This window comes from Quercus suber, unplaced genomic scaffold, assembly GCF_002906115.3.
Source record: "Quercus suber isolate HL8 unplaced genomic scaffold, Cork oak 2.0 scaffold_390, whole genome shotgun sequence".
Lineage (NCBI taxonomy): Eukaryota > Viridiplantae > Streptophyta > Magnoliopsida > Fagales > Fagaceae > Quercus > Quercus suber.
This window is the reverse complement of record NW_027069842.1, coordinates 515,987-587,247: the sequence shown is the minus strand read 5'-3', so window position 1 is coordinate 587,247 and position 71,261 is coordinate 515,987. Positions and strand designations below refer to the sequence as shown.

Genomic DNA, 71,261 nt, shown 5'->3' with positions numbered 1-71,261 from the left:
AGAGTCCTCATCACTAAATTATATTGATGTTACGGTCAATAAAAATTTCGGGAAAGCTTAGAGGTTCACTGGTTTCTATGGTGAGCCTGAAACACATAAAAGACATGAATCATGGGATCTTCTTCATCATTTACACAGTCAAAACTCCTTACCCTAGCTTTGCGCTAGAGATTTTAATGAGATTACCAAGTAATCTGAGAAGTTAGGAGGAAGATTAAGACCACACAACTAAATGCAGATATTTAGAGAAGTTTTAGACGAATGTGAATTTATGGATTTGGGGTTCAAAGGCTTCCCTTACACTTGGAGTAAACATTATCGTATTGGGGTGTCAATTTGGGAAAGATTGGACATAGCAGTTGCTTCACATGAGTGATTTATAGAATTTCTAAGTACTCGAGTGCATCATATTGACACCATGACCTCTGATCATAAACTATTATGGGTTGATTTATTAGACTTGGAATTTTAGCAAAAGAAAAAATTGTTTAGGTTTGAAGAAATGTGGCTAGCTAATAAAGGCTGTGGTGACATAGTTGAAAGGGTATGGCAAGCCAGCTATGATGGGGCTGAAAAAACAAAGGTGATTCGGAAATTGGAAAATTATGGAAAGGAATTGGCTAGATGGAGCAGGAATTGTTTTGGCAATATTCGAAGAAAGCTGGAGAAAAAAAGAAAAGAACTAACACGGGTTGAGAGATTAGCTTTACAGGGAGGAGGTTCGTTTTGGGTTGTGCAATTGCAGAAGGAAATAAATTCGCTCATGGACAAAAAAGAGAGGATGTGGAGGCAAAGATCATGTACACTTTATATTAAAGATGGGAATCTAAATACTTGTTTTTTTCATTGCCGAGCCAATCAAAGAAAACAAAAAAACTACATTGTTGGAATCCGAAACCAGGTCAATGAATGGTGCACCTAGCAAGATTAGATTTCAGCAAGTTTTTTGGAGTATTATCAACAGTTATTTACTTCATCAAATCCAGAAGACTTGACACTAATTTAGATTTCATTCCTCATATTGTAACCAAAGACATGAATGATATTCTTATCAAGCATAGGAGGTTGAGGTCGCTTTGAAACAAATGGTGTTAGGACATATGTGTTTCACTTGTTAAGAACATATGTCATTCTTTTATGTAATTGGCTAATCTTTTGACAAAATGCACTTTACTTGTAATTGGATAGATCTAGGTGTTTTTAATACTTTAAGAAACAAGGTTTCAAGATCAAGTGTTAAAACCATTCAAGTCTGTCCAAGAAACAAGTTGAATAGTGCAATTCATTAAAGCTCGACAACTGCATCTATCAAGCTTAAGAAAGTTGTCTCAGCCCGTGTGCTCGATAGCTTCTATCTGTCGAGGTTTAAAAATTTCAAAATTTAAATATGATTTTCTTGAGATCCGTGAATGTGTCTTTGAGCCTTCTTTTCTCCTAACTTTAGACATATAAAATGATTATTTTAAGGGCCGTTAAAGAGTTCACAAGTTGCACAAGTGTTGAGCAAAATTTGTTCAAGCAAATTGTGACCGAAGACAGAGTTTTACCCTAGTTCATCATTCTTGTGAAGAAGTTATTGTGTTTGTACACTGTAAGGTTTTGTGACCAAGTATCTTCTTGATCTTCATCGTGGATGAATTGAAGAATTTTGCAGCCAACAATCTTCTCTAGTTGGTGATTGAAGTCGCATACTGGGATCCGCGCAATTGGTTAGTCATGTACTGGGAACCGTACATCAAAAGGAGAAATTGTCATTACAGAACAAGTCCAATTAGGTATTGGAGTAAGGGTTCAACTGTAAGTTGATATAAGGTACTGAGATTCCTTTACTTGTAACCATTTGTTGTGATAATAGTGAAATTTCGAGAGTGGTGACCTTAAAATCACCGGTGGAGTTTTTGTCATGTAAGTTTTCCCTATTCATAAAAAAATCACCGTGTCAATTTATTTTCCTCTGCATACTTTAGTTATTGGTGATTTGTTTGTGCTACTATGCGTTTGCATGTTAATTTGATTAATTAATAAACTTGGCTAATTAATCAATTAATTAATCACAAGGGGTCAATTTGTTTTTGGCCTATCAAGTGGTATCAGAGCAAGTACACTCTGATTAAGTTTAATCTTTGCTGTGTTGATCCATTGACCCCTGTTGTCATGACTGTAACCAGCTTGAGGAGATCCTTGTTTTCAAATACATCTTGTTTTTCTAATCTTTATTTGTTTGAATGTTTCAGAAAATACAAGTCTAAAAGTTATTTGAATTCTCTTATAATGACTATTGGAAAAGATCTCAATTTGACTAAGAAGAAACTAGACTGTCTCAGAATGAAAATGTGCAAAGGAGTTCATCTGAGAAGAATAAAAATTAAAGGCTTAGCTTGTAAAAGGCAGATGAGAGAAAGTATCGTTCCCACTGATCTGTCATCTAAGCACGAAGTGTATTTTATGATGAAGTCCGCATTTAAAGTTATGGATATATGTTTATGGTACCTTGACAGCGGTTGCTCAAGACACATGACTGGAGACCGATCTCTCTTCAGGGTTTTCAAGTTTAAGAAAGGTGGCAATGTCACTTTTGGTGATGGGAGCAAGTCATAGATTAAAGGAAAATGAATCATCTCTTTACTTGGACTGCCAGACATTGTAAATGTTCTTAATGTAAAAGGTCTAAGGGTGAATTTGTTGAGCATAAGTCATATATGTGATCAAGACTTCATGGTACTATTCTTAAAGAGAAAGTGTCTTATCATGGATGAGTCTAGAAAGAAACTCATAAGTGGTGTTCGCACTTTAGACAACTGTTATGGATTGGTTCTTGATATTGATATTATGTGCAATAGCATTTGTTTGCTAAATGAAGATCTATGGCATCAACGAATGGGACATGCTAGTTACAAACATCTTTCTATTGTATCTAAGCATGAATCAGTCTTATGGGTCCAACTAGAACCGAGTCTCTTAGTGGTAAGAGATACATTATGGTTGTGGTAGACGACTTCACTAGGTACAGTTGAGTCATTCTCCTACGATCCAAGTCTAATGCTCTTGAGCACATTGAAGCTTTGTGCACAAGATTGCGAAATGAAAAGAACCTGAAGATTGATCGAATTTGAAGTAACCATGGTAAAGCATTCGAGAACTCATATATGGAGTCCTTTTGCACAAGATCAGGTATATCTCAAGAATTCTCTGCTCCTATTACTTCTTAACAGAATGGTGTGGTAGAAAGAAAGAACAAGGTTATTCAGGAGATGGCCAGAGCCATGTTGCATAACAAAGATGTGGCTAGAAACTTGTAGGGAAAAGTCGTTAACATTGCATGTCATACAGTTTATAGGGTATACTTTAGACTCGGTACCAAAAAGACTCCTTATGAGTTATGGAAAGGAAGGAAGCTTAATGTGAAGTATTTCAAAATATTTGGAAGTACTTGTTTCATCCTCAAGGATAGAGAGAATGTGGGAAAGTTTGACTCTCGAAGCGATGAAGGTATATTTCTAGGTTACTCTTCCACAAGCAAGGATTATCGGGTATACAATAAAAGAACTATGAAGGTAATGGAGATAGTGAATGTTGTTATTGATGAGTCTTCAGATTACAGTTTTGAGAAAGGTATTGAGGAACTCCCCAAAGAAATTCTTCCTCCTAAGCCTAAGGAAGTTCAAGAAATTGTTGAACAAGAACCTACATCTCCAAGTAGTCTCAGTACTCCTAGTGTTGTGGAAGATTCTGCAGATATACCCACTTCACCAGATTCTGAATCTCATGAAGAGAAAGGACCTTCCTCCAAGATTAAATAAAATCATCCTCCAGAAGTTATTGTAGGAAACATGAATGAACTCACATTAAGGAAACATACAGTTGATAAATGTGTTGTTAACTTTGTGTCTTATTCTTATTATTTGTCACAGGTTAAACCCACAAAATTTGAGGAAACACTTCATGATGAAAGTTGGGTTGAAGCAATGCATGGTAAACTGTTTCAGTTTTAGACGAATGATGTCTGGCCGCTAGTACCTAGATCGAAGGGTGAGCACATCATCGGCACAAAGTGGATATTCTGCAATAAGACTGATGAAGAAGGCAATGTGATTCACAATAAGGCTCGACTTGTAGCTCAAGGATACTCACAAATGGAAGGAGTAGACTATGATAAAACATTTGCCCCCGTTGCCCGTATGGAGTCCATCAGAATTCTCCTTGCCCTAACATGTCACCTGAAGTTCAAACTTTATCAGATGGATGTAAAGACTGCTTTCTTGAATGGGCTACTTAAAGAAGATGTCTATGTGGCTCAACCAAAAGGATTCATTGATCCACACTTTTCGGATCATGTGTTGTATCTCAAGAAGGCATTTTATGGGTTAAAGTAAGCCCTTAGAGCTTGGTATGATAGACTCACACAATATTTGGTGTCACATGGGTTTACAAGAGGAAATGTTGATCAAACCCTCTTCATTAAAAGGGAAGATGGCAAGTTAATAGTTGCTCAAGTCTATGTTGATGATATCATCTTTGGATCGACTAAGGATGAACTTGCTCATGGCTTCTCAAAACTCATGCAAACTGAGTTCGAGATGAGCACAATTGGAGAGCTGACTCACTTCCTTGGATTGTAGATTCGTCAACAAGATTCAGGTATTTTCCTATCTCAATCTAAATATGCTAAGAATCTTGTGAAAAAGTTTGGTTTGGAATCTGCTAGTTCTGTTAGAACCCCCATGAGCCCAAATGTTAAACTAACTGTAGACTTGTTAGGCAAAAGTGTAGATTCATTTCTCTATAGAAGCATGATAGGTAGTCTTCTTTACCTTACTACTAGTAGACTTGACATTAGTTACAATATTGGTGTGTGTGCTAGATATTAGGCTAACCCCAACGAATCTCATATGACTGCTTTAAAAAGAATTATAAAGTATGTCAAAACCACTGCTGAGTTCGGTGTGTGGTACAGCAAAGACACAAATGATGTCTTAGCTGGGTATGCTGATGCTGATTGGGCTGGGAATGCTGATGATGGAAATGAAACATTGAGGGGTTGTTTTTATGTGGGTAATAATCTTGTCTCTTGGATGAGCAAAAAGTAGAACTCCATCTCTTTATCCACTGCAAAAGCTGAGTACATCGCTGTTGGTAGCTATTGCACCCAACTCCTATGGATGCAAAAACTCCTCCATGATTATGGTATTTGTCAAGAGCATCTCACCATCTATTGTGACAATACCAGTGCCATCAACATCTCTAAGAATCCGGCTCAACATTCTCGAACCAAACACATAGAGATTTGACATCACTTCATTAGAGAGCTTGTTGAAGATGGTATTCTCACTCTTGAGTTTATTCACACCGATGATCAGAAGGCTAACTTGTTCACTAAACCTCTTGACAGCAAACGTTTTGAATTCCTTCGTCCAAACATTGGTATTTTTTCCATAGATTGATCTCTTTTTCTCCTTTTTTTTTTCACATGCATTTGCATCTAGTTTTTATGCTTTGCTTTGTTTAAAATGTTTTTGTTTGTTTGTTTTTAGTTTTATTTATTTTGTTTTTGATATAAAAATAAATAAATAAAATTGAAAAATCAGAAAAATAAAAAACAGTGTGTTTTATGTGTACATTAGTACTTGTGTACCTTAGATGGCCATTGAAACAAAATTTTCTAAATTTTGTATCTTTTATAGCTTAGATGAGCATCTCTATGCACAACTAAGCAAGTGAGTTTTGTGGTTTTTGTTTGTGATGAGTAAGATTAAGTAATCTCTTATACTTAACACTCGTATCACTCTTTTTGACGGGAATGACTAGAAAATTCTAAGAGAAATGCATAAATAACCATCTCACCACTGTTGCCTGCCAATCATGAAATGACATTTGTATGCTTCGGCATAATAAAAGTGCAATGTCAATGACATTTGTATGCTTCGGCATAGCAAAATTGGAATGTCAAATATCATTAGGTATTTCTTTTCTCTCTCTTATATGCCCATGCATGATATGCTTATTAAAAAGAAAAATATGCAAAGAAAAATAAAAAGCAAAAAGATCAAAATGCTTTAAATATGATTGCAAGTGTGTATTCCAGGAGATGTGGGAGTTATAGGATATACCTTGAAGGTGATAGTCTCCATCAAACAGTTATGATTGTGTGTGAGTGAAAGTGATTTTCTCATATCTCAAATCGTCATAACTAGTTAACACTCATGCAATCTTGCGATGTTTTTCACACACAACACGCAATATTCTTTGCTACTCTTGATACATGTGCAGGTACAATGTGATTTGGCCATCACAAGATTTACATGTGTTAATGTATATGTTCACTAAACTGTCTTGACTTGTTTTTTAAATATAAAATTGGTTAGACTTGTTGTGTATGTGTGTGTGTGTGTGTTTTTGGGATCCATGTGCTTAAAATTATTGTTGAGAGATGATTTTGGGAGCTTAATATATTGATTGGATCATTGGTTGAGTTGCATGTTGGATTGCATTCATGCCTGTGTTTTTCTCTTTTCGAAAAACTGTTTTTAAAAGCTAGCTTGATAGCTTTTCGACACCTGGCTATCTGTCGAGCTTCTTAAGCTTTGTCTTATCGCATTCTTGACAGCTTCTCGACACCTAGCAAATCGATCGAGAAAGTTCCTGACCTCTCGATAGCTTCTTGACAGCTAAGTCGATCGATCAAGCTTTTATTCTTGTATCTGGTGGTTTGTTCCTCGACACATGCTCGACACCTGCATTTGTCGATGGCCTATATCTCGACACCTACCTTGACACATGGCTCGATACCTCTCGACGCCTGCATCTGTCGAGATTTACTGAGGTTCTATATGTAGGTTCTTCGCAATTCTCTTCTCATTTTTCTCAATCTCTCTCTTGATGGAAGTGTCTTTTCACCTCCCTACTCACACTCTCTCTCTCTCCAAACCTCATTCCCAAGTGATTCTCGAGCTTAATCAAGTTTTTCATCACTTGGTATGTCTCTAATCCCTCATTTTCATACATTTCATTCTTTAAAACCTAAGTTTTTGGGATTTTTACAAAATTTGGGGTTTTTCAAAATCAAAGAGGTTTTTATGAAATTTTTGGGACCAGTTTTGAAGATTTGATCCTAAAAACTTCATGCATTGCATTTCATGTGCATTATAACTATATTTTCATGCATTTAGTTGTGCGTTATACATGTTGAACAGTTTGTGTGCTGGTAGGATTGGATTGGGTTAAGCCCATTATGCAATTTGTTTTGCATGTCACACATTCATGCATTTCCCATGCATACATACTCTCTTTTCAATATACTTATTATATTTGAACTGTTTTGGAGCTTTTCTGATTGTCTTTCTCTTTCTCTCTCCCCCTCTTTTTTGTTTACGTTAGTCGTATCTATGGCACCTAAACGTAAGTCTGCTCTATCCCGGAACCCTCTTCGTTCCGAGGCATCCACTTCATCTGATCCTACTCCATCACATATTTGGTTTCGTGATGAGGATGCCCGAAAGGCCTTCTCAGAGAACTTTTCTCAATGAGACATTTATTCTGAACGCCAAGTCATTTTGGCGAACTTCACCGACACCGACCTTCCCAATGTCATTCACAATTGGGGATGAAAGTCACTGTGTGACGTCCTGGTCACCTGTCCTTCCATGCTTATATAGGAGTTTTACTCCAATATGCATGGAATTGATCGTTCAGTATCTCACTTCTTCACTTGCGTTCGAGGTACGCGCTTTCTTGTCACTCCGCAACTTGTTGTGGATGTGCTTTGGGTTTCTAGGGTAGAGTTTCTTGACTATCCTAGTTATGAGCGTCTGAGGACTATGTCTAAGGATGAGCTCATGTCTGCTTTCTGCGAGTGCCCTTTTGATTGGGGTGATCGTCAGTTTACACCATGTAAGCCCTTTGCTAAAGGTCCTAAATTCTTAAATATGGTGATGACTTTTGTTTTGCACCCACTCTCTCATTATAACTCCATCACAGAGTCTCGTGCTAGGTTTTTGTTATCCTTTCTTGAGCATTTTACTATAGACTTCCCTTCTCGTTTTATTCTTTCCATTATAGATGTTCATCAGAATTCGGCGTCCCGTGATAAGAGTATCTTTCCTTCCGCTATCATAAGGATTTTACACCATTTTTCTGTCCCTTTTCCGGTGTTTGACCATTTCACTCATATTTGTGCCATAAACGCCACTACCGTTAAACGTAGTGAGGCGTAGTTTAGGTCACGACAGTCAGATTCAGCAGCTCCTCTCTCCCGTTTGGCTCCATCTCATTCTGCTCCATCCACATCCGCTCCCTCCTCTTCTATGAGCGATGTGTCTTTTCGCGACATCATGGCACAGCTTCAGTGCAAGGATGCTCGCCTTAATACACTCTTTACTAAGTTGTATCAAGTGAACATTCGTGTTGGCCATATTGCATAGCAACAAGCGAACATGGGTGGCTTCGCTTCTGAGGCTTCTCCTCTACTTCATCCAGTGGCTTCTGATTCTGTGGTTAAGGATGATGATGATGATGGTGATGACAATGATGCTTTTGATGATGATGATGGAGATGCTAGCTCTATCGATGAAATGTCTACTTGACACTCTACCCTTTGTCACTCGTGACAAAAATGGGGAGTAGTTTTGGGTTATATGAGAGTAGTCATTCTTAGGAGGAGAGTTAGTATAAGACCATTTTGTTAAGGGGAGTGTTGATATGAGGGATGTAATGAGGATGTTATGTATCTTTTCTTTCTATTTTAGATACATTTATTCTTGTACATTGGGTCTTGTGACCATTTTTGACATACATTGTACTTATTCTCTTTATATGTTGATGTATGTTTCTTTCACCTGCCCTTACATATGTTGTTTCTTTTCTCTCTTTGTGCACATGCTTCTTATTACTTGTATGCAATCTATTATTTTTGCTTCACACAAAGATACCTTGATAAGTTTTGTTTAAAGTGTTTCAGAAATACAGGATGTTAAAGTCTACTTGCCATAAACTCTCTTCTTGTAAAGTTTTTCAAGAGTTTGTGTTAGGATAGATTTTATTGTATTTAACAAGTGAATATGAGTTGAGTGATTTATGACTTCTCTCATATGTTCATTTGTTTGTTGTGGTTTTGTCAGGGATTGCCAAATGGGGAGATTGTTAGGACATATGTGTTTTACTTGTTAAGAACATATGTCATTCTTTTATGTAATTGGTTAATCCTTTGACAAAACCACTTTACTTGTAATTGGCTGATCTAGATATTTTTAATACTTCAACAAATAAGATTTCAAGATCAAGTGTTAAATTTATTCAAGTCTGCCCAAGAAATAAGTTGAATAGTGCAAATTTATTAAATCTCGACAGCTGCATCTATCGAGTTTAAGAAAGCTGTCTTAACCTGTGTGCTCGACAACTACTCGACACCTGCTCAACAGCGTCTATTTGTCAAGGTTTAAGAATTTCAGAATTCTGATATGATTTTCTTGAGATTCGTGAATGTGTCTTTGGGCATTCTTTTCTTCTAACCCTAGAAATATAAAAAGATTATTTTAAGTGCCGTCAAAGAGTTCACAAGTTGCATAAGTGTTGAGCAAAGTTTGTTCAAGCAAATTGTGACTGGAGACAGAGTTTTGCCTTAGTTCATCATTCTTGAGAAGAAGTTGCTGTGTTCGTACACCGTAGGGTTTTGTGATCAAGCATCTTCTTGATCTTCATCATGGATGAACTGAAGAACTTTGCAGTCAACAACCTTCTCTAGTTGGTGATTGAAGTCGCGTACTGGGATCCTCACAATTAGTTAGACATGTACTAGGAGTCGTGCATCAAAAGGAGAAATTGTCATTACAGAACAAGTCCAATTGTTTATTGGGGTAAAGGTTCAACTATAGGTTGGTATAAGATACTAAGATTCTTTTATTTGTAACCGCTTGTTATGATAATAGTAGAATTTCAGGAGTGGTGACCTTAAATCACCCGATGGGATTTTTACCATGTAGGTTTTTCCTATTCGTAAACAAATCACCGTGTCAATTTATTTTCCTCTGCATACTTTAACTATTGGTGATTTGTTTGTGCCACCACGCGTTTGCATGTTAATTTTATTAATTAATAAACTTGGCTAATTAATCAATTAATTCATTATAATGGGTTAATTTGTTTTTGGCCTATCAAATGGCTCCATTCAAAGCTCTGGGACTGGACGAAATGCCTCCCTTATTTTATCATAATTTTTGGGACTTGGTAAAAGGTGATGTTATCAACACCATTTTTAATTTTTTGAATTCAGGTTTTTTGCCTAATCCATTAAATCATATATTCATTACCTTGATTCCAAAAACAAAAAATCCGGAGAAGGTTACTGAGTTTAGACCCATCAGCCTTTGCAATGTATTTTACAAATTTTTTTCAAAAGTATTAGCAAACAGATTGAAGAAAGTGTTACCCTATATCATTTCTAAACATCAAAATGCATTTTTGAAAGGTCGCTTGATCACTAATAATATCCTCGTGGCTTTTGAAACACTGCATTATATGAAAAATCATAACTTTGGGAGTTTGGGTTTTATTGCCCTTAAGTTATATATGAATAAATCCTATGATCAAGTTGAATGGTCTTTTTTGAAAGATATCACGTTGCAGATGGGGTTTAATGATCAGTGGGTGGCTCTAGTCATGGAATGCATCACTTCTATGACATATTCCATTTTGATTAATGGGGAACCCAATGGAAACATTAAACGAAGTAGAGGTATTCGCCAAGGAGATCCAGTTTCCGCATATCTTTTCTTGTTGTACTCGGAGGGCCTACATAGATTGATACAAAAAGCAAATTGTGTAATGGTGATATCAATGGTGTATCTATTTGTTGTAATGACCCAAAACTAACACTCTTGCTCTTTGCAGATGATAGTCTTTTGTTTTGTTGGGCTATCACCCATGACTATCAAAAGGTTGGAGATTCCTTCTTCCTATGAACGGGTCTCAGGGCAAAGACTGAATAGAGACAAGACAACTCTCTTTTTTAGTAAATCCACTCCTATTGATATGCAAAATTAGATTATGGGTGATCTTGGAGTTACTGAATTGAAGCAATATGAAGATTATTTGGGCTTGCTCCCCATGGTGTGGAGGAATAAAAGAGCAAGTTTTGATCAATTGAAACAACTAGTATAGAAGAAATAACAGGGATGGGAAGAAAACTTTTGTCTCAAGCAGGAAGAGAAGTTCTCATTAAATCAATGATTCAAGCAATCCCCACGTATACCATGAGTTGTTTTAAGCTTCCGGTCACCTTGTGTTATGAAATTGAATTGCTCATTTGGAAATTCTGGTGGGGACAAAGGGGGGATAGAAGAAAAATCCATTAGGTGAAATTTGATGATATGTGAAAACATAAAGATCAAGGAGAAATGGGTTTCAAGGATCTCACAATGTTTAATGAGGCAATGCAAGCCAAATTGGCTTGGAGACTCCTTCATGATGACAATTCCTTCTTTTATAGAGTTTTTAAGGCAAGATTTTTTCTAGAGGGTCTATTCTTGAGGCAAAAGATTCATCCTTGGCCTCATATGCATGGAGAAGTATACTCAAGGGAAGAGATGTTATCTTTAAGGGTGCACTTTGGAGAGAGGGTGATGGGAAACAAATCAAAATATGGGGAGATAATTGGTTACCATCTAAAAATAAGGCTAAAATCACCTCACCTGTGTTGTATGGACAAGAAAACTCTTCAGTGGCAGTTTTGATAAACCAATATACAAGAAGATGGCGAACTGATGTTATTGACCATGTGTTTGGAGTGGCAGAAGCAAAAGTTATAAAAAAGCATCCCCCTAAGTTCATCCAGTCAACAAGACATGCTACTATGGCCTTTCACTCCAACAGGCCCACACTCTGTCAAATCAGGTTATCGTTTCTTGCATGAGGGTGCTGCACTGAATCAGTTGAGAAATGTACGGGGATTGGAGGTTCCTAACAAAGTAAAAAACTTTGTTTGGCGAGCTTGTAGGGAAGCTCTTCCAACAAAAGCCAACTTGTGTCACAAGAAAATTGTCCAAGATGCCCTGTGTGAAAACTGTAAGGTGAGGAATGAGGATGGTTCACATGTTGTTTTCTTTTGTTCTGATGTGCAGGAGGTATGGAAATTAGACCCACAATGGAGCTAGATCTCGGCATTGGAAGGGAAACCTGTGATGGATATTTTTACACATGCTTTCTCAGAGAACAAAGACACAGCACTACTGGCATTCACAGGGTGGGCTGTATGGAACTGCGGAAATCATATTCGGTTCAAGGAAGCTATGTGTCCTTTGAACCAAATCCTCAACTTGGCGAAGGAAAGGAAGGCTGAGTTTCAACACGCTCATCCAACCATTTCGAAACTGCTACCCAGAAGCACACCAGGTGGAAGCCGCCAGACTTAGGTGGTTTTAAAGTAAACTACGACGGAGCTATTTTCTCAGAGCAAGGAAGAGCTGGAATTGGAGTTGTGATTTGCAACTCGAAAGGAATTGTTATGGCATCTTTGTCACAGCAAATTCCCCTTACAGCAATCGTGGCTCAGGTAGAGGCTATAGAGTTGAGGAGAGCAGTTGAATTTGCATTGGAGCTCGGCATCACTACTGCAACTGTAGAAGGAGACTCGGACACCATTTACAAGGAGCTGATCAACTCAGATTTATCTTTAGCTTTACACGGTCATTTGATTCAAGATGTAAAATTGTTAGTCTCTTCTTTTGATTGTATTAGCTTTACCCATATTCTTTGACAAGGAAAGAATGTAGCCCATGGGTTGGCTAGATGGGCAATTAATTCACTCAATTTAACTGTTTGAATGAAAAGATGTACCACCGTACATTCTTCATGCATCACTTATTAAAAGAAAAATAAAAGTACAATATTGACCGTTAAAGGAAAAACTGTTTCTCAACATGTCAGATCTAATGGTGAGGATTGAGTAACCTATAAAAAAGCGTCGTACCATTAACGAACACTCGTGACTCGTGCACTTGTTCCATCCAAATTCTCCAAATCTCTATCACTATCAGCTTAGCTCCGTTGTGCGGTGACAACGCAAACTCTCTCTCTCTCTCTCTCTCTCTCTGACTCTCTTTCTCATCTAATGGAACATGTCAGCTTCTCACACTGAGGAAACCCCATGATGTAAGTTCCATTCCCTCTCTCGTTTGATTGTGTTTGAATGTAAAGTTTTGATTTTGGCTTCTGGGTATCATCGTTTTGATGATTTGAAGTATTTGTTCTTGGTTTTGGATTCTGGGTGTACCTGTTTTGATAATTTGAAGTATTTGTTCTTGGTTTTTGACTTCTTGGTGTCACTGTTTTCATGATCTGAATTTGTTATTGGTTTTGGCTTCTGGGTATCATTGTTTTGATGATTTGAAGTATTTGTTCTGTACTTTTAGCTTTTTTTCTCAACTGGGTGTAATTTAATTTTAGTGTTTACGAGCTTATTTATTTTGTATATCTTTCTAGTCTCGATAATCTGATGATGGTCCAGTTCATTGTCAAATAAATTTTATGCCTTTTCTCGGCATCTTGTGGGCATTGAATAGTTTAATTGCATTAAGTAGAATTTAAAAATGATTACTTTGTGTTCAATGATAGCATTTAAAATGAGTCTATACGTTGTTGTGAATTGACTATTTTACATAAGCACATCTTAGGGAAATCGATATCTTGTTTGGAAACAATTTTGGGGATCTGTTGATACAATTTTCTCCCGTGTTTTGCTTTAACTATATGTGAAGTTATCTTCTGCTAATGCATGTAATTGAAGCTTTTCAGTCTGGCTTATTTCTGCAACACTACAGTTTAAATTTGGTCCTGCAGCTAAGTCATGCAAGTCAAACATGATTTCTTTAGTCTGTTTCTTGGTATAAACTAATATTAGGGAAATTGGCCACAATACTAAATGTTCTGTTTGATCTATTTATTCAAAAATTAATTTCTTACTATTTTGAAATTTGAACAGAAAAAACTTTCAAATTTAGGAGGATAATCTTCTTCATCTTACCCTCTTTCTTGTTTGGGATATGCTTTTTGGACAATAGATGGCAACTCTTCCACCATCACTTGCAATACAGTCCGGCTATTTGAAGTGTGGAATCAGTGATGTTTCTAAATCGTCACCTGCCTGTCATTATATATATAGAAACCACATCAGATATGGCTTTGAAAAAATGGATTTGGAAAGAAGGCTAATTTGTGATGAAGTTTCACAGAATGTGGTGAAATCTTCTTGTCGGAATCTTAATTCAAGAGTGTTTGCTACATCACGAGTTTTGGTTGAGGAAATTGAACAGAAAGTCAGTACAATTACTGAAGCTGATAATCGGGAAAAGGCATTAACTTATCTATTTTGGACAGAAGTTGGTGGTCAGGTGAAAGTTTTTGTTAGAAAGACAAGTGTCAAATATGCTGTGAATATTGAAGTTTCATCGTTACAACTACAAAGCAGCGATGATAGACTGATATCAAGTTGGGGCAGGTACAGAGCTGATTCGTCAAGTTTCATACCTCTGGATGTTCAAAGTTCAGTTCCAGATTCTAGAACCTCAACCAGTGAAACCCCATTCATACAGACCTCTGCTGGCATGTTTGCACTTGAGTTAGAGTTTGAAGCAAAACAAATTCCCTTCTATCTCTCATTTATTTTAAAATTACCATCAGATTCTGGCTCCCGTGGCTCAGAAATTAGAAGTCATAGGAAGACAAAATTTTGTGTGCCAGTTGGTTTTCGTAAAGGTTATCCAGCTCCATTGGGTCTCTCCTTTTCACCTGATGGTTCCATGAACTTTGCAATTTTTTCAAGAAATGTAGAAGGTGTAATTTTATGCTTCTATGATGATGCAAAAGCAGAAGAACCTGCTTTAGAGCTTGATCTAGATCCATACATCAATCGATCTGGTGACATCTGGCATGCCTCATTTGAAAGTGCATGGACTTTTGTGAGCTATGGTTATCGGTGCAAAGGGTCTCTACTTCAGAGAAACAATAATAAATTTGATGCAGGGCAAATTATTTTGGATCCATATGCTAAGATTATTGTAAATTCTATTCCTAGTAGTGATGGATCTCAGAAGTATCTTGGACGACTATGCAAGGAACCTGGTTTTGACTGGGGTGATGATACTCATCCTTACTTACCAATGGAAAAACTAGTGGTGTACCGGTTAAATGTGAGGCACTTTACTGAGCACAAATCTAGCCAGCTAGCTACTGATGTAGCTGGGACCTTCATTGGTTTGACAGAGAAGTTGCAGCATTTTAAAGATCTGGGCATGAATGCTGTTTTACTGGAGCCAATTTTCTCGTTTGATGAGAAAAATGGACCATATTTTCCTTGTCATTTCTTTTCACCCACGAATCTGTATGGACCTTCTGGTGGTTCTGTATCTGCTATTAACTCGATGAAGGAGATGGTAAAAAAATTGCATGCCAACGGGATAGAAGTTTTGTTGGAAGTTGTTTTTACTCATACTGCTGTGGCTGGATCACTGCAAGGCATTGATGATATATCCTATTATCATGTGAATGAAGGTGAGGATTTGGAAGCAACAAATTATTTGAATTGTAATTATCCTATTGTGCAGCAATTGATTTTGGATAGTCTGCAATATTGGGTGACTGAGTTTCATATTGATGGATTTTGTTTCATAAATGCTTCATCTTTGTTGAGAGGGTTTCATGGAGAATACTTGTCTCGCCCTCCCTTGGTTGAAGCAATTTCTTTTGATCCACTACTCTCAAAGACCAAAATCATTGCAGATTGCTGGGATCCACGTGACATGCTACCAAAGGAAACTCGTTTTCCTCATTGGAAGAGATGGGCAGAAATTGATACAAAATTTTGTAACGATGTGAGAAATTTTTGGAGGGGTGAGGGTCTTCTAAGTGACCTTGCGACACGGCTTTGTGGGAGTGGAGACATCTTTTCAGATGGACGAGGCCCAGCATTCTCTTTCAATTTCATTGCTAGAAATTTTGGATTAACTCTTGTGGACTTAGTCAGCTTCAGTAATGATGCGTTAGCTTCACAGTTAAGTTGGAATTGTGGGGAAGAAGGACCTACAGATAACACCACTGTCCTTGAAAGACGGCTTAAACAAATCCGTAATTTTCTCTTTGTGCTTTATATTTCATTGGGTGTTCCTATTCTTAACATGGGAGATGAGTGTGGCCAATCTTGTGGTGGTTCCCCTGCATATAGTGATAGAAAACCTCTTGATTGGAATACTCTAAAAACGGGTTTTAGTATTCAGACCTCGCAATTCATCTCATTTTTGAGTTCGTTGAGAATGAGGCGAAGTGATCTTCTTCAGAAAAGGAATTTCCTGAAAGAAGAAAATATTGAGTGGCATGGAAGTGACCAGTCTCCTCCTAAATGGGAAGATCCATCCTGCAGATTCCTGGCCATGACATTGAGGGCTGACGAAGTGGAGAGCTCATTGAACTCTGAATCTTCTTCCCATGTAAGGAGGGGTGATTTATTTATTGCTTTCAATGCAGCTGACCTTTCAGAGAGTGTTATTCTGCCCCAACCCCCAGAAGGGATGTCATGGCGCTGTTTGGTTGACACAGCTCTTCCATTCCCAGGGTTTTTTTCAACCAGTGGTGAAACCCTTCCTGAGCAGATGGCAGAATCAGTTGCTTATGAGATGAAGTCTCACAGTTGTGCTCTATTTGAAGCTAGCAGCAGCCTAAAAAGTAACTGAAAATTTCCCAGACCTACTCTTCCCCTTCCACAATGCAAAGTTAGTAACTGTGCGAGGTTGAACCCCTTTGTTGTATAATAATGTAATAATAAACTTGAAGTGCAGCAGATCATAATGTTCTTTTAGTAGTCAATAGCTGCTGGAAAAATCTGTGTAAATTCATTAATAAGATTATTATTTTTATCTTTACCAAATGATGTGACAATTATATTAATCCCATTTAGTTTTATGTTAAAGATATAATTTTTTAAGCTGCTTCAAGTGATTATGTCCAGAAATTAAGCATGGACATGCTTGGGTTAAAGTGCTCTCACCGATTTACACAGTTCCAACACGTTCACAATCACACATGGTTGTACGTTATGTGGAAAAACCGATTCAGTCAACGTTTCAAGGTTTAGTCATGCAAACCTGTACTTTGGGGGCAAAACTTCTATTCTATGCAGCAACAGACCTTTTCTTTGTTCAATTTCTTTTCCTTTAAAGAATTCTCAGCCAAAAGAATTGAATATTGGTTGCCTGTAGGGTATGCTTGGGTTCAGTACACACCAGGCGAACCCATACATATTTTCTCAATAGGCCCAATGAAGGGCAGTGCTCTCACCAATGGGTTTTGTTTTTTATTCCATGTTTTAATTGGTTTTAGCAGAACTGTGTTTAGTTTAGTGTATGAGGATGTGTTCGGTTTTGTGTGATTAAATAAAGCTCAAAGTGCTGAACTAGGTGATGTTTTGTGCTTAAGTGAATGATTGATTTGGCATGAACATAAACTGCATAGTGAATGCCCCTAGATTAGCTGGCAAATGGTTTTGTCAGGTGGATTTAGTTGTCAGTTGGTTTTATTGGTTAGAGGCAAGCTCTTCTTTAGAAAGGTTCCAATAAATGAATAGAAGTGAATTTGATTGGAGAGGATGATTTAGAAAATCTCTTCGCTTGTGCTGCTGTGCATAATTAATCATTAGGCAATTGAAGCTTAGTTATTAGATGAAGCTTGAAAAATGAACTACTACATAAAAACTGCAGATGATGGTTTAGGAGTTTTGATTCATTACGTGCTCCTTGTTAATCATGATACAGTAAGCACTCAAATATAACTTGTTACTAGCATTTGTGTTGTAGAGATGGTGTAACATCATGGAACCAGTTCAACTTTTATTATGGGGGAGTTTGGGATAGGCCATTGATTGTCACATCCACTAAACTCTGAACTCTTTAAGAAGTGTAGTAGAAGTGACCACAGCTTTAGTCCTTTAGGCTTATAGAAGAATTTCAAATAATGAAGAGATTTACAGCTGAACAATGCTGTTTCTGTTTAACTTTACCACGCCACGCGTCTTACTTAACTAATGTTCAATTGAAATGGTGTCGTTTAAGTCTATTACAGAACTCTTCTCCTACAGAACAGAACAGAGAATTTGCTCTGTTTAGAGTACAAAAACAGAGCATTGCAATGCATTAATACATGGACGACAATTTTGACTACTATGTCAAATAACCATAATAACACAATACCATAACTGACAGATAATACATCATAACTTAAAAAAACAAACTAGAAAATTAAACATAACAAGGAAACTCTTCTCACATGAACCCACTAGACTATACTACATAAAACTAGCTTTAATTCATTATTAAAATTCACTTTTCTTCAGCTTTGTCTTCTTCTTCTTCATGGATAGGCACAGCTTGAAGAATGAGGCGACCACCTTTTCTATGAGGCACAATACGCAGCACAGCACTCGAGCTCAACAGTGCTGGGAAACTACTACTCCTACATTCTTCATCATTCTTCTTTGATGATGAAGATGAAACTTGCTGCTTTTTTTGAGAATTCTTTTCAGTACTAATTTTTTTGTTTTCAGGGACAACCGCACCTGTATCATCACCTAAGATTTCTGCGGTAGTGTGGGAATTGTTGTTAATTTTAGCTTGGAAGAAGCTCCAGCCACCCAAGTTTGGCTCACTTGAGGACATGTTTTCACAATGGAGATGTGGAGAATGCAAAGAAGAAGATGGGTGAGTTGAGACTTGAGAGAGAGAGAAACAGAGGCCTGAAATTTATAGTGAAATTTGCTAATCTTTCCTACATTGAGGCTTTGATTGCATAACAATAATAATCAAATTGCCTCAATCTTCTCAAGATTGGGGGGCTTTGTTTGCATGAACAATAATAGTAATTACCCACTAACTCAATTATTCTTCTTTAGTTTGTTCATTGAATCTTTAACTTGATGTTAGATGATCATGTTATTTAAGTTGTGTTCAATTTAGTACACACCCTTGCACTTGTCACTTTGATTAAAACCGTCATTTCGTTTTTGGTTTTTTGAAGTAGTAAGTTTTATTGGACCTCTCTGGTTGATGCTATGCCTTCTTGTTTAGTATCTTCCATTCCAAACGGAAAGAAAAAAATATATTATAGATTATAATTTTTTATAATACCTTTTTCTTGGTGTAAAATATTTTCTTGTCTTTGTTGGTCATTACTTAATTTCTATTGCAACTTCCTAAGTTCGATGTTTAACATCCATCTTGAATCAAAGCATGATGTAGCCTTAATTTCAGAACCTCTGAAATTAAGATTATAAAAACAATTCTTGTTATGTTAAATCCGAAGTCCTAACGCTGTAGAAACATTTGTGTAAACTATAGTAAGCAGTTCAAAATTCAATTACTTAAAAACATTTTTATTTTAAAATTTAACTGAATGATATAAATTTTTTATATGGATTCATCTCACATGCATGTCCATCTGAGCTTGAAGGCGTCAAAGCACTGTTTTCATAGTTTAGTGATGTGCATATTTTCAATCTTGCTTGGACTATCAATTTTCTGGTTACTGGTTACATTCATACAGAAAATCTTTCTTAGATTGAGGTTTTGTTGCATAACAATAATAGCAAGTTTTAACTCTATTATTGTAACCCATCAACTAAAAGCAATGACCAGCCATTGCTATATATTGCCTCAATTTTCACAAGGCTGGGGCTTTGTTTGCTTGAACGACAATAGTAATGAACCACTAACTCAAATATTCGTCTTTAGTTTAGTTCATTGAATCTTAACTTTTGGACGATCATGTTATATAAGAATTGTTCAATTTTATTCACACCCATGCACTTTTCCTAATTTGCTTGGTGATGGGAGAATTTGATGTCAGTGTAACGATGCAAGAAGCAATATGGTTTTGAGAAGGGGAGCTTTTGTGATTGGAAGACTCTGATTAACAGCTAAGAAGATGGTGATAATATTCTTATATGTGGATGTGGTGTATTACTACTATTTTTGCTTGCATAACAATAATAGCAGGTTTTAACTCTCTATTATTGTAACCCATTAACTAAATCAGCCATAGCTATAAATTGCCTCAATTTCTCAAGATTGGGGCTTTGTTTGCATAAAAGAAAATAGTAATTAACCACTAACTCAATTATTCATCTTTAGTTTGGTTCATTTAATCTCAACTATAAGTTGTGTTCAATTTAAGGAACACAAACTCATGCACTTGTCCTTATTTTGCTTGGTGAAGGAAGAATTTGATTTCAGTTAGAGATGCAAGAAGCAATCATTGAGAGGGGTAGCTTTTGTGAATTAATCTTTGGACAATTAGGATAATTTACAGACAGGAAAATACCCTTTTAGCCTCAAGTTATAGGCCTCATTTTTGGTCTACCACTAATATATTAGATGGACATAAGCCCAGTCAAGAGAGGGGAATTGGGATTGTTTTTATTTTTAATGGGCAAAAGATAAGTCCACTCGATACTTCTTTCATTTCCCCTCCGCGACAACCCCTCCCCCTTAAGTTCAATATTAGATGGACATAAGCCCAGTCAAGAGAGGGGAATTGGGATTGTTTTCATTTTTAATGGGCAAAAGATAAGTCCACTCGATACTTCTTTCATTTCCCCTACCCCCCCACCCCACCCCCTTATTTGTCATGTTGATATTACTTGCTTCTTCATATGTTAATACTGGAGAGATAGGCATTGTCTTAGTTGATTTGGGTGCCACTACAAATTTTAGCATGAGTTGGCAGTGTTCTTATAGCAGTGAAGAAGTAACCACTACTTGAGTTCATTGTATCACGGTACGTTCTTTAACTGCATGAGATTTTCACAGCTGGGAGCTTTCATGTATTTTTCCTGTTTGGTTGAAGGAAACTTATATTCATTGAAAAAAGAAGAAAAGGAAAGGAGAAGAAAACTCCAATTTGAAATTGTGCACAAAAAAACATAATTTCTTTTATAGATCAACTGTCATATAAGCGCACAAAGGTCCTAATATAAATACAAATGCTACAATAAACCCAGGCACAACATACAAATGTAGCAAACTGGGATTCCAAAACCCCATATTAGCAATAAAAGGGACAAAGTATGGCTACCATTTCAAATTTAAGGCCAGGTCCAGCAGTGATTCTACTTGGCGTATGGCTCTTTGTTTCTCCTGTTGCTTCAACCTACTCGCAACAGATTCAGGATCAAACAAATCTTGTCCATGCTGTGCTTCAGTTTGTTGATACCGGACCTCTTGTAGCAATGCATTAACCTCTCTGACAAAGTCTACCCTTAAAAGTGTATCATCAGCTTCAAGTGGAGGTCGAAGTGGCCCTTGATGCTGTTGGGGAAAAAGTAAGCCGTTATGAAGTTAAATCAAACACAAATTAATTTGACCAATAGGATATAGTGTTTATATTAGATCTAGTTGTGACATATATCATCTGCTCCAAAGTTGAATGAAGCAATCCCAGACTGGTTAGTTTTATCTTGAACATTAAATGATCTCCCATTAGAAAAATATTCCATTATCTTGGATATAATAGAGCCATGCTTTTATTTTACCGCCCAAGAAGGAGAAATGTGAATGTTCCTCTAATTAGTCTAGGTACTTCCTACAATCAATACCAACTCCCATAATTTTTCATTCTGTGCCTTCACGAAAAGAATGGTTATGCGCTTGTCCCTACATGCAGAGATTGTCCTGGTGGCCTGATGCCACTCCTGATTCCTTGAATGTGTGCATGCAAGAGAGGTTTCTATGAGAATGACCAATATGTCATTCTATACCCTTATAGATTTCTTCGGTACAGCTAAAAGAAAAGGCACCATCATACAGATGAAAAAGAAAAGATCCGTGAATTCTACAAGAAACACGCTAGTTGTGGCTATCATGTAGTTTGATTAAAGCCATAGGAAATATAATTTGTATATTTGCAGCATACCTTATCAATGTCAAATCCTGCTGGAACAAGAATGCTAAATGGATCCTCTCTTGGAAAGGTGTCAACCGTGCGTTTTTTGCATTCCTTCATCAAGCCTTCATCATCAAACCCATCATGCATATTCAAAAGATCATTGAGCAGTCTCATGGCAGGAGTAGCCTCCCATTTCAAAATCTCAGTCTACAATATTAAGTAAAATTCAAAGCTTATAATTCTATTCTCTCCCAAGTAAGGCAACGAAGAAAGTAAACTACAAAATGGAAAGGGCCTAAAGGAGTGTCACGGTGCAAGATGTGCTAGACTGGAATAATTATGTAAGGATTCTACTAAAAATCAGCACGATTTCAGATAAGATTTAACAACGTTCAGCATTTGGTTTTGAAAGTTAAAACCCACCTGTGTATTGAAACAAATGAATTTAAGCATGGCACTATTATATGAAAAGTAGTGTATACCTCAACCCTTCTATATAACAGATCAAGACTTCTTATAACATCCTTTTCTTCCTGGAAAATGAGATAAATATATAAATCAACATTAGAGAGAGAGATAAAGAGACTGCATTATATTAAGTTCTACTGAACTCATACTATTAAGATTTACAAGGAACCAAAAAAAAAAAAAAAAAAAAAAAAAAAAAAAAAAAAAAAAAAAAAAAAAAAAAAAAAAAAAAAAAAAAAAAAAAAAAAAAAAAATAAAAAAAAAAAAAAGACAAGGCAAACCCTTATGCTAAAAAGAACAAATAAGTTCCCAATTCTTGCCTTAAAACAAAAATACAAATTAAGAGGCTTGAGCAAATTTATTTGTTAGACATATGTAGTAAAACCTATGAACAGTCAGCTAACAACCAACTGCTTTACCATTGAGTTGTTGAGGAACAATGAGAAATTAGATATTGATTTAAATTCCCTTTCTCAACCCATGACCAGTATGAGCTTGATTTTCCTTAAGTTACAGGTGTTGTGTTGGATATCAGATTGACATTGAAGGTTCAATGGTCTTTAATTTCTCTATTTGTTTGATACCTTATTCTTTTCTAAGTAAGAGAAGCCTCCTTAAAGAAGACCTTGAACTCTCTTTTTCTCCAAATAATCATAAGTAATATGCGATTTAGAGTAACTTTGGTCATCAGAGTCCTTAATCAACGTGGATGCCTTGCTTATAAGAAATAGCTAATCATAGTAACCTCATGACTTTTCCTTCATTAGAAATATTAGTTGAGAATTTGATACTCATAAATTCCAGATTCTAATCTATGATACATATTATTTTCTTCAAACTCATGTAAAAACAAACTTTCTTTTAAATATAGAAAAAACAAAAATTGGTTCTATAAGTATTTACAAATCTTTGAAACTTATGAAACTAATGCTGAGAAGCAATAAACACTCCTACACCTATAGAGAAATTAATAAAGGCAGCCATCAAGTTTGAACATTACAATAATCAGTGATTGCAAACATTTACATTGGCACACTAAAAATTTTTTGTAAAACATTACACTACAACAACATTGCATTAAAAGAAAAGATGCTGCACAAAATTTAGAGACAACAAAAGACTAACTTACGTCACGTCTAGCAAGATCAAGGCGATTCCATATGACCATTAGAACAAGTTCATTGAGTTCTCCTTTCTCAGCAGCTTTCTCAATTTCCTGCATATAAGAAAGTTAATCAATAGTCACAATTATCCTACATGAATAGTTTGACTCAGCTTCCCACTTATGGAAAATGCTACAAGCTACAAAGGACGTATGACTATGGACAGCAACGAAATGAGATGTCCTTAGATATGAGACATAAATATTTCCTTCATAAAGAAAACAAAAGCAGCCAAAAAAGGGAAAAGGGAAAAGGAAAGGGCTTTTACTTTTCAGAAGGACTTCTATTGACCCGTGTGTATGCAGAAAGCACTCTTTAGAAATGAACACATTCTCATAATTTTAAAGTCTTAATCTCTTGACAGATTAAGCCATTTGTGAGGCTTGAATACTGCAATTTATGATTACCTCTTCAACTTCTTCAGCAGCTCTGATCAAGCTCGAAACCAATCTCCGTGCTTTTCTGACATCTTCTTCTGGATACCCTTTCAAGCGTGTGCCAATTTCACGATACTCTTCAATCTTTCTTTCCTCTTCTTCTTCTTCCTGTTGACGTCTTCGATGAAGCTCCTTTGTCTTTTCCCGTTGCCGTGCTTGCCATTCCTAACCTAGAGTAGGTTAATGCAACTTTCCAAATAGTGCATATCTTAGAGGTTACATGAGTTCAACATAATAAGAATGTGGGTTTTACATTTAGGCAACGTATTGTTATATACAGAATGCACACGATACCCCAAAACCCATCAATCAGGACCAGTAAACCATTCAATTGAGGGAGTGATCATAATCTAAACAAAATATTTCAAGAATAAGAAAATTATAACATTGGATTAAGCTATATATGAAAGTAATAAAATGGGAAACAGTAATGCTATAAATCAAATTTAATTCTGGAGGACATGGACAAAGCAATATAATTCAAAATCAATTTTTCTTAACTGGTAACAGGCAACTGTGAAAAGAGGTTCGTCTTTTAACTTGCAGTCATTTGTAATTTCACAAACAATAAACTCAGACTGCTCAATTTGTAAGCTATGAAGGCATTCCATTAAAGCTGTTATAGAAAAGCACTTCAAATTGACTGAGATTGAGTCAAGCCTAACTTCTTAAGCTATTCTAATATTTTTCATAGTAATAGAGGCTCAAGTGTAACATGACCCTGCATGATGTAATTTTGCACACATAAATCTCAAATATGTGATCGCTGTCAAAACATACCAAACCATTTATTGGTGTGGTACCAAATTATTCCAACACACTCCTTTACTGTATTTAATTTGTATTAAAAATTCCAAAACACTCTAGTCAGGACTAAGTGTAGCAGAATCAGTGGGCCTTTAGTTATCAGCTCGAAAACAAATCAATAAGACCCACTCTAATAAATTCCTTTAGCAAAGTTACACACGGAGACTGCCATAGACCATTTCACAAACACTATACCTATATATATATATATATATAAGCACACACATACAGATTAATGATTTGGTGGCATATATGGCAAATCTACCATTGACCCATCTCAGGAAATCAATAAATTTGAATACCCAATAATCAAAAACGAACAATCATCCAGTCAATATAGCAAAACAAGAAAAATAAGAGACACCCATTTAAGAAAAGGTGCAAAGAATGCCATAGCGGATACATATCAACAACTACATACATACATACATACATCATCATAATACTCCTTTGGAAGCCCGTCTATAAGCGGCTCATCCTTGTTCATACACCGCCTCAGAACTGGTTATCAAATCCCAACCAAAGAACCCAAAAAAACGAAAACAAAAACTTTAAAATTAGCAAAGACAAAAACTTTTGAAAGTGCATATGGTGTTTGTGGTGGTGGGGACTAACCTGAGAAGTGTGAGTGCTTGGGCTTGAAGGGAGAAGGGTGAGGAATTATTGGAAGCCTTCCGAGGGCAACAGAGAAAGTTGGTAATGGCGGGGGAGCGAAGCACGTTAGTGCTAACACATTTGCCTCCATTTTCTGTTGAGATAGCTAGAGAGAGCTCAGTGGGTCAGAGATGTTAATAATGGAGAATGTAGTTTAGGCATGTACTTGGCCCAAGACTTTCATACACAGAATAGGCCCAAGCACTTCGGCATGTACTTGGCCCATGGCTAAAATAAAGTCAATATATTCACATTTTAATCAAAAAAGTAATATGTCACTTTCTAATTGCAACAACATTATTTTTATTATTTTTATTATGGAATGATCACAACAAAACACGACAATTGCTGTAAAAATTAAAAAATGTTGTATCCTTAAACTTATATTGTATTAGTAGTAAGTAAAAAGAATAGAGGTACGTTTTAATTTTAAAGAAATGCTATATTCACAATATTTTTACAAATTTTCGCAATAAATTCTAAGTACTAAGTTTTTATTGGTTTTAAGATGAACATATCACTAAAATTACTTTCTTACCTACCAGTACCCATAAATAACAATCTCTCACTTGAAATTTATTGTGAAAGTGTTTGGATATAACATTTTTCTTAATTTTATTGTTGTTGGATGTTTGATATATGACTCAAGATTATCCTCTTTCATCATCTCCATGAAAGGAATTTGTAGAATAAATTGAAAATTTACATTTTAAAAAATTATATATGATATGATGATGCAGAAAATCGTCAGTGAGTCACATGGTCCTCACGTGCTCAAGATAACACCTGCGCAACACAGAAAAAAGAAAACGTCAAGAGAGTACTAGTGTGGTACCGGCCAAATAACCTCCAAAGGTCAAGTTAGAGAACTTTTTCACAACTCTAGGGTGCCAGAGTTGGGGTCAATTATGCGTACATTGGTTTGTGAGGGTTTTGAGGTTTTTATAGTAGTATAGGATTGACATTCATTCCTTGGCTTAGAAGATCTTTCCTTGTGGGAGAGAGCCTCTTTAATTTGCGTATCTTGTGAAATCCTTTCCTTGTAGGACTCCCTTTGATTAGGGTTAATTGTGGGACACGAGATATCTCCTTATATACTCATGCGTGGAGGCCAAGTAAGGCCATGTCAGACTCATCAAAGGTTTGCTTATCCCCTTCAGCTTCCTTCCATCAACTTTTTATCCCATCTACATATTCTAGTCGTCTCGTTCAGATGTTTGTTGACCTCAAGGTGCAGCTCTCAGCTTTGAGGTGGAACCGTTGACTTTATACTCGTTGTTTGTTTATGAACGTACAAGTGAGGCCGACAAGTTCATTAGGACCGTCACCTTTGCCTAATATGGACGAGTTTATCAATTTTACAAAATTACCCTTATTAGCTGCCCCCTACTCTGTAACCCCGTTAGCTTCAGCCAACAGGTTATGGAGTTTAAGTTGTAGTTTTTTATTATTATTATTTTTCATTTATTCAAAAAGAAAGGGCATTTATGGGTGATTCCTTAAGTCGCCTTTATTAAATGCTTGAACATGTGGCACAAGCTGGTTGGCCTCGTATCTGGACGAGGGTGTCGCTTCGTTTTCACCCTATATATACCTCACCTCCTCCCCTCATTCCTCTTATTTCAACCATGCTGATCTTAAAAGAGAGAGCTTGTCATTTTTTAACACCTTGCTTCTATCAGCCTACTGATCTCGTCACCTTTGCTGCCATCATCTCACAGAGGCCATCATTTTTCAAGGAACTGTCTACTATGTAAGTTCTTTTCTTTTACTCTATCTTTTGTTTTCATTTTTCTTAGTTAGTCATTGATTCTCTAGTGAGGCCATCAACTTAGATTCTTAGAATACCTTCGTCACTTGTAGGTAGTCAGATGTCTAGAAAAACGACGAGTGAACAGTCATCAATCTGTGAGGGAACGGGCTACAACGAGGTCTTCCAATCAGGTCATAAGCCCGAGAAGGGCTTCTCTTAGTCGTCAGAGAGTGAAACATCAGCCCAATCTCCTGACAAGGAAGTGGAAAGTTGTAATGGAGGGGAAGGTGAGGAAGAAGTGGTAGGTGAGGGTGAAGACGAGAATGATGAGGGAGAAGAGGAGAGAGAGGATACCGGGGATAAAGATAACGGTAATGAGAAAACGTCTTAGGGAGTTTCAGGAAGTCCCGGGGATGGCCATACCCATCCTTATATTCTCCCTAAAATATGGACCGTCAATGAATTTATGCCGACAATGTTGGCCAAGGTTTTTAATACTTTACAGGACCGTTACCAAATTCCCAACCACAACCCAATCCATCTCCCTGGGAAGTTTGAGAAGTGCTACTTGGGGAGGACCACGGACGTCGACATGTACAATGCCATGTTCGCGGCAGGATTGAGGTTGCCACTAACATCACTACATCGTTAGTTGGCCAATTTCTTAGGATTGTCCATTAGCCAAGTTGCCCATAATGCCTGGAGGATATTCAATAGGGCTGAGATCCTGTAGGGTCGTCTAAGTGGCAGGAACCGTCAACTAACTCTTGACGAGTTCTTTTGGTGCTACTGACCCCAACACATCGTCTCGTCCTAAGGGAAATACCATTTCGTGGTAAGGAAGAAGGAGCTGAAGCTAGTGTCAGACATGCCTGACTCCAATAGGAATTGGAAGGGTAGGTATTTTTTTGTCAAATGGACAGATTGGGTGTGCCATCAAGAAGAGTGGGTGACGATGCCTCATGGATTCAACAATACTTGGGGCATCGTCAAGGATTCAGGTTTAGTACCATCTACATTTCCCCTTTCATTATTCATTTGTTTCAAGTTTCTAATGTCATCTACCTTTCTCATTTTTAGCTAGTGTTTGTCCACATATTACAGACGAGCAAGAAGCCTTTATTCGTCGGGTCACAAAGATCCCATTGGACGTGCGAAGGAGTCGGGACCTAATTACACTCGACACTTTGCACGCTTATTGCGAAGGTCTTGAGCCAACGCCAGTAGCTTGCAGACTAAACGCCTACTCCCATCGACGTAAGTTGCATTTATTATTATTATTTTTTTTTTGTCTTTATTCATGTCTGCTTACCTAACGTTGTCACTTGTCATTTGCAGAAATGGAGGCAACTAGACAGAGGGCATTGGTGAGGGTGGCTACAGTGCGTAGGAAAGAGGAAAAGGAGAAGGGGAAAGGGAAGGAGGGAGCGTCCTCGTCAGCCCTTAAGGTTGTCGAGAAGGGTGTGCCAAAGAGGAAGGCTGACGACAAGGGCGACCGTCCTCCTAAGAAAGTATCTGTCACCCTTGGGGATAAACTACCTAAGAAACCGTTGCCTCCCAAGCCGAGCCACAGAGCAAGCAAAGGATTAATGATGACATCAGGCCTCATTACTCAGGGATCTGTCCGTCGTCTTCTTACTTACAAGGAACACGCCATTGAGGTGATTGAGTCAATCATCAAGGACACAGACATGGATCCTTGCGTTGAGCAGACGACAAAGGAGTTGGGGGCTTCAAGCCTTTTTGGCCTTGCACGGGTACGTCTCTTCTTTTCTTTCTTTCGTTTTTATTTATTTGCTGCTCAATAACTAATGGTTGTTCTGTTTGTAGGCGCTGGTTATTATGAAGGCACTTTAGGATAGGAGCATCGCCTAGGAAGGGGTGATTGCTCGTCTACGCAAGTGCAACAGGACCTTGATCGACGAGCAAGAGCAGTACAAGGATGCCCTTCGTACTCTTAATAAGGAGGTGAATGAGCTAAAAGAGAAGTTGGAGGAGGAGGGTTGTCAAAAGAAAAAGGAGCAAGAGGCTAAGGTAACGATGGAAAAGGAGCTTACGGCTTTTCTTGGGCAAGTAGAGACGATGAAGGTTGATGCTGTAACTGAGTTCAAGGCTTCACAGCCTTTCATTGACGTCTGCGTTGTCTACTATGTGATAGGTTTGAGGATTTCCTAAAGCAGGTTAAATTCATCTACCCACACTTGGATTTATCCAAGGTTACCATGGATGACCCACTACCGTCAACCCTTGCCGGCGACACCATCTTCGAGGATACAGATGGGAAACCTCCAACTCAAGACGTCAAGGACCCCTTAGCCTAGCTTTTTCTTTTATTTGTAATGATAATTCTATTTATGTATTTTATCCAATTTCCAGACAATACTTAGTGACCCTTAATGTTTTGGGCCTTGTTTGTAAAAACTTAACTTCGTTTATGGTATACTTTGATTATTATATTTGTTGCTTTCAGTATGTATGTAGATCATCTTTTGTTAATATGTGCATGTCCATCCATTCCTGTGCCTTATACATTATGATGTATTCGTCCTTTAAAGGATTTGGTAAACAGGGATGAACCCATCTGCTTATATGGACTCGTCCTCTTTTAGATAGTTCTTGTATTAATAAATCCGTCCACCCATGGATTTAAATAACAAACTCGTCCACTTGTGGACTTAAATAATGAACTCGTCCACTTAAGGACTTAAATAACTTTAATTCTTCCACTTTGTGGACTTGTCCATTTGTGGACTTGGTAATAAATTCGTCCACTTTGTGGACTTTTATAAAAGTAGTTTTGTAGAGACAAATAAATACACAGATCATGTCTGAATAACTCCTCCTATTAGGATAAAAGCACAAAAAAAAAAAAAAATACTGTTTTTAAAAAGGATAAAAAAACCTGCCCTTTGGGCTTAGAAAGTACTGCAAATAAAATTTAACTAAAAAAAAAAAAATAAGACTAGAAATTAGTAGTGTTGCTCTTTTTGTTGTCATCTACTGGTAGTATTTCCTGAGGTGTTCGATGTTTGATGGATGGTGCAACTTCTGTCCGTCTAGCGTCTCCAGGTGGTAGGTGTCTTTCCTTTGCCATGAAGTGATTCTGTAGGGTCCCTCCAGTTAGGACCGAGCTTTCCTTGGGTAGGATCTCTAGTGGCACTTGTCACCTTCCTTAAAACGAGGTCTCCAACCTTGAAATCTCTGTGTCTGATTTTAGAGTTGTAATGCTTGGCCATGAGGTCTTAGTATCGTGCGAGTCTATGTTCAGCTGTCGCCCTTACTTCATCCAGTAGATCGAGCTGCAGACGCATGGCCTTGTCGTTCTTCCTTTTTTTTCTTGTGTCCTTTTGTGTCAGTTTCAGTGACCCACCAGCATTTAATTCCAGTGTTTTGTATTTTTCACATGTTCCGCGTTCTATGTTTCATACATTCCAATTTCCATGGCTGGTTCTTAGGCATCCAGAAAATTCAGTAACTACTGAAATTCAGGATGATGCTGAGATGGATAGGCCAAATTTGGTCTCAACGATTCCGGATATTGTTTCTAAGTCAGGGGCCCCAATGCAACAGCAAAACTCTACTCTTTTGGCTCAAGAAAGACACGTCCTTGGAAAAGTCGAGCATGGCCCTCACAATTGGATCATTTTACATTATTTCCTCAACCCCATCATTGTTAAAACATGTATTTTTTAAGTATGATTGTATAATTGATGTTTGGTTAGAGGAATTGTGAAAGCACTTCCACCTATATAATTAAGCCGAGTTCTTTACTGGAACTACGAGCTTTACACTTATCATATCGCCTATATAAGCAAAGTTATTTATTGGGACTACGAAAGCCTGTCATCCTCTTTTTCTGAATCTTGATTTTTTGTTCTATTTACCAAATCTCTTCTTCCTTCGCCTTGTGAAACATTTCTTTCTTAGTATTTTTTCCTTTTGTTCCTAAGTCGGGGGGAGGGTCCAATGCATTATGCGACATCAAATATCTATTATTGGCTCAAGAAAGACATGTTCGTGGAAAAGGCAAAGCATCAACCTCACAATTGAATCATTCTCAGCCTGACATTCTTTCCTCAAACCCTTTACCTGTTAAAAGAACATGTACTACTTAAATGTGATTGTATAATTGATGTTTGATTAGGGAAATTGTCCTCTTATTTTGTTGCTGCTATTTAGAAGTAGCTATTGGGATCCATTTGTGAAAGTAAATTTGTACAACATTTCAGCCTATAAGCTAACTTCTTTACATGGACTATGAACTTTCTAGTTATCGCGTCTCATTGCGTGCTAATATAAGTTTTAAGAGTTCTTCTGTCTTTCATTGATGTACTAGTGTGGAATGGCCCGTTGAATAATTGTTTTTTTCCTCCCCAACTTTATGCAAAGTATGTACAACACTACAAGCCATGTGGAGAGTATCAACAAAACAACCACCCCACCCCCCCCCCCCCAAAAAAAAAAAAGAGCTACAATCCATATATTATCAATTTTCAGAAAACAAAACTGAAAACCGCATCACACTTGCACCTACAGGTGCATATGCAGTTTTTACACCTCCACTGCTATTGGTGTTGCGGCAACCACATTTGGTAGTCAGTTTTGGTTGGTTCAAGTATAGTCGTGTGGTTAGAGCAGCTTTTTAAACACCCCTAGATCACGGACCCAAAAAAAAAAAAAACAAGTAAACAAAAAAATAAATAAACAATAAAACAAGAAAACAACACAAAGCAAGTTTCCGTGTTTTGCAAGGAATTGGCGGGGCTGATTGTTTTCATCTTCATCAGAAGGACCTTGGGTTCTCCGACAAGACGGCCTCCTTGGACCACGACTCCCAGAACCTCCTTCATCATCCCGCTGTGATTGACTTGGACGAGCTCCAACTCTAAGCCTTTCAAACCATTTCTCCAAAGTTTGGACAAGAGACGGTGAGCTTGCCAACTGGGCCCTCTGCAAGGATAAATGATCTAAGAATCTAACTTCACAAATTGCAAACATGGAATCTACAAAAGACAAAAGAGCAAGAACACACCGAAGAGACCTTTTGGTCTGATTGGGTATAAATGGCTTGTTTAAGAGATTCAATCATCAACATGCTCTCATCAACAAGATCAGCCCCGATCTGCATGAAGAGAACTATTAGGTATGCACCAAAAGTGGAAAGCACTAGATGAATGCAAGACATACTGGGCCTGTCCATGGAACATTCGGAGCTTGTTTTGGCCTTTCAAGTTGCATACATCTGATAGATCCATCTTGATTCTTCACTTGGCATGACCATGGAGGAAACTGAGGGTACCTCTCCAGGAAAGAACCACTAGGGTCTTCAACATGACTAGAGGGTTGAGAAGCAGTCCTTTCAAGCGATGAACCTTCATAATCAGAACTATGCCCTACAGAATGAGCAGCAAAAATTTCCCCATCAACCTCAAAATTCACATCTGTTCCCTTTCCAGTTTCAAATTGCTGCCCCAAATTCTGACCAATGTTAATTTTGTATGATCTCACAACACCTAACCTACAGTGAACCTTGAGGCAATCATCTTTGAGGTAGTCAGATGTCTGTAGATAAGTTCTTTTGATAAATCGCGGGTAACCCCTGCAACATCCAACAAACAAAACTATTATACCACACTTGCCACTTGATTACATTAAATGAGAAATGGAGCAAAGGTATACAATTGAAAATGATTGCATGTAGGTCATAAGTATTAACATGATAGCATAAACATTACGCCCACAAGATGCATATTGTAGTCATCAAATCAAACATAGTTGTCACCTGAAAAGTCCATGGCAGGTATCACGCCTAATCAACAAGATTTTGTCATCACAAATTCACAACACAATATGTGGTGAACTAATTAGATGAGCCAAATATTACATCTTGCTTCTATCAATCTCTTCAATAGCTCAAAATGAAACCATACACAATAAATAAACATTAACGCCACTACATTTTCAAAGTATTCATCTACAAAATTATATACATCTAGCCAAAAAATTACATATAAGAGAGTTCAAAACTCCTTACAGGTACTCAAAAAAAGTTCATAAATCAGAAAAACACCCTCTGTCTGGTTCCATCTAATTCTAATGTGATATGGAATAATAAGATTATTTTACTGATCTCAATTTAATCTCATGGATATGTTTGTAGTAACATTGTTTGTTGCTAAGCTCTCAAGAAATTTATGAGTCTAACAATAGATGCTTGTTGCTTCATATTTTGTACATCATTTGTACGTAACAAAAAATATATTTTATACATTATTTGGCTTTCTTATGTAGGGGTGTCCAAACAAAACCGGGACCCGACCCACCCGGCCAAACCGTCCGATCCGGCCCGATAACCGGCCGACCCGACGCCGGTGACGGGTCGGCGGCGGATCGTTGTTCTCTGAACCCGAAAACGGCGGGTCGGTTGGCGGGTTTGAGGCTGAGAAACCGATTTCAACCGACCCGACCGTATACTGCCCGGAAACGTCGATTTTCTGTCCGATCTGAGGAGATCCGTTCGAGTTCAGGCGAGATCTCGAAGAGATTCGGCCTGATCTCTTCGAGATATGCCGAGATCTCATCGAGATCCTACCAGATCTCACCGAGATCGACTTGATCTCTTCGAGATCCGTCGAGACCTTGCCAAGATCCGGTCAGGTCTCGCCAAATCCGGCGGCTTTTGGCAAAATCCGGCAGTTTTTCTCACAACCCGAAACCGACCGAGGACCGATCCGTACCCGATGAAAATCCGACCACCCGAACCGACTCCGTTCGCCGGTCGGCGGCGGGTCTATGTCGAGATATGCCGAGATCTCATCGAGATCCTACCAGATCTCACCGAGATCGACTTGATCTCTTCGAGATCCGTCGAGACCTTGCCAAGATCCGGTCAGGTCTCGCCAAATCCGGCGGCTTTTGGCAAAATCCGGCAGTTTTTCTCACAACCCGAAACCGACCGAGGACCGATCCGTACCCGATGAAAATCCGACCACCCGAACCGACTCCGTTCGCCGGTCGGCGGCGGGTCTATGCCTGGAAAATCCGAAGTGATCGGGTCGGTTCCGGGTTGGGCACAAACCCGACCCGGACTGACCCGTGGACAGCCCTATTCTTATGTCATATAGCTGGGAGGTGGAAAAGAGTTCATGTAGCAGACCCCTACTAGTCGAGAAAGTTACTCATCCAGCAAGCTAACATTATATGGAATAAACGCTTTATTGATTCAAGTAATCCACACAAATTTTGAACAGTGTTTGCCAGGAAATTACGTCTTTACATAAACAAGAAGGGGTTCTTGAATTAACAATCCTACCCAGCTCTAAAATTCAAGCCTAGAAAACCATTACCTATCAAATTCAACAAGCATACCACCACCCGCTTGTACGTATCAACCTCTTTCAAAACTTCAGTTCCACAACAACAACAACAAAAAAAGAGTGCCACTTACTGTTACTTCAAAAATTTGTAATCTTACCATTGGTTTCTGTCCACAATTCATGCAATTGCTCTTATACTTGATCAAATTATTATTAACTATAACAATAAAAATGGTAACATTGTGCGTAATTGTGTTTTGTACAGGGCTAGCATCCTATAAGCAATTACTCCCTATGTCTTACACTAAATGAAACTTTGTAAATGGTATGCATTTAATTTTAAAAAATCAACATGATATTTTTTTCATGAGTCATTAAGTCGTTCAAAATGAAGTAACAGATGCAAGCATGGGGGTACCATTTCAAACAAACATCATCCAACAAAGAACCTTTTTAGAGAGAACTTGTATACAGTACCTTATGTGCAATCCTACAGTACATTAGATTCCTCAATTGAATAGCATTGTCCACTAAAACACAAACAATCCTATCTTTTCCCATGACCATATAATTCAAAATAATCATGTGATTGAATTTAATTAAGGGAAAAAGTTAGTAAATCATTTTTAAAAAGTTTTTATGGAAAAAAAAAAAAAGTAATTAATATTTTCAAAGCTTTTTCAATTTCCTAGTAAAACTTTCATGGTTTATTCTTTGTTACCTCTATTCCTTTTTTAACTGAACATGACATTTTATTTTAAATATACAATGACAAGTGACAGGGGATTTTAATCTTCACATTTTATTTTGTTAGTGGATGATGTGGCAAACTCTCACTAAAAGAAAAAATAAACGGGGATTCTTTTTAAAAAATACTAAAATTAAGCCAAACCCATTAACATTAACACACTTAGCAAAAATAAATAAAACCCTACTACATAAACATAACAAACACTATCATAATCATAACAATTATAATCAAGAATCAAGATCATTTAAAAAAAAAAAAAAGACCCAAATTTAAAAAGAATAATCTCACAACGCCTACACTACAGTTAACCGAGAGGCAATCATCCTTGAGGTAGTCTGATGTCTCTAAAGCAGTTCTTTTGAAAAAACGTTTGTAACCCCTGCAGCATCCAACAAAAAAATTATCATACCACACCTGCCACTCGATTGCATTAAACGAGAACTGGGGCAAAAGGTATACACCTAAAAATGATTGGATGCAGGATATAAGTATAACACGATAGGAGGTGGAAAATAGTTCATGTAAAGGCATTATCGATTCAAGTAATATACACAAATTCTGAACAATGTTTGCCAAGAAATTGCACCTTTACACTAAAAAATCCTAGCTCAACGCTAGAGTTCAAGCCAAGAAAACCCGTTATCTATCAAATTCAACAAGCATACCACCGCCACTTGTACATGTTGACCTCTTTCAAAATCAAAACTTCCAATTCCAAAACAAATAACATAAATAGCCAATTGCTATTACTTCACAATTCCTAATCATGCCATTGGTTTCAATACAACTACCCACTTTTATTATGTCTTAAAGTGCATTTAATACAATCAAGCTACACCCAAATATCAAGAAAAACATATAACAACCAAGAACCCAATACCCAAACATAAGAAAACACCATCATAATCATAACAATTATTATCATCAAGATCATCCCAAGAAATTAAACAAGAACTATCAATTACCACATGCTGCCGCGATATTTGAGCGTGTAAGGCCCACTATCCGGAGTTCTGTCGAAATGGGTATGAACCTTATGCCTCTCTTTCCCACTCTGATCCAAAAGCGTCAATTCAAAAAGAGCTCTCACATCAGTGCCTTCGCTCGCCAAAGCTATAAAAAGCGAAACGTACGTAGCATTGTCCTCCAAACTCTTTCCGTCCGGGTAAAAATAGATCGCCCAAGAGTACCCGCCGACGACGAAAGTATCGGACGCCACGTACTTTCCGATCCCCATACCTTTCATGAGCGAGTACCCTAAGATGTTGAACCTGTGGGATCCATTCACCGTCTTTGTAATCGACGTCGATGTCGTCGGAGTCGAGCAAGACAAAGAAGATGAAGAAGAAGAACTCGCTAACGTGGACTCCCAACAAGGAAATATCGGCTGAGAATTAGGAGAGACAATTCGTCCCATTTATCGAGAGGATCGGGGTAGGGATAAAAATTTTGGTGTTTGGTTGCTGAGAAAATCTAGGATTTGGTCAATTATTGGAGAGAGAGGTAGCTGAACGATGACTTTTTTCATATCATTTTGTTTTCACACTGCAGTTTAGAATTAGAATGTAGAACAGTGGAAGTGGCATGGACCTGAGCGGTTGGGCCACTTTGTCGAGGAAATGTGCAGAATAGCTTTGAAAATGATTTGTATATAGTTAGTTAGGCAACACTTGAAACTATAAGGGAAAGTAGACATCTTGAGTTTTAAAAAATCGAGATCCATTTACATAAATCTCGAGTTTTAGAAACTCGAGTTCCATGCAAAAAATTTTTTAGTTTTATCGCCCCTATAGTGGCGTTTTTAAGTTATATAGTGACGTTTTAAATCCCTATAGCGGCGTTTTCCTGCAAAATTTTTTCATAAGTGTTCAATACTAGGTTCAGGAAGCCCTATAGTGGCATTTTTATACCCTATACTGACATTTTAAAGTCTTATAGCGGCGTTTTCCTGCTAAATTTTTTAATAACTCCATTTTTTTAAGCCCTATAGTGACGTTTTTAAGCCCTATAGCGGCGTTTTCCGAACTCGAGTTTTTAAAACTCGATTTTTAGTTGGATTTTTTTTACAAATCAAGCCTTAAAAACTTGATTTTTATCTTGGAACTCGAGTTTTAGATACTCGAGATGCTAGTTTTCAATTTTCTTTTGCAACGTGACAACTAACTAAATATTTTAATATTTATTGTTATTTAAAAAAAAAATTCCACTTTGTCTATCCGTTAGGTAAAATATACTATTTTTTTTATTTCTTTTATCAGATTTTTTTGGGTAAATTAGAACTTAGTCGCAAGTGGTTTTCTAAAAATTTAAGCTACATACTTGTAGTTTAAAATTTGACATTTTACTTATTTAAAGTTTAACTGAAATTTAAATTGTTTATTTAGGGTTTGAAATCTCATGATCCAAGTGTTCTGTTAGATTCTTTTTGAACTTATTTAATCTTGTTTGTTTATATTTTTTGTGTTTTTAGAATAGAGAAACATAAAAGTGAAGCAAAATTACATAATTAGACATGTTTTTAATAGAAGGAAGTTACAAAACTATAACTAAGCTAACATTGGATAGGCAAAGTGTTAAATTTCAAACTAGAGATAGGCAATTTAAATTTTGACCACACCACAAGTGAGTAAAAGTTATGATTTACCTCCTTAAAGTTCAGGTTAATATTTATCATTCTTTTATTCTTTTCTTCTTCTTTTTTTTTTTTTTTTTTTTTTTTTTTTTTTTTTTTTGCCAAACTGTCAAAACGGTACTACATAGTACATGAAGAGTAGGCTTTTGTAGAACCTACATTTCTCCTTGGTTGGTGGAGAATTGTTTCTCTTTGTGCAATATCACGGGAAGGAGAATGGTATGTCTGATAATATATCAGTTGGAATGTAGTGTGTTGGCAGGAGACATTGGCAAAAAAAGAGAAAGTGGGGAAAAGCTTTCCTTTTTGGTAAATAATGGTGTAAAATTGATCTGACCATTAAAGCAAAACGCAATGTGCTATTGTTGCTTCATATCTAGAAGGGTATTGAATCTTGATGCGGTAGTGAGAACTTTTAACCCTTTATGGAGAACTAATAATTGAAAGGGCTTCCAAATTTGTGATATAGAGGAGCATAATTTTTTTTTTTTTTTTTTTTTTTGTGGGTTTGAGGAAGAGACAAATGCGGATAGAGTGATAATGGGAGAACCAAGGTTCCTTGATAAGGATTTGGTTGTTATGAAACGATTGTCAAATGATTAATCGATCTAATCGGTGAGCGTTAAGATGATTTTGTTCTAAGTACACATTCATGATCTCCTAGTTGGGTTCACCATTTAGATAGTATTATTTCTGATCATAGCATGTTGTGGTTGTGTTTTGATGATGAGAATGCTTGATTTATAGGAGTTGACGTACTTTTGGATTAGAAGCCAATATATTTTTAGTCTTGAGTTTTACTAGTTATAGTAAACATCCATGTTTTCACTATATTGTTATTATGATGATCTTGAATTTTTCATTTGATTTATCAAATTCCCTCTATAATTTGAGGATCAAATTTTTATATGTGTATGTATTAAAATTTTATTTTAAAAGTGTAATAATATGAGACAATAAATAATTTAATTTGTTTTTGTTACACAAAAACACAACTAAGAAAATTTAAATATATTGAATAGTTTTTTTTTTTTTTGAGGGGGAAATATATTGAATAGTTAATAATTGGGTTTTGATAATATCTTATGAAATTATTATATAACATATACCGTGTGTGTGATGAGAATGCTTGATTCTATGGTACCCGACATCCTTTTCACTTCGAAACTAATATTTTTTTAGTTTTATGTTTTACTATTTTTAGTGCACATCCAAATTTTTATATTGTGATCATAATCTTGAATTTTTTATTTTGATTATTAAGATTGTTCTATATTTTAATGATCAAAATTTTAAATCATATATCACACGCTTACATGTATATAAATTTTTAATTAAATAACAAAATTGTTTTAAAGATAAATAATACGAGATGATAAATAAATTAATTTGGTATTTTACTTACAAACACTACCAAGAAAATATATATACACTTAAATATATTGAATATTTTATGAAATTATAAAAACAAAAATCAAATCATTATATCTTTGGTTGTTAGTTGCTTGGAAGTAGTTGGTTTTAATTTGCCATAGAAATACTGTAAATCAATTAAATTTCAATGAATATCCAATTAGATTTTTGGCATTTCATTCTATATATTTTTCATAGATCATTTCCTATTTATTGTATGATCAATTGATTCACTAACTTCTATTCTTTAAAAAAAAAATTAAAAATAAATAAATGTGAGGAGGCAGGAGGGTGAAGTGGTAATTCCCATAATCACCTTCCTAGAAGGTGATATGAGAATCCCCATGGGTCCGGTGATGAGGGACTACCTTAGGCACTTTCGGCTAACTCTCACCCAGTGCGCCATCAATGTGTTTAGGATTCTAGGGTGTGTGGACGCCTTTAATGAGAAGATGGGGTTGAGGTTAACCCACCATGATGTAAACTGGTGCTACAACCTCCAACTCCTAAAAGGTAAGTTTTACTACACGAAGACGAGGGAGGATAGGGTGCAGCTTATCTAGTGCCTCCCTGGGTCCAGCAAGGGGTTAGATAAAGACTTCCTCATTGTGTCCAGGGAGTGGCACGATGGCCTTCATTGTCCAACAGAGGAAGGGACACCAGGTAGGGTATTGAGAGTGGGAAAGAATTTGATCTTCTGTGTTATTTCAGTTTGCACTATTTGTTTGCTAACAAGAGTATGCTTTCTTTTTTGCAAATCCGCACGCCTTCGAACGACACTTTCATTTGGTCAACAAGGAGGATTTGCAAACTGCACTGAGGGCAGAAGTCTTTGTGAACGAAGTTGACAATCAAGTTAGAGCTGCTCACAAGATCCTTGGATACAATCCAATCCAGAAATCGTTCTCGGCTCCAAAGTACGTGATTAGAGCAAAAGATCCTCAGCTATGCAAAATCACCGTAGCTGAGCAGGGATTTTTGCTCCCTGAAGGATCTCCTATTCCGGAATGCATCCTGTTGGCAGGTCCTTCTTCATCACCTCAAGTTGCAAAGGCCGAGGGAGGAGAACTAGGAGAAGAAGAGGAGGTTGCTGACTTTGGTCCATCCAAGGACGAATTTGGAGCGTTCGACCAAGTCCACCAGGCCGAGGATCCCTCTGGTGACCTGGGTGACCCTAATCTGACTAAAGCAGACCTCTTATCAGCAAAGACTTCTCATTGGGCAGAGATGGATAATGCTTCCCTCAGGGACTTCAGAGGGGGTGAAGGCACATTCGTGGCTGACGTGTTGGAGAGGTCTCTTTTACTCCTCGTCAACATGGCCGAATTGGAGAACTTGAGGAGTAAGGAGGTCTTCCTAAACCTTAAAAGGTACTTAGGCATGGTAAAACTTCTAACACTTGTGACTTTTTTTTTTTTTTTTTTTTAAGGTTTCCTATTTACTGTGCACTTGTTTCAATTGGCAGGCTATCCAGGCCACTTTTAGGTTGGAGGAGGCGGCCGACAATCAAAGCAGGGCCCTGGACAGCGAGCGTGACAAGCGCCTAGAAGCTGCTCGGACCCTTAAGGCCTCCGAGGCTGATCTTGTAAAAGCTAGGGAGGATCTTAAGGAGATGACTAGGGCCAAGGATAGCGCCACGGCAGGCCTAGAAGGCGCCCAAAGGCAGGCCCAGGACCAAATTAGGCGCTTGCTTGAGGCAAAGGAACAGCTGACGATTGCCAAAGAGCAAATCGCCGAGCTGAAGAAAAAGGTGACTAAGGCAGAGGGAGCCAGGAACGTTGCAGAGTTTTCCAGAGACAAAGCTCTAAGGGCTAAGGTAGAGGCAGATTTTGGCAGGGCAAAGGCTCAGGCTTCGAAGGAGGCAGCCAAGCAGGCGGCCTATGCCATAGGGGTGGCTGAGACGGAGGCCTCCCTTAAAGTTCAAGTCCTTGGGGTATGCAGGCTCTACAGCTTCTAGACTTGGAATAAGGCCCTTAGACAAGTTGAAGTTGAGGCTTCATCCGACCTGTGGAAGGTTGAGAACGTCTACTTCCCTCCTGCCATCCGTGAGGCTGCCCCCTTTAACTCCGAGGTTGAGGTGGCCACTGAGGAAGTCGGTACTGCTCCTAATGAAGATGCCCTGGCTGCTACCACTTCTGATGAGCCTGCCAGGGAAGCTGATCCTCTTGGGGTAATTGAAACAGACAAAGGTCCTAACGAGGAAGCACCACAAGAGGCTGCAAACCCCTCCTCTGATGCCCGGGTCCCTCTCGCTAAGGAGACAGCTCTCTCTGCGATGCCTCTGCAGGATATTCCTCCAAGTCAGAGCTCTGAGGACCCCGAGGCCGCCACAGACCAGCCTCCCAAGGGGGGGAAGAAGATTAAGTTGAAGAAATAGGCCCTTTGGCACTTTTGCCTTATCTTTTCTTTTCTTTTCTTTTCTTTTCTTTTTTTCTAAACATTGTAATGTGACTCCTACTGTGTAACTTTTATGGACTTAATGAAGCGCACATTTTACTTTCCCTTACTTGCCCTGTTTATCTTTTTCACTTGTACAATCCTAACTCTAATTGTGCCTCGACTTATCATAGTAATAATTATAATAACGCAAAAATGTTTATACAAATGGAAACTTACCCCTCTTTTGTTTTTGATTTAGAACCAGGATAGATCAAAGTCACTAGATCCTTCAGCTCTTTAATGAACATTCAAAGTTATGAAAAAAGGAATCCTCCAGGTGTAGGTTGAACCAAAACCAAGTCCATGGCACCCTAAAATGCTTTAAGTGATGCTCATGTGCTTAATTTTGAGATTTTGTTATAGGAAAGGTCATCATCATCAAAGCAGGTGGTCTGAGGAACCAGGCGTAGCTCAGGTTCTGTCTAGTACTTAGATTTTTCTTGAAGTAGTTAATTTCCCCATAAGTTTGAGTCCGAGTACCATGCAAGACCTTGGTTCTGTCTAACACTTAGATTTTTCTTGAAGTAGTTAGTTTCCCTATAGGTTTGAGTCTAAGGACCATGCAAGACCTTGGTTCTGTCTAACACTTATATTCTTCTTAAAGTAGTTAATTTCCCCATAAGTTTGAGTCCGAGGACCATGCAAGATCTTGATTCTGTCTAACACTTATATTCTTCTTAAAGTAACTAGTTTCCCTATAGATTTGAGTCTGAGGACCATGCAAGACCTTAGTTCTGTCTAGTACTTAGATTTTTCTTGAAGTAACTAGTTTCCCAATAGGTTTGAGTCTGAGAACCATGCGAGACCTTGAATCTGTCTAGTACTTAGATTTTTCTTAAAGTAACTAGTTTCCCTATAGGTTTGAGTCCGAGGACCATACAAGACCTTAGTTCTATCTAACACTTAGATTTTTCTTGAAGTAGTTAGTTTTTCCATAGGTTTGAGTCCAAGGACCATACAAGACCTTGATTCTATCTAACACTTAGATTTTTCTAGAAGTAGTTAGTTTCCCTATAGGTTTGAGTCTGAGGACCATGAAAGACCTTGGTTCTGTCTAACACTTATATTCTTCTTAAAGTAACTAGTTTCCCCATAGATTTGAGTCTGAGGACCATGCAAGACCTTAGTTCTGTCTAGTACTTAGATTTTTCTTGAAGTAACTAGTTTCCCCATAGGTTTGAGTCTGAGGACCATGCAAGACCTTGAATTTGTCTAGTACTTAGATTTTTTTTGAAGTAACTAGTTTCCCCATAGGTTTGAGTTCGAGGACCATGCAAGACCTTGATTCTGTCTAACACTTAAATTTTTCTTAAAGTAGTTAGTTTCTCCATAGGTTTGAGTCCAAGGACCATGCAAGACCTTGGTTTTGTCTAACACTTAGATTTTTCTTGAAGTAGTTAGTTTCTCTATAGGTTTGAGTCTGAGGACCATGCAAGACCTTAGTTCTGTCTAATACTTAGATTTTTCTTAAAGTAACTAGTTTTCGCATAGGTTTGAGTCCGAGGACCATGCAAGACCTTGGTTTTCTCTAGTACTTAGATTTTTCTTGAAGTAGTTAGTTTCCCTATAAGTTTGAGTCTGAGGATCATGCAAGACCTTAGTTCTGTCTAACACTTATATGTTTGCCAAAACATGATATATACAATCATAACAGACTTAGAATTTGAATTAACAGAAATACTTTCATTAATAATAATACATTCACAGGTTATTTGCATTCCATGGATGAGATACAGGTTTTTCATCTAAGTCTTCTAAGTAGTATGCACCCAGCCTTGCTACTGAGGTAATTCGGTATGGTCCCTCCTAATTGGGTCCTAGCTTTCCATAGGATGGGTTCTTGGCAGCACCCACAACTTTCCTCAACACTAAGTCCCCTGGTACTAATGGTCTTAGCTTCACATTTGCATCATATCCCTGCTTGAGCTTCTGGTAATAATAGGCCAACTGGATCATTGCCTTTTCCCTTCGTTCAGCAATTAGGTTTAGGCTCTTCCCTAGTAGTTTTTCATTACTACTTGGGGTGAAGGAGCTCATCCTCAGTGTTGGGAAGTTCGCCTCCAAGGGGATAACAGCCTCAACCCCATAGGTCATGGCAAAAGGCGTCTCCCTTGTTGATCTCCGAGGTGTGGTCCGATAAGTCCATAAGATGTGGGGCAGCTTTTCTATCCATCTTCCCTTGGCATCGTCCAGTCTCTTCTTAAGCCCATTGACTATGACCTTGTTGACAGCCTCAGCCTGTCTATTTTCCTGAGGATAAGCTGGAGTTGAGTACCTGTTTGTGATCCCTAATTCACAACAGTATCTTTTAAAAGCTTTGCTGTCAAATTGAAGTCCGTTATATAAAATGAAGGTATGAGGGACCCCGAACTGCGTAACAATGTTTCTCCAGATGAACTTCTTAGCATCCACATCTCTAATGTTGGCCAATGGTTCAGTTTCAACCCATTTGGTGAAATAATTTGTGCTGACCAACAGATACCTTTTATTTCCTGGCGCCTTAGGGAAAGGACCTACAATATCCAGGCTCCACTGGGCAAACGGCCATGAACTGGACAAAGGATTAAGGATCCCTCCATACTGATGAATATTTAAGGCAAACCTTTGCCATTGGTCACACTTCCTAACATACTCCAGGGCTTCCTTCTGCATCCCCGACCACCAATATCCCAGGGTGATGGCTTGGTGCAACAGGGATCTTCCTCTTGTGTGACTCCCACAGATCCCTTCGTGCAACTCTTCAAGCAGTAATTCTGATGCCTCGGGGTGAATACATAATAAGTATGGCCCAGCATAGGAGCGTCGATACAATTTGTAGTCCTCAGACAACCAGAACCGAGGAGTGTTTCTTCGTACTTTCTCAGCCTCTGACTTTTCCTCGGGTAGAATATCGTCCTTGAGGAATCTCACTATAGGGTCCATCCAGCTGGGACTCACTCCAACTTAATGGATAGGAACCACACCCTTTACCACCTCATTTGCTCTTTCCAGATGCTCAACAAGAATGATCCGAGGTAGATCTCCTGCCGAGGAGGTAACAAGTGTGGCCAATGAATCTGCATGGGTGTTTCCACTTCTAGGGACATGTGACAAGTTGAAAAGGTCGAAGTATGATTGCAAGCGTTTGACCTGGCTTAAGTACTCTTGCATCCTCACATCTCTCGCTTCCAGCTCTCCCTTTACCTAGCCTACCACCAGTCTCAAATCGAAGAACATTTTCACTACCTTTCCTCCCATTTTCTACACCATGATCATCCCTTGTAACAAGGCCTCATACTCGGCCTCGTTATTTGTGGCTGAGAACTTAAGTCCTAAGGATTTCTCTATGACAGACTTCTCAGGGGATACTAGAACTAGCCCCACTCCAGACCCCCTTTGGTTTACTGTGCCATTAACGTACACCTTCCAACATGGGGGCCCTGGGATAGAGATTGCCCCAACTGATTTTCCATCCATGCTTCTCTTCTTGGCTACTACTTCTATTAGTGGTTCAGAAAACTCGACCACTAAATCAGCTAGGACCTAGCCCTTTATAGAGGTCCGAGGCATGTACTTGATGTCAAAAGCCCCTAGAATTGTGTTCCACTTAGCGATCCTTCCAGTGTAATCAGCAGTCCGAAGTATAGACTTCAAGGGTAGTTAGGTTAGGACAACCACTGTATGGGCCTGGAAATAATGGGGAAGCTTTCATGTAGCGTGGACCATAGCTAGTATAGCTTTCTCCAAGGGTAAGTACTTGACCTCAGCTTCATGTAACGACTTGCTCACATAATAGACTGGCTTTTGAATGCCATTGTCATCTCGTATTAGCACCAGGCTTACACCATGAGAGGCCACAGCAATGTATGCATATAGGACTTCATCGACTTCAGGACTGGACATAATAGATGGCCAGGATAGATACTCCTTGAGTTGCTGGAAAACCACGACACAATCCTCGGACCACTCAAATCCCTTCCACTTGTTGATCAGGAGGTAGAAAGGTCTGCACCTATCAGTCGACCTGGAAATGAATCAATTCAGGGCCGCGATCATTCCAGTGAGCTTTTGGACCTCATTGGGGTTTTGCGGAGGCTTTAGATTGCTAATAGCCTTGATCTAGTCAGGATCAACCTCAATCCCCCGGTGAGTAATAATGTAGCTCAAGAACTTGCCAGATCCCACGCCAAACGAGCATTTGGAGGCATTTAGGCGCAGCATGTGTTTCCTCAAGACATCAAAGGTGTATCCAAGGTCTCCTAAATGCTCGGATACCTCTTTACTCTTCACCACCATATCATCAACATAAACCTCGATGCTCTTGCCCAATAGTGGCTCAAACATTCTCGTCATCATCCTTTGATAAGTGGACCCTGTGTTCTTCAGACCAAATGGCATTACCTTGTAGTGGTAGTTCCCAATGGGTGTCACAAAGGCTGTCTTCTCCTGATCCTCCAAGGCTAGTGGTATTTGATGATAGCCCTGAAAGGCACCTAAGAAACTCATCCGAGGATGGCCTGCAGTTGCATCCACCAGCTGGTCTATCCGAGGCATAGGAAACGAGTCCTTTGGGCATGCCCTATTTAGGTCTGTGAAATCTACACAAACCCTCCATTTTCCACTTTTTTTGTTGACCACCACAGTATTGGCCAACCATTCTAGGTAAAAAACCTCTTTAATAGCCCCTGCACGCTTAAACTTCTTCACTTCTTCCCTTATCACATCAGCATGCTCCCTTGACGGGCGCCGAGGTGGCTGCTTCTTGGAAGTGATGAACGGATTAACATTGAGGTGGTGACAAATGAAGGATGGATCAATCCCTGGAGCATCACAAGCATCTCATGCAAATACGTCAATGTTCTGTTTGAGGAACTCAATCAACCCCTCATTCTCCCGAAAAGGCAGCTGAGCCCTAACTTGAAAGAACTTCTCTGGGTCATGACCAATGACCACCTTCTCTAGATCTTCACATTTTGCTTCCTCGACGGCCGCATCAGGAGGCACCACCAGGGCTTTTGATTACTATAAGCTCTTTTCGGCAGAAGCTAAGGACTCTGCGTCGAGCCGATGTGAAATGGCGGCCACCATACACTGCCTTGCGGTGGATTGGCAACCACAGATTTCAAGAACCTAGTCCCCTGACGGGAATTTCACCTTCTTGTGCAAGGAGGAGGCAACAACCCCCAGGGTGTGAAGCTAGGGTCTACCGACGATGGTATGGAGAGTAGGTGTCCACCACGATGAAGTTCACCTCCACTATCTCTAGGCCGGTCTGGATGGGTAGCCTGATCATACCCTTTGGAGTAACAAGCTTCCCATCAAAGCTCATCAAAAGAGAGATATAAGGCATCAAATCTTCTAGCTTCAACCCCAGCCCTTTGTAGAGGTCGGGGTACATGATCTCGGCCCCGTTGCCATCGTCCACCATTACTCTCTTTACATCATAGTCCCCGATCCTGAAAGTGATTACTAGCGCATTATCATGGGGCTGAGTGGTTCTAATCTTATCTTCCTCTGTAAAATTCAAGATTGGGTGAAAATTCCTCCTGGCCCTCTTCGGCTCTAGCTGGGACCCCTCGGCAGGCAGCTAAGCCACAGACAGCACTCGCGAAGGGCACATGCCTGTTCGTCCCGGCATGGCCAAGATCACATTGATCATCCCCGTAGGTGGTCTCAGTGCAGTATCTCTTTGGGGCTCCTGATGGGCCTGGCCTTAGGGACCATTGGAATGATGCAGAATGTACTTCAGCTTTCCTTCTCAAACTAGCTGGTCCAGATAATTCCAGAGGTTCTTATAGTCCTCCGTGGCATGTCCGTGGTCCTGGTGGTATTGGCAATAAAGATTCTGATTGCGCTTTGTGGGCTCTCCCACCATCTTGTTCAGCCACTTAAAGTATGGCTCATTCTTGATTTTCTCCAACACCTGGTGTACTGGTTCCCGAAATATAGTATTGACAGTCTGTGTGTTGGTTGCTCCGGATTGCCCTACGAAGTCTCTCCTTGGACGATTGTTATTATGTCGGTCTGACCTGAAATCTCCCCTCTCTTGGGGGATAACCTTCTCTTTGCCTTTACCCTGCAACTGATCTTCCTCTACTTGTTTGTACTTATCAATTTGATCCATTAGTTGGTGCACACTGGTGGCAAGCTTACCACTTAGAGACTTTCTCAAGCCGTGCCCAGTTGGGAGACCATTCTTGAAGGTGCTGATGGCGATGTCATCAAAATTTCCATCCAGTTCATTGTACATCTCCCAGTATCGGTTCGAGTAGGTCTTTAGAGTTTCTCTATCATGCATGAATAAAGACAATAGTGCACTCAGGGGCCGAGGGGCCTTACTGTTGGTAACAAAGTGGGAGCCAAAGGCTTGGGTTAGCTGCCTGTACGAACCTATGGAGTTCGTCTTCAAACCATTGAACCACCTCATTGCCACTGGTCCCAAGTTAGATGGGAAGACCTTGCACATCAGCGCCTCGTTTTTAAAGTGGATAGCCATCCTTTGGTTGTACTGACTCACATGCTCTACAGGGTCCATTTTGCCATTATAAATGGCGAAGGTTAGCTGTGGAAAACCGCCAAGGAAGCATAGTCTCTTCTATATGGCATGTGAAAGGTGACTTGGAGAGTTGATCCAGTGCCCTACTCATGGCATCGCTCCCCAAGCCCCTAGGGGGTGGGCTTTTACACTTACGCCTCCGGTGGTGTTCTTCTTCATGGGAGAAGGTCTCACTTGGAGGAGTTCTCGATCTTTGCCTATAGTCATCGTCATTTTCGTCGTCAGAGGGCATATCAAGACTAGGGCGAGACCGTTTTCGTTGTGCATGACGCAGTTGTCTCTTTAGGTCGTCTATCTCTCGCTGCATGGCTATCTTATCATCCTGTCTCTAGGATACATGGCTCCTAACTTCTTCTTCTTGTTGCATGGCCCGATTGTTATTTCATCTTTGGAGCATGTGGCTGCCCCCACGAAAGTGGTTTCTGCTGGTTTGAGTGGTGTGTACACTTCCCTCTTGAAACCTTCCATTCTCTTCATTTCGATCACGCTCAAGGTTATGGAAGTTACCCTGGTGCTAGGACTTAGCCGGCTCGGGCTGATGAAAGCCTGCTTGGTGAGGGCCTGATCCTACCATGCTTGATCGTTGCCCTTACTAGCACACAAGTTCTTTCCCACAAACGGCGCCAATTGTAGGGACTGGGTTCGAGCACTTCTACTCTTTGGATGAATGAATTCAAGCCCAACTAGCCCAATACAATGAATTTGTAGAGAATGGGTGTATGAACTAGGCCTTAGTAAGGATTACAACAACTAAACATGGTTATGAGTGGGTTAAATAACTAGGAAACAAATTTGAAGTGTGAAAGTCTGTCCTCGTCCCTTAACTGAAGGGTTTGTAGTTCTTCTTACTTTTCTCAATATCAGGTTACACTGGTCTCTAAGTTGATACCAATTATTATGTTCTCTTGTGCTTCTCCGTGCCCCCTCTTTAGGGAGGACTTCTTTACATTATATACTCCCTCTTAGTTAATTTTGGCCCTCAATCTGTTGATCATATAGGCTACTACTTGAGTGTTTGTCCCATCAGCCACCTTCCTCAGCTTTCTGTGAGCTGCGGCAACCTAGACAGTACTGTCCAGGTGTCATTTCCTCATTAATGCGGCCAGAATGTTAGTTGTGGGCATTTAATGTGGAGGTGACAATTCCTCCTGGAATTGCTCATCCTCCATACTTCCATGGTTGACCTATTGTACTTGTCTCTTTCTTAGGACGCTTCCTGAGGTTGCCTTTGGTAGCATGCTACTCTTCCCTTCTATGATCTCGGCTGGCCGAGGACAGGATCGTCCTCAGCTAAGTTTCTTGGGGACCTAGGCTTCCTACTTTCGTCTTCGAACATTTCTACCTCTTCGGCGTGGGCCTTTGGGCCTAACATAAAGTGGGCAAGGGTTGACAAATCCTCAAGCCCCACAAATATAATTGCCATATTTTTTAAATATAATTTCTATAGGCTTAATTATTAGTGACACACACTCACATTTCTCCATGGGCTTGATATATGTTTGCCATGGGTTTTGGAAAAATGAATAGTGTTACATAAGATAGATAATATGGTATAAATATTTGCCATGATTTATGAGCTTATGCTTACTATGAAATTTAATTTGCCAAAGGTTATTAACTTTGGGCTTTAAGTATAATGTGTTTGTTGGAAAAAAAAAAAATCAATTTTGCCAAAGGTTATTAACTTTGGGCTTTGAGTAAGATATAATATTTTTGTAAAGTGATTTTGGATTTTTTGAAATGATGGTTTGCCAAAAATAATACTTGAGCTTTTAGTCAAATAATGATAATATAATATTTGCCAAGTATTAATAACCTTGGGCTTTTGATAAAATAGTGCTAAGTAATTAGCTTAGGTTTTTGATAAAACAATGCCAAGTAGTTAGCTTGGGCTTTTGATAGTCTAAGTAATTAGCTTGGGTTTTTGATGTTGCCAATAAGAATTGGGCTTTTGATGTTGCCAACGAGAACTGGGTTTTTGATAAATAAATTGCCATGGGTTTAAATTATGAGTTTTTATTATGGATTTGAATTCCATTGATAAAATAAATTTGCCATGGGTTTAAACCATGGGCTTTGATTAAGGATTTGAATTCCATTGGTAAAATAAATTCACCATGGGTTTAAACTAAGGGCTTTGATTATGGGGTTAAATCCCATTGATAAAATAGTTTTGTCATGAACTTGACTCATGGGCTTTTTAAATATTGTCAAGTATATGTTGTCTTGGGCTTTGAAGGGATGAGATTTGTGCATTGGGCTCATAGGGCCAGTTTTGGGCTTTGCTATTAAAGAAAAAATAGGGCAAGATATGTGGTTTTTGGGCTTTATGGCAATGGTTTATATCGTGGCCCAATTTGGTAATGAGATGGTAAATATGTGTGGACTAATTTGGTAATGGGATGAGAAATATTTATGGCGGCTATTTGAGTATTTTGGTGAGTGGATAAATAAGATCAAATAGGCACGTGTATATTTTTATGCTATTGGATAGGAATAATTTGTAAAGAGATTATGTGTTTTTGTGGGAAACTTATCTGATTAAACTACCAAAGAAGAAAATTTATTGTTTAGCGATAGGAATTATTTCAGTTGAAGAGGTCCCTCTTTTTATACTGAAGTGATGGATAACAATGAGTTTGATTGGCAGCATGATGGTTTACTACTGATGAGGTCACCTACTGCTAGAGAGAGAAATATGTCCAGCGGTAAGAGAGGTTTCTACTGTTGGAGCCCCCTATGTCTGGGATAATGGACAATAATAAATTATTCGAACAAAAATAAGGGTTTCTGGCTTTCTGCTGTTGATGCCCTCTATGGCTGGAGAAATGAATATGTCCAGCGGTAAGAGGGGTTTCTACCACTGGAGGCTCCTGTTGCGAGGATGATGGATAATAATAATTTATTCTAGCAAAAAGAGAGGTTTCTGTTAAAGAGACCCTCTATTGTGGAACTTTGAACCTTTTTTTTTTTTTGGCTGCTACTGCTGGATAGACTTTTTTTTTTTTTTTTAAGGATAAGAGCTTCTTCTTTTTTTTATTCACCGCATAGGGCTATAAGCTAAGAATAAGCAGTTTACAAGCCTTGGGGTAGCTCAAATAGTTGAGAGATAGGTGGCTTGGCATTTCACAAAACATCTTGAACACAATAATGTCATGACTCAACTCTGTGAGCTGTTGGATCAAGGGATATTGAGCGTGTGATATGTCGGAGTTGAGATCTCCTTCATGATATGTGATTCTAGACTTTTGGAGGCATGATAAGGCTATACTTTATGACTCCCCAGTGGAGTCGCCAGAGTGTCGGGGGTGGTTTTTTGCGCATAGCCACATGTCTTCCGCTGAAGGTGTGACTTTGTTAGGCCCGAATTTGTTTTGGGGAGTCCAATCTAGAACTCGACATTAGACCGCGTAGACCAATGGCTTCCAGTGCTTTTTAAGCCTACAAAATAGATAAAGTCCAAAGTCTTAGAATCATGATAATGATTGAAATATATAAATAATATGTTTAGCATAATAGCTTTGATTAAGTGGTGAGTTGAACGTTATTCTTATGTGTGTTAAGTGATGTCCATTAGAATTTAATTAATTAAGTGTCATATGTCCAGCAATGGGATAAGTCCAAAATAGCTTTGTTTTGGGGAGTCCAATCTGGAACTCGACATTCGACCGCATAGACCAATGGCTTCCGGTGCTTTTTAAGCCTACAAAATAAATAAAGCCCAAAGTCTTAGAATCATGATAATGGTTGAAATATATAAATAATATGTTTAGCATAATAGCTTTGATTAAGTGGTGAGTTGAACATTATTATTATGTGTGTTAAGTGATGTCCATTAGAATTTAATTAATTAAGTGTCGTATGCCTAATAATGGGATGAGTCCAAAATAGTCCATATCCAGCTGCGATTCATGGTTCATGTTCAACATAAGTATGTCCAGCAATGGTCTATGTCCAAATAATGTATGTCAAACAGTTTGTATCCAGTTGTGGTTTATGTTCGAATAATATATGTTAATTAGTTGGTCTAGCTGTGGTTCAGGTCCAAATAATATATGTCCAGCGCTAGTTCATGTCCAAATGGTATATGTCCAATGGTGATTTATGTCCGAATAATACATGTCCTGTAGTGAGATGGATTCAATTTATTAATATATGTGTTTATTAATGAAGCATTAGTGAATCCATGTTTATTAAATGGTGAGATAATATTAAAGTAATTTGCATCCAGCGGTACAATGATAATGAGTTTTAATATACTTAATAATGTAATTTCAAAGATGGAGAAAACATTGACTTATCTTTTATGTTTCTGACTCCAGCTGTATAGCAGCACTTCATTCTTTATATGATTTGTGGCTCCAGCCGTATAGTTAGTGAGTTGATAACATTCCAATGGCAATAATAATATGAGTACATCGGTACATAATAATAAAATAAAATATATTCAATAATATAAATTTGGAGCTAAAGATATAATGACTTATCTTAATAGTTCATGGCTCTAGCTGTATAATATCAGTGGACTTAGAACATTTCAGCAGCATGATAAAATGAGTCTAGCGGTACAATATGATATTATGAGTTCTTTCATGGTGACTTCATGATTGAAGGGGAAAAATGAGTGCAACTGGAAGGAGAGAGAATATGTCTAGCCATGTGCATAGGTTGGTTAAGTTTATCCTTTTTATCATGCACTTAAATGATTTTCCCCATGTAATACTCTTTTAGTTTTTAGCCAAATATAAGTGTTATTGTCTTCCATAAGAAGGACTTTTAATATTAGAAATTTATGTCTTTCATGAGAATGACTTTAATATGAGATCATTGTGACTTATAAGAGAAGGACTTTTAGTCTTTAATGTTCATATGTCTTCCATGAGAAAGGGCTTTTGTAATATGTTTTTGGAAGAGTGTTTGGTATTTTTTAAGATGTATGGAGATGGTAAGAGATATATAAGTTTTGTGAGATATGGTGTTTGTAAGATAGATGAAAATATTTATGTGAGAAGTATGTATGGATAGTTTGTGAGGAATGTGTTTGTAAATTACATGGAAGTATGAGATAGATAGTATGAAGGTTAAATATAGTAAATACATGAGCTTATAGTTGTTGTTGGAATTTTTTTTGTGTTATGACATTGGTTATGTTACTTTCTAAGAAGAGAGGTATTGTAAGAGAAATAGAGAAAGAGATAGAGATGTGTTTATGAGCAGCAAAATGATGATATTTCATAATAATGAAGGGTAGGAAAGATGGGTAATGGATAATGGTATGTTGTAATATACGTGTTATGTTGTTATCTAAGAAGAGAGATTTGAGAGATAGAGAAGTATGAAAATGTGTATATGGCAGCAAAATGAATGAAGTTTCAGAATAAGTGGGTGAGAGAGGGATGGATGTTGTATAATGGTGTGTTGTAATATATATTGCTTGGTCTTCTTTATATAGAGCCAAGTATGTAACTAAATTTGAATTAGTTGAAGGGAAAAATCAGCAAATAAGGAAAGGTTTTTGGCAAAACAAGTGATTTCCTTAGTTGGCTTTTAGTTTTAGCTAAAAGAAGAAATTCTAAGACTTTAATGCTGCCAGAGCTGCTTTTACAGCTTTCAATCACAACTGTCAACTCTACAGCAGTAGCTGTTGCAACAGCTGACACTGCTGGATGATGTCATCTGAATGATATCTTCTGTTGGAAGAAAATATTTAGCATTAAATTCATGGTTTGGCTAAAAATGGTAAGATAACCTTTATAGAACCTTCCTAAATCTGGTATTGCAACTGAAGGCTAAGGATCTTAACTTAAAATGGTAGGATTTCTTTTATGGGATCCTTACTTCTTTTTGTATAGCAGGTAGTTGCTGGGATTGACCATTAATGGGCAAGTGATGTCATTTTAAAACATGTGTCAACTACCTAAGTTGCTGCTGGAGGTACTACAACTTCTACCGGAGCTGTTGCAGCTTCTACTAGAGCTATTGCAGCTTCTACTGGAGTTAAGGCAGTTTTTGCTAGAACTGTTGCTAGTATTTTTGGCTAAGTTTCCTCTTTTGGAAAGTTGTATATTTAGTCTATGGCTTCATTACAATATAATTTTGGTAAGTAATAAACTAGTTGGTTGATATTTGATGAAGTTTTAGAGATTTAATTATGGTCTCTTTGTGTTTTGACTAAATTTTGGAGAGCAAGAAAAGCATTTAATGCTAGATATGAGATATTAAAATAGATTTAGCTATGTGTTTGAGATTGATTTAAATGAAAATAATAATATAATTTATATGAAATAATATAATTGCATTTTTAAACTTATATTATATGATAAACATTAATTTTTATGTAAAGAGCATGGGGAGTTTTATCATTTTAAGTGTTATGTGATATGAGAAGCTTACCAAATGCTACCTATTGCACACTGACTCGTCATAGTTCAAGGAATTGGAGAAGACATGTTAAGTAACATGTTTTCCTTTATCAACTTTGAACCACTAGAGTTTTACTGAACATACTTCTTGGTCCTCCAAACCACGACTTCCAAAATTCCCCCAATGAGACTCGTGAGCTTGGATCATAAGCCGAAAATGAGATATTGTGCCATGAGCTTGAACTATGGGCTTTGATGAGATAATATCACCATGGGTTTTGGACCATAGGCTTCGGTGTCATTTTGTTAATATGACTCTTTTGGGCTTTAAAAGAGGTTTTTCCAAAATCTATAATTTGTTGATGTGATGTGAGTTGGCAATGTAATAAATTCCATGTCTTGTGAAAAATTTGTCCTAGCAAGCCTGGAAAATCCAATTTTTAAGATATTGAGTTGACCATAAGCTAAATAAAATTTGATGGAACACAGTTGAATCCTATTGGCTATTGCTAGCAATTTATCCTAAATTTCTAACTGGTGAAACTACTGTTGTTATACAAGGGTCATAGATTACAAGATAAGGTTGCCTCTTATCTTTTAATCTCTAAATCTAAAATGGACCTCCAAAAACTTGGGGGAGGACCTAAAACTTAAAAGCTTGACTTAGGCTAGGTCTTTTCTTTTTCCTTTTTTAAAAACTCAATCTAGTTGAGCTAACTCGGGGAGTACTTTGGACGGATTTTTGGCACAAATGTTTGGTTGTTAATTTTCCAATCCAAATAAAATGATAAAGACGATAGTGATGTAGTCGCTCACCAAATTTGGACAAATTACAAGATCTTTCAATTATTGTGTAAAAATAAAATTATATCTTAAGGGTATTGATAGCACGACAAGTTCTTTTAGTCATAGATGAGTGCTTTTGAAGATTTTCATTTCAGTTGCAAGTACTTTATTCTCCTCAAACAATTACAGGAGTTAGCAATAAATTTCTTGCAAGTCTAGTAAGCAAGTGATTTTATTCACCTTAAACCAATGGGTAACAATTATATTCATGAGGATTAAAAAAGAAATACTCATTGAGCGTCTCAATTCTGATTGGGTCTCAAAACAGGCTTAGAATTTTCTCTTAAAAACCCAAGATCAAGTTCGTTCATTTTTATATGAGGATTAGAAATCTCGGGCTCTAAGATTTGATTCCCAACTCTGACACGAAGACATAATTTTTCTCCTCATACTAATTCCTTTAAATCCTACTTTTAGACCTCCACTCGTTCCACTCAGTAAAATGTTGTCACATATTTTACATTTGTAAAATGTGTGGGCATGAATGTGCGTGTGCACAGCTTTATCCCTAATCAGATCATCATGTTATGAGAATGAAAATAATAGTAAGCATGAAAATTTTCCAAACAATGTACAGAAACACAAAATCTATTCTTCTATATATCCTGTTCAAAATTTACATGACCTACGATTCTACAGAAAGCTATACTAAGTGGATGATGTATTCTAGAGGGCACAAACAATGCCTCTACCTGTAGTATCAAGGATATAAAACACAAAAGTAAATCAGGCATTTTTCCAAACATGTGTATGGCACTTTAAAACTCAGTTTCAATAATCAATTCAGCTGCTGCACCCATTGCACCTAACCCACCAATTCCCAGCAGGGCCATAGCCAATTCTTCCTCGTTCCACTGCCTTAATCCTTTGCTCAGCCTCTTTAACACATCCACATTCACCTCTAGCAACCACATTCGCGCGCAACCAACCATCAAGCTCACAAATCCTGACACGTATGCCCGCCAAGTGGCACAATCACAACCAAGAGAGATTTTTCCATCTAGTGCACTTGCAAGAAATTCTAAGTGGGCCCCGAGAATCTTTGGCCGCCGGTGTGATGCTGGCGATGATGAGTCCACTCCCCAAGCAAATGTACCACAAAGCACAGCAAAGTATGCCAGCGCATAACCCCCTAGCATCGCAACCATACCTCCAGATTCTCCACCTTCCTGCCTGAATCCATGGACTGATAGAAACCAAGAAGGAAGAGTTTCTTTGATCAAGGATTGCACCAAACTTGATCCACCAGATATCCAAACTAATGATGCCCCAAGTGAAGCTGCAAGTTTGACACGTGTCATTGCTGCAGCAAGAGAAACCTGCCCATATCTCATCCCATACTTGGTCTTCTTCAATTTCTCCACTTTATCTTTAGGCAACCCACTACTTGCAATATCTCTAACAGAGAGAATTAGAATAGAGACAATTTCTTCTGTCATGAACATAACATCTCTGATAGACCGATGCACTCTTAAGTAGAGAATTCCAGGGGCAACTGGAGAGATCCCACCTGAGAAGTGCGAGCCAAAGCCATGGCCAAGGAGGGCACCTACACCACCATTGCTGTAAATGTGGGAGGAATTTAGCCCAAGGGTAGATGTGAAGCAGGTCTTAATAAGCTGGACCACAGCATCACTGTTATGGTGGAAAACAGTACCAGAAGCAGAGAACACAAAATAGTCACCCCAACGCTTTACCTTCTGGGCCCATAACGAGGCAATGATGGCCATGCATGGCCAGGGGCAACCAGAAGCAAGGGAATTCAAGGCTGGGCCAATCATTGTGAGGAAGCGTTCACTGGATTTATCAAGTTTATAAGTTATTGTGAGGCTTACTAGGGCAGCCAAGGGTAAAGGAAGCGTCGCAGGAGAGCTCCCACCTGCAAACAAAGCAGTTGAGATATCTAACATCAACAGATTGATTTGTTGAACCCAAAATTTCCTGTCCCACATGTATTAAAATTACAGGCAACTGCAGAAAAATAGAAGATCATTTTGTGTCATTATTATAGGTGTTTACCCATATTACAATAATATATTGATCATTGATGAACCCTTTACAATACAACCCATACATTTATATAATATATGACATATTATGTACCTCAAACTCCAGAGTTGCAACTTTCACTGAAAGACACTCAGGATAGAATATTTAATTTTGTCATGGGGGCAGAATGAATGGAGATTATTCATAACATGTATTCAACAGATAACAATAATAATCCACATATCTAGAGAATAAAAGGACATACCTACAGCAAGGCTTGGGACATCAACACCGGTAGCAGCTAAGATTTTCTTAATCTGTTGCTCAACAGTAGACAAATTCGCAGCAGGACTTGGCCAATCAGTTCCATTCATAAAAGCTGGCTTCCATATGCCCCGTGTTACTTCAGCTGAAAAGTAGCTCACCATGGTGGCCAACGTAGCCGGAAGAAAATCAGCAAGATCTTTGAGTCCTGAGATTAAGAATGTGAGGGGCTTAATCAACAATCTAACAACTGCACTTAACATCCAAAAATTTAAATAAAAAACAAGACTAGGCAACCATTCCCAAAGGTCCTTTTTCTTTCTGTCCTTTTTTCCCACTTTTTCATAAAAACACCAACTTTAGCAAATTTACCATGAATTTTGCCAAGATTGTGAGCAAATTTTTGTAAATAAATAAATATTAAAAAACTAAGGAAAATGAAGTTAAGGCTCAACTCCAGACATCCAGGTTCAGTGATTTTGCATATAGATTTGCTTTAAAACTCACATTATTACAATTAATCACCTCTAACCCATCAATAATGCACTTGACTTGTTAGTCTGAAGTTCTTGTGATACTTTTTATGCCTCCTTTAAACTAATGCATGAACATTGAATAAAATTTGAAAGCATTTAATCATTCTAAGAGAATTGAATAAACCTGTAGCAAGTTCACGGGGAGAGACTCTTCCATGGGCACATGCTGTAAGAGCAGCATCAAGTACAAAGGGAGTTGCCTCCAGAATATCCCATGCAGGCACTTGGAGTCTAATCGAGGCATCTTCAGTCCCAGATACTGATGAATTGCTGCTTCCTGAAGCTGAAGGAGTTAAAGGCTGACCAACTCTATTTATTTTTCGAAACATCATACTCAGTAGTGCATCAACTATCTGATGAACAGGAGTCCCAAGGACAAGACCAGAGAGGGTGGAAGCAATACATTCTTGATGCTGCTGGTACCAGCGCTTTAATTTTGGAAAGGTTTCCATAAATATAGGTTCTACAGAAAAAGTTATTAATCTAGAGAGTCTTCTGGATTTCATCCGATCCCTGGGTAATCTTCCAAAGGAAGACAATCGTGAGTTCCGAACCAATAAGAGATATTCAGGACTTAGCTGGGATCCCACTGGTGGCGCATCTCCCATCACATGCTCAAGAGGTGGATGATTAAACCTCCATAACTTCAGCAGAAGTGTAAATGCATTGCAGAACACTGCATGACAAGAGAGTTCTTCACCTGTTGTAAGAGTCCATGGCGCAATCGGTACACAAGACCCAAAAACCTCACAGATGGGCATCAATGCACCTGCAAGCAATGGAACCTGGCAATAAATGGAAACCATCATCAGTTCAGAGAACATGAAGCATTGGAGTTATTCATTCTTTGTATGGTCCATTCACACTACACTCCTTTTGTTTAGATTAAGTTTCTTTATTTATATTCACTCGCTGTGTGTGTGTGTGTGTGTGTGTGTGTGCAGGGCAGAGGAAGGAATTTAGCCTTGCTGGAAGAGAAGGTGCCGGAACTAATCATGACTCAATTTTCCAGCAAAACTAGTTTGTACCAGTCTAAATTGTTGGCAAGGTATTAAAACCATAATCATTTCAACAATTCAAACAATTTATTATCTAAAAGTTTATTAAAATGATGATACAAATGAATTGAGGTGTATAACAAATATTCTAACCATTGGCATAGGGGCGTGTGTGTGTGTGTGCGTGTTTTGGGGGGGCAGGGCCAAGTTTTTGTTCGTTCCACAATCATAAAGTATTTAGACAGTCATGTACTCTCTTCCTCTCTCTCAAATCTAAAAACCTGCCCAAGTCCCACCCCACCCCTTTTACCAGACAAGATCAAGGAGAAAATTTCCTCCAATTGAACACAATTCCAATGACTAATCTAATACAGTCTCCGCATACATACTCAGTAGAAAGATTTAAAGTGCAACTCACCAAGCCATGTAAGGAGAAAATCTGAACACAATCCACATTTGATATTCCAATAAGAAGAACATTCAAGAATGGAGCACAGATGATCAAATGGCTATCACTGCCAGAGTAGTCAGCAGGAACTGGAGGCGATAGCAGGCTTGTAATAAAAATAATGACGTGCTCCTGCAAACAAATAAAATCATAACTTCAATGGATAAAGCTAAGGGTGGTGGGGGGAACAAACTTATGATGCGATAAAGCAGATAAGTAGTCTGCTCTTCCATGAAACAACAATATGGCCTTTACTGTACTACCTGTACATTCCAACCACGAATTAGAGACGCCCCACAAAGAATGGTAGCGGCAGATATCTTCTCATCATCTGAACCATTGACCGCAATTTCAAATATTTTCTCGATTTCTGCTAAGCTTCCATCAAATCCATGAGCTTAAATTCAGTTGCCATACCACTGGGTAAATTTACAAAATAGAGCATCTGATACACCTGGCTTCAGGAAAAAGAAGGGTTTAACTGAAGACCAGGTGATAGTCAGGAATTATAATAGTTAATTAAACAGCTACTACCTTCAGCATATATATGTACATATATATACTACACGACACACATGCATATGAATGTATGTGTGTACTAGTTATGGTATGTAGGTATTCTTTTATATGGAACATTATAGTCAGCTTAAGAAAGCCTTGTCCCAAAAAAATATGGACAGCTCATGATGAATGGGCATAAGTTGTGTGTATGACTTTTTTTATTAGTAAGTTTACACACGCACTTATCAAAAGGAAAAAAGAAGTTTACACACACCCAATGGGTTTTGAATCCATGACCTTACCCTCCACCCTTCATTATGGAGGGGGGAGGTGCTATTTGAGCTCATTAGCAAGTTGTATGTGACTCTTTAAGTCTGATGAAGGATGTCTTGAACCTAGACAACTATTAGTTGAAAATCCTACTCCTCAGTTCAATAAGGGATCAGCTACTCAAAAGATACTGTACATGACAGGATTTTTTTTTTTTGATAGGTAACAAAAAAATTTATTGAAAAAGAAGCCAACTTGAGTACATTGGAGATGTACTGTGGGGGCAAAAATCAAGAACCAAGGTTACAATGTCAGAGGAAATTATTTGAAACTAATTTATACAAATTTTTTTTTGGGGGGAGTGGGGAAGGTAAAAGCAAGGAACTTTTTTAGACTGATTGCATATATGCATTTATGCATCTCCTAAGAGGGGCAGGGTTGGGACTTAGAGGTTGGATTTTAACAACCAAGTTGTCACTTTTGATAATGGTTTTTTATGGCATTCCCTAATCCCCATCCCCCTCTTCCTCCCATTTCCCTTTCTTTCTCCAAGAAAAAAAAAAGGAAAAATTATAGAAATAAGAGAAAATGGCAAATACCTAGAAGCTGGAGTGGCAACCAAAGCATTTACCAATGGTGGAGTTAGAGGGGACCCATTCATCAATGATGACCAACCAGATACTTGCCCAGGAACACTACGAGGAACTTGGTTGCTACGTGCATTGACATAGCCTGGCCAGTAATATGCCGATGTGTCCAGTAGATTCCTTGCGATTAATGCCTCAACAATCAGATGTCGCATGTTTCCAGCTGCAAGAAAAAGAAATGGAATATAAGAAGCCTCACAGGTTTACCACAAAAACAAGTATCAAGAACCATCAGGTAAGGGAGGAGCCTTAACTAATTTACCATATTTGCACTGAAGATAAACAGGAAAAAGGAAGAATGAAAATAGAATATAAGCCTTTTGAACTGAGGTAAAAGAGAAATCAACAAATTTCAGGAAAAAAAAAAAAGAGTCTAAGATGAACACAAAATAAGAGAGGCATCATTTATTCAGGTGCAACCAAAGTGATCCAACTCAGCATGATCAACCTGATCTTTTAGTTTAAAATAGCTTCTCTACAGGAAACTCCAAGGAAGAATGCAGAAATCAACCATCAGGTGCATTTGCTTTAAAAAAAAAAAAAAAAATGCCAAGGTGGGCCATCCAGAAACATTGTTTTTATAAATAAAAATTAGGCCCATCAAAAATATTTAACAAATTTTCATCTATTACTTCTTTCAAACTAAAAGCCTCCACAAAATCAAAATTCTGATGCTGAAAAGTAATAATTACTTACAACAGTTCATTGGCATGTCAGTTACACTCACACATTCATAGTGTCCATTACCGACTGGAAGGTTTGAAATGAACATTATTGCTTTGGCAGCAGCCTGATTGGCTACTGAAACAGCATACTGAGGGGGTGTCAACAAACCATCATAATCGCTCAATAACTGCAAGCTGGTAACTAACTCCTTGCACCGTTTTCCCTGAGGCTGTTTCTCTATCCTTTGATTGGTAGGGCTGTGTTCACTTTCATCAATAAGTTCACATTCCTCTTCCTCAATAATATTAGCAACCGCAAGTGTCGTAACAGACAATAACATGCACAAACATGTATCTAGGCGAGGCACAGGACCTTCACTTGAATCCCTCTCCTAAAAAGAAGTAAGATGAAGACAGATCAATGTAAATATCTAGAAACAGTAGTTATATAGAACCAAATGGGAATCTTATTCTTTCTCAGATCCAACTGCATTCTAGTCTCTGACTCTACCTTACAAATACATTAAATCCTGTGATTTGTGGAAATAGACACAAGTGATGTATTTCAATAGTAAAAATGGGTATAGCACTTTGCAAAACCTGAAACAAGGTCTCCACTATATACATGCCATTGTGAAATTATAATAGTTTAGCAATTTAGATATAAATGAGTTTTAGGCACAATGGAATATGAACCATTCTAGTGAAATAATTATGAAAACATCCACTAAGTATAAAATCCTCAGGAGCAACACAATTCTTTGATAATTTTTCACTTCTTGAAGGTGAATAAAGGCACTTCCCATTACCAAGTAGCCAACTTTATCAGTTATACACTATATGTTACACAATTTAGAATACTAGACCAAAATAATTTTTAATTTCTTAGCGAGTAATCATATTCAAAACCAAAAGACTTTCCAATTCCTGGGCAAGTTTAACTAAGGTATTACAATGGCTTGAAGTTGGAATTTTTTTTTTTTTTTCAAATTTATGCAACATATGTACAAGCCATGTGGTAAGTGTCATCCCAAAACCACCACCCCCCCCAAAAAAACAAGAAAAAAAATCCAATAAAAAAGAATAAATCAATGATCAAAGATAAACATTATTTCTTTACAAATCAATTCCTACCCTTTGCACTAGCCGAAGAGCTGCAATCCATAAACCTAAAAATGTGTTGTGCCATGTGGTACCATTAACAGCCTGCAGAGCCTTTACTAAACCTGCAACAGTAATTCTGGTTCAATAATTTTGCTAGAAGAACTTAAGTCTCATCCACTCCAGGTAAATCAAAGACTGAAAGCACTCATATACAAGAATTGACTCCTACCAGTAAGAGTTTCAACAGCACTAGTTGCTGCCACTTGTGATCCATCCAAAGCATCTTCCAAAAACAAATCAATGGGGAGCCAAAGGGCAGACAAACTAGTTCCATGAACTTGATTAGCAGAAGATATCAGAGACCCAGAAGCCATAACTGCATGAAACGCTTGCCCCCACATTGTTTTGCATTCTCTAGATAGAAGTCGACGTGTGTCAGACGTCAACTGCAGAAGGGTCTCTGGAGTTATGTGTTTTGAATTCCTCAAGACCACTGATTTTGCGGAAAGCAGTTGCAGTCGCTGAATGAAACCTCCCCAATGTGATGGCCTACAAAGGGAGAAATATTTATGTCTCAAGTACCTTATATTCAATAAATTTCTCAAAATTCTAACTGGCCACTCTGAATTTATTTAATCACATAACTGCACCAATGTTAGGCTTAGGTTGAACATGACAACCCACTCAATAAACTGCTTACTTTTCTCTTCTCTCTCACAAACAAAACACATTAACATTAAGATGCACAAGAAGTGAAGAGGAAATCACCAGCAAATATAAGTTCTTACATGTTTCGACGTGCCAAGTAAAGAATCCTTGAAGTCACTTTGTTTTGCAAAAACTCTCCAATTATCTCAATAGCCATCACAGTATTTACTTTCTGCAGTCCTTCATTGTGCTCTATTCTCTTCTCACTAAAGCCATCATGACCATCTATTTCCATATCTTGGGACCTCGTTGGCCATCTAGACTTCTTGTCTGGGGTAAGTTCCAACAACCCTTCATCATCCAAAGATGCATCAAGTAACTGCCATACAATGGAAAAGACAAATTCAACAAGAATTACCCCAGGTTCAGACACTTGAAGGCCATATATCTGGGAAAGATGAAGAACGTCATCAATTGATTTCATGATCCTGTAATTTCAATTAAAAGGTATTTTAGTACTTTATTAATCTATAGAAGAAAAAGTATCTGAAAGAACAAACATAAGAAAGACCACTCAAAACCAAGCTCAAGATAGGCTTTCAATATTTTCCTGTAGGTTTATGTGAACAAGAACAACTCTAACATTAAGTTTTCTCTTAATAGAAAGAGAACTTTGCCTTTGTTTGGCTTCAAGGACCCCTTTTTGGAGGTGGGGAGGAAGGTGGGGGGCAGTGGAGGCTGCAACGGAATCTGAAAAATGGTACTTTTTAATGAAAATCTTCTGAAAATTTTTTTTATTAAGATATAATAGAAGATAGACATGATTGTTAATTATCACCAAAGGTAGAAATTCAGTTTTAAAAATATTTTTACTATATTATAGTTCAAGCTAGCATCAAGCCATCAACAAAGAACTTATAAGTACTGAGAAATATTACCGTAAAAATAGTAATAATAATAATAATAAATCATTATACTAATGCGTGCTTTATAGCACTATTTAATATAATTAGAGTTAATAGGATATGGCTTAAAACTGTGAAGAACAGGCCTCTTAAGAAGCGTGTTTTTCATGAAAAACAAATATTAGTAGTACGTGACATTAGAAAACTGCCACTGCTGCATAAGGCAAGTCACCTTACTGGCAAACTAGCAATCTCTAACAACATTAGTCACAAAAATCTTTCTAATTTAACACTCCTTCATGAAACATTAATTTTCTTTGTTGAACTTTTAAGCCAACATTACTTTTGGATATTGCAACATATTACGTTTTGACTATAAAACTGAGCAAGAGATCATCAAGTCATCTCTGCACAACAAAATAAGGGAAAAAAAAAAAATTTGAACCTTACTTATGATAATTTGGACCACGGATTTGAGATGCAAATGACAACGCATGTCGCTTGAGGAGTTCCATATATAGTCTGTATGCTCCAGGCTGGTGCTGCCGATTTGGAATGACCCTGCATAAAAACAAGGTTTAAAGTGAAAAGATGCACATGGTCTGATGGGTGATCAGCAATATTCTTAGAGGCAAAAATAAAGGACACAGTTTAAGTCTTCAACATACTATGACATAAGCCACAGCAATATCCCAGGAAAACAAAAAATTTCTAAATCAAAGAGTAGCACATAAGCAAACTCCGTTACCACCACTCCACAAATGATATTCAATGCCAGTCAATTACCAGATGGTACTACCAAGTAAACAAAGCACAATTGAAGAATAACTATATCCCAAAGATTGTTTCACAAGGAAAGCCCCCCACCCAAAAAGAAAATGGCAATGATAAGGAAAACAATGTAACATACATATAAAAGTCTTCTCAAATAAATAAATACATAAATCTTTGAAACAAAACCAAAATGTTGAAGACTTGAAGCCAGTGAAATTGGACTAAAATGGCATTTCCTCCTCCCATAAGAATGGATAGTCTAAAGTAATAGACTCATAGGTTCAAAACCCATTGGCAGTCTGTCTAACTTACTAACAAAAAAACAAAATTTATCAAGGCATGATTCGTGCAACATTACCTAATAAATAAATAAAAACCTTTAAAAGACCATAAACTTCCATTACTTGCCCCCAAATATCCCAACTAGTTTCACATGTCCATACAATTCAAGCTTCATAATCTTCATACATGCACCCAATTAGGCAATTACACATAATCCTCTACGCACGTACATACATTTAACACAAACATCTAAACATAAAAACACAAATACATACATATTTAACAAAGAGCCCATGCAGGACTCAACACAAGACAGAGAATGGAACATGGTTTGAACTCAAAATTAACTGCTTTGATACCATAATAAATTCAAAAAGTATAGGCACTCGACGTTTTCCACGACTTTTTTGCATAAATAAAAGTGATATCAGCGAGTGACCCATGTTAATTTTAACCATAATTCTAACAACCTAAAAAAGTGACATTGCTCCAACTCCAACAACCTAAAAAAAGTCATGCTGACTAAACAGTTAATTTTAACCATAATTCTAACAATTGAACAAGACATTTATGTATTTCACACCTAGTACAATACCTTAATCGTTAAGAATTAAAAAAAAAAAAAAAAAAAGTGGGAGTGAGAAAGTCACGTGACCTGGTGGAGAGGAGAGAGAGAACAAGCATAGGAGGAGCGATCTTAACAGTCAAAGCTTTCTCGAGGAACTTCCACGTGACAGGCACGTGATTAGCGAAGCAGATGTGAGAGACCAACAAGTGAGCCAACTCCACCGACGGCAGGACCACTCCGGCCGAGCTCAGGCTCGCGCTTAGCTGCACCGCCCAAAGCAGCGGGTCGCTGTTCTTTTCCTGTGCCGATTTCGTCAACTCCAACACTCCGTCCCATAGTCGCTGCCTCTGACGCGTGGCTTCACTCGCCTGTACACTCATCATCGACATCGAGTACTTGTAGATTCTTCTTCTTCTTCTTCGTTGTTGCTTTTGTGGGTTTTTTGTCTATGGATTCATTGAGAAAAAACGGAGAGGAAATTGATAATAAATCACTGTATGTGTTTGTGTTTTTGACTGACAGAAACAAATAGCGAGAGAGAGAGAGAGAGAGAGAGAGAGAGAGAAATAGTCAGTCGTGGAGGGCGCGCTTGTAGGGATTCTTGATGCAAAAATACTATGCGCGTTGTTTTTGTTGACTGGTGGAATGACTTTTTTAAAGAGCAAAATGGATGCGTGTGAGATGAGGGGATTAAATCAAAAAAATTTTAATTTTTTTTTAAAAAAAAAAAAAAAAAAAAGTGTGTTGCTCTCTTCTGTATTTTGTAAAAAAAAAAAATTTAATTTTAAAAAAAAAAAAAAAAAAAAAAAAAAGTGTGTTGTTCTCTTCTGTATTTTGATGCCACATGTGTCTTATTCCTTAAGCCTTTTTCTTTTACATTATGATTTTTGACCTAATCTAACTCCACTCATTGGGTTAATGTCTAATGTGGTGTCCAGTGAATCTCTCACAAGTTTATGAGGCCTACCTGTGTGTGTGATCCACGTGGTGTGACTTGTGAGACACCCACTCTATGGCATTTTTTTTGGTTGTTATGGTATGGACTTTCGTTAAGGCAAGGGCTCCTTGGACAAATATGTGGAATGAACTCCATATGCAAATGCAATAGCCCTTACATTGTCAAGTGAGAAAGTTTAGTATTTTGAGCGTGAAGAAATCTCCAAATAGGGGATTGAAACCTATGATGTTTGGGTTTACAACTCATCATTGTGTGGCCCTTGAAGACTAAGACAACGGCGTACAGGTTTCAAGGTATTTTTGGATTTTACCTTCTTCTTCTTTTTTAAAGTGTGTGGACCTTATAAGAGGAGTCAGAATTCCTCACATAGGAGTAAATAATTTCTCCGTGTTTGAAGCTCTAAATATTATAGAATTTCTTCCCTTTCTTTGCTAATAATCTTCTTTCTTCATCCACATGCTCTGCTTACTCATTAGTCATTTCTTTAAAATATTGGTAACGTTTGTGAAGGGAAAAAAATTAGTTAACAAGTCTTTTTTTTTTTTTTTAGTTGGAGATGTTATATTTGGATGAAAAATGATTTTTTTTTTAAAGCTAAATTTTAGGGAAAAAAGATGAACTTGAGGAAAAAGAAGTCTATATTTTAGGAGTTCTCTTAGGTATTAGAGGTGTTTTATTCTTATCAAAAAGATATTTTAAAAAATGGGCTAAATTTTAGGGGAAAAAATGAAAATACCTAAATTTTAGGAGTTCTCTTTTTTAATTCAAAACAATAGTAGCTATAAATGTTGTAGAAAACGTTTTGTTTTCAAATTTTTATTTGACATTGTTGTCCTTATTTCTGGTGTTGTAGAAAACGTGTGATTTCAATTTTTTATTTGACATTGTTGTCCCTATTTCTAAGAGAAGTCATTGTTTATTAGTGAGGGTATTTTTTGAATCACATAAAAGTTTAGTTCAATAAAGGGAATTTTTTGGAAAATAGTGTGATGTTATTGACCCTAATACTAAAATATTTGAAGGAAAAGTCATTATTTACTAGTGAGGATATTTTCAAACTTGAAAAATGTTCAGATCAAATAGGAGAATCATGTTATAAATAGTATAGTTAAACAACCCAACATATTAATTTATCTACAACCTCTCTCCTTCTCTAACCCATGAATTAAATATTAGTAGCAACATGCTATAGTGGTTAGTGGTTTGCTACTGGTAGCAGAGCACTATAATATGTTGCTAAATTTTATTTCTTTTAGCTTTAGCACCTTTGATATAGCATGTATTTTGGTATTTGAAATATTAAAAATATTTTTTTTTAGCAGTTTTAGCACATTTGATGTAAATGCTCTTAGGGATGTAACAAAATGGGTAGGTTGCCCCCTGTACCCATTTTTGTTTATCCAAAAAAAAAAAAAAATGTCCAAACATCCGCATTGTATAATTTAACCACCCACTATCAATTAAGGTAGATGCAATGCCCCAAAGGGATATATCCATACACTCACAATTCGATGGGTAGCACATGTTCATACATACACTAGATAGAAAGCACAAGTTCAAACATCTACATTTGGATTGGTAGTATCTATACTACTATTTAAGGGGCTACTCCTGTTTGGATCGGATTTTTTTTGTTCCAAAATACCCCTACAACTTATGTTTAAGTAGGGGCAAAACTTGGTAAAAATGCTTCTTTAACTTCCATGTAAAAACGCTATCTACAAAATAGGAACACACTCCCAGTACACTCACGTTGGTTTTCAAACTCAAATTGCTTCTTCTTCAATTCTCTAATTCTCTCAAAATAACTCTCACTAAAACATTACCTACAAAATAGAACTACTCTCCAGTTGGTTTTCAAATTGCTTTATCCACTTATAAATTAAATTCTAAAAAAAGTATTATCTTCTTCTATATTACTATTTAAAGGGCTGCACCTGTTTGGACTGGATTTTTTTTTGTTCCAAAATACCCCTACAGCCTATGTTTAAGTAGGGGCAAAATTTAGTAAAAATACTTCTTTAACTTCCACGTAAAAACACAATCTACAAAATAGGAACACACTCCCACTACATTCACGTTGGTTTTCAAACTCAAATTGTTTCTTCTTCAGTTCTCCAATTCTCTCAATTCTGTGTTATTCTTCTTTTCACCATTATCATCATTGTTAAGAAACTCCTCTCACTCACCTCTTTGCTTTAGATTTCACTACAAACAACAATAACAACAGCAGATAGATTTGAGGTAAGCTCTTTCTGATTTCAATTTCTCTCTCTATTTGGCCATGTTTTGCTTATTGTTTTCCTTAATCTCATCTCATGAGGGATCTCTTCTTCTTCTTCTTCTTCTTCTTCTTCTTCTTCTTCTTCTTTTTGTGTGTGTTTGTGTGTTCCTTAATCTCATTCACTCACCTCTTTGCTTCAGATTTCACTACAAACAACAACAACAATAACAGCAGATAGATTTGAGGTAAGCTCTTTCTGACTTCAATTTCTCTCTCTGGCTTCAATTTCTCTCTCTATTTGGCCATGTTTTTCTTATTATTTTCCTTAATCTCATCTCACGAGGGATCTTTTTTTTTTTTTTTTCCCTTAATCTCATCTCACTAGGGATCTAAATAGCTATACGTTTATGTTTTTCCTCTTGAGAAGAACACGTAATAGTTGATTTTACAGTTTTTTTTCTTTAGTCTTATATCTTTTCTTTTTGTATTCTTTTACTTTTTTGAGGGATTTCTTTCTTTATTTTTTTTTTTTTTTTTTATGGAAAAGTTATGTCAATGTTTTGATGAACACAATAAAGTGAGTGGACGTGAGGGATCTTTTTTTTTTTTTTTCCTTAATCTCATCTACGAGGGATCTGAAAACTTAAAGAATTATGAGGTCTATTTTTCTCTTTGCAGCAAGTAATATATTAAGTCTTGGATTATCGTTTAGCAAAAAAAATTCTTGGGTTATCAAATTATGTGTTAATTTTCTTCTCCATGTGTTGGTTTACCAATGAGAAATTAAATTTATGTGGTAGATTTCGGGAATAGGATAATTATTGCTTAATTTGTAAAAAATGATTGTTTTTATCTCCAATAAAAACTTATTATTTTATATGATTTAGATTCTAAAAGGAAAAACAAATATAGATTCTCCAAAAAAAAAAAAAAAATTAACTCCCACGTAAAATAGTGCCTACAAAATAGGACTACACTTTGTTATCATTATCTATAGGGTCCATTTTTGTAACCCAAAAGATATGGGTTCCAAGCCCAACGAACCCAGAACAATGAATTTGTAGAGAGTGGATCGAAGGTTTAGGCGCTCGCCGCCTTCACGAAGCATGAACTCTTTTCTTTTATTGAAAGGTACTAAGACCAGTTTACAACTGGGGGTGCTCCTCGGCCCATGGCCGAGGAGTTTCTTCCTCCCAAACTCTCCTCTCCCCTTTACACTTGCTCACTTCCCTTATATCTCACCCTCCATTTCTTCTTCCTTCTGTTGATCATCTATTGGCCTCCTTCCTGACCGCCCGTCCCATCAAAGGTCATATCCGTGCTCAAGGTTCACCTGATCGATGTTGCCCTGTCAAGGGGTTCCATCCCCATTAATGCAGCCAGGAGGGTTAGGTGAGCGTATTCAATGCGAGGTGACAGTTCACCTAGGGCTTGCCCCTTCTCCGTACTTCTGTTGCCAACGCGTGGCACCGGGCCCTCTCCTCCTCGGATATTCAAGGAGTCCTTTGGTGGGGTGGTCGTGTTTTTCCGGGTCTCGGACGCCCGAGGACAAGGTCATCCTCGAACCCATCATGCATCCTCGGCATGGCCATTTGGCCTGCTTGGAGTAGGCCAAGGCTACCGATTTTCTGGCCACAATAGCCCCTCAAAATCTTGCTGCACGCATCCTCGGGCGGGAGAAGGATTTTGACATCCTCAGCCTTACCCCCCCCCCCCGTCAGTACTAGGGTCTATTCATCTGCCCAAGGCACGTCGCTGACGTTTCGGAGCACGTAACGTGCCCATCATTAAATTCAGGCGGCTCTGTGCTCCCCACGTCTAATGAGGCGTTACCCATCCAACGGTGGAGTTCGTCTCGCATTTATGGGCGGAAAACCCGCATGGTTCCTCGATTGGGGTATAAATACCCGTACGAACCGCTTCTTCCTGTTTCCTCATTTGTAATCAAGAATTCTCGTGCGCCCCTCCTGAGTTCAGCCACACTCTCACTAG

The 71,261-nt window shown here is 37.9% G+C and overlaps 5 protein-coding genes across 8 annotated transcripts; 1 reads left to right on the top strand and 4 right to left on the bottom strand.

The window, feature by feature from the left end:
- Window positions 1-12,968: 12,968 nt before the first annotated feature.
- Window positions 12,969-16,948, top strand: LOC111998769 (isoamylase 2, chloroplastic). 2 transcript variants are annotated; one of them, XM_024030864.2, is made up of 2 exons: window positions 12,969-13,140; window positions 14,049-16,948. In XM_024030864.2, the coding sequence occupies exon 2, from the start codon at window positions 14,049-14,051 to the stop codon at window positions 16,710-16,712; it is 2,664 nt and encodes an 887-aa protein (XP_023886632.2). In that variant the 5' UTR covers window positions 12,969-13,140; the 3' UTR covers window positions 16,713-16,948. The 2 variants fall into 2 exon arrangements, with proteins under 2 accessions (XP_023886632.2, XP_023886631.2); XM_024030863.2 differs by having other exon boundaries at window positions 13,970-16,948.
- Window positions 16,949-20,934: 3,986 nt separating this feature from the next.
- On the bottom strand, window positions 20,935-25,577 carry LOC111998768 (protein PALE CRESS, chloroplastic). Its single transcript, XM_065760991.1, has 7 exons — window positions 25,403-25,577; window positions 25,221-25,288; window positions 23,951-24,145; window positions 23,510-23,596; window positions 22,395-22,445; window positions 21,940-22,119; window positions 20,935-21,335 (listed from the first exon to the last, which is right to left on the bottom strand). The coding sequence occupies exons 1-7, from the start codon at window positions 25,530-25,532 to the stop codon at window positions 21,099-21,101; spliced, it is 948 nt and encodes a 315-aa protein (XP_065617063.1). The 5' UTR covers window positions 25,533-25,577; the 3' UTR covers window positions 20,935-21,098.
- A 6,074-nt stretch (window positions 25,578-31,651) lies between these two features.
- On the bottom strand, window positions 31,652-36,853 carry LOC111998765 (uncharacterized). 2 transcript variants are annotated; one of them, XM_065760977.1, is made up of 4 exons: window positions 36,227-36,853; window positions 32,382-32,793; window positions 32,236-32,316; window positions 31,652-32,144 (listed from the first exon to the last, which is right to left on the bottom strand). In XM_065760977.1, exons 1-4 carry the CDS (start codon window positions 36,676-36,678, stop codon window positions 31,824-31,826), a joined length of 1,266 nt encoding a protein of 421 aa, XP_065617049.1. In that variant the 5' UTR covers window positions 36,679-36,853; the 3' UTR covers window positions 31,652-31,823. The 2 variants fall into 2 exon arrangements, with proteins under 2 accessions (XP_065617049.1, XP_065617048.1); XM_065760976.1 differs by having other exon boundaries at window positions 32,227-32,316; window positions 36,227-36,852.
- Window positions 36,854-47,482: 10,629 nt separating this feature from the next.
- On the bottom strand, window positions 47,483-48,259 carry LOC111998777 (uncharacterized). Its single transcript, XM_024030874.1, has one exon. The coding sequence runs from the start codon at window positions 48,257-48,259 to the stop codon at window positions 47,483-47,485; it is 777 nt and encodes a 258-aa protein (XP_023886642.1).
- Window positions 48,260-56,060: 7,801 nt separating this feature from the next.
- On the bottom strand, window positions 56,061-66,714 carry LOC112034532 (mediator of RNA polymerase II transcription subunit 33B). Of its 2 annotated transcripts, XM_065760987.1 has the most exons (12): window positions 66,175-66,714; window positions 64,914-65,024; window positions 63,699-64,046; window positions 63,140-63,459; window positions 62,941-63,032; window positions 61,838-62,198; window positions 61,094-61,304; window positions 59,987-60,101; window positions 59,694-59,855; window positions 58,402-59,062; window positions 57,743-57,949; window positions 56,061-57,367 (listed from the first exon to the last, which is right to left on the bottom strand). In XM_065760987.1, the coding sequence occupies exons 1-12, from the start codon at window positions 66,474-66,476 to the stop codon at window positions 56,247-56,249; spliced, it is 4,011 nt and encodes a 1,336-aa protein (XP_065617059.1). In that variant the 5' UTR covers window positions 66,477-66,714; the 3' UTR covers window positions 56,061-56,246. The 2 variants fall into 2 exon arrangements, with proteins under 2 accessions (XP_065617059.1, XP_065617060.1); XM_065760988.1 differs by lacking the exon at window positions 66,175-66,714 and having other exon boundaries at window positions 63,699-63,937; window positions 64,914-65,026.
- Between the last annotated feature and the right edge of the window lie 4,547 nt (window positions 66,715-71,261).

Excerpts from the sequence above, each read along its gene's own strand:
- LOC111998769 (XM_024030864.2), top strand. The coding sequence starts at position 14,049 with ATGGCAACTCTTCCACCATCACTTGCAATACAGTCCGGCTATTTGAAG.
- LOC111998768 (XM_065760991.1), bottom strand. The coding sequence starts at position 25,532 with ATGGAGGCAAATGTGTTAGCACTAACGTGCTTCGCTCCCCCGCCATTA. Across the intron at positions 23,597-23,950 it reads CTGCTGAAGAAGTTGAAGAG|GAAATTGAGAAAGCTGCTGA; the intron begins GTAATCATAAAT and ends TCTTATATGCAG. Across the intron at positions 22,120-22,394 it reads TGTTATATAGAAGGGTTGAG|ACTGAGATTTTGAAATGGGA; the intron begins GTATACACTACT and ends TTAATATTGTAG.
- LOC111998765 (XM_065760976.1), bottom strand. The coding sequence starts at position 36,678 with ATGGGACGAATTGTCTCTCCTAATTCTCAGCCGATATTTCCTTGTTGG. Across the intron at positions 32,317-32,381 it reads ATGTTCCATGGACAGGCCCA|ATCGGGGCTGATCTTGTTGA; the intron begins GTATGTCTTGCA and ends CTCTTCATGCAG. Across the intron at positions 32,145-32,226 it reads CAGACCAAAAGGTCTCTTCG|AGGGCCCAGTTGGCAAGCTC; the intron begins GTGTGTTCTTGC and ends TTATCCTTGCAG.
- LOC111998777 (XM_024030874.1), bottom strand. The coding sequence starts at position 48,259 with ATGGACCCTGTAGAGCATGTGAGTCAGTACAACCAAAGGATGGCTATC.
- LOC112034532 (XM_065760987.1), bottom strand. The coding sequence starts at position 66,476 with ATGTCGATGATGAGTGTACAGGCGAGTGAAGCCACGCGTCAGAGGCAG. Across the intron at positions 64,047-64,913 it reads CGTGGTCCAAATTATCATAA|GATCATGAAATCAATTGATG; the intron begins GTAAGGTTCAAA and ends TTGAAATTACAG. Across the intron at positions 63,033-63,139 it reads TGCTGTTGAAACTCTTACTG|GTTTAGTAAAGGCTCTGCAG; the intron begins GTAGGAGTCAAT and ends TTACTGTTGCAG.